The sequence below is a fragment of the Echeneis naucrates genome, chromosome 9, assembly GCF_900963305.1.
Source record: "Echeneis naucrates chromosome 9, fEcheNa1.1, whole genome shotgun sequence".
Classification (NCBI taxonomy): Eukaryota; Metazoa; Chordata; class Actinopteri; order Carangiformes; family Echeneidae; genus Echeneis; species Echeneis naucrates.
Window position 1 is genome coordinate 18,584,299 of NC_042519.1, and position 56,782 is coordinate 18,641,080.

General features: G+C 40.5%; 5 protein-coding genes across 12 annotated transcripts; 1 reads left to right on the top strand and 4 right to left on the bottom strand.

Moving 5' to 3' along the window:
- Positions 1-20,090: 20,090 nt before the first annotated feature.
- adra2b (adrenoceptor alpha 2B) lies at positions 20,091-21,674 on the bottom strand. Its single transcript, XM_029511278.1, has one exon. It carries the CDS (start codon positions 21,672-21,674, stop codon positions 20,091-20,093), a length of 1,584 nt encoding a protein of 527 aa, XP_029367138.1.
- Positions 21,675-26,934: 5,260 nt separating this feature from the next.
- dusp2 (dual specificity phosphatase 2) lies at positions 26,935-29,647 on the bottom strand. The gene is made up of 4 exons (XM_029510475.1): positions 29,054-29,647; positions 28,741-28,862; positions 28,403-28,622; positions 26,935-27,927 (listed from the first exon to the last, which is right to left on the bottom strand). Exons 1-4 carry the CDS (start codon positions 29,439-29,441, stop codon positions 27,710-27,712), a joined length of 948 nt encoding a protein of 315 aa, XP_029366335.1. The 5' UTR covers positions 29,442-29,647; the 3' UTR covers positions 26,935-27,709.
- Positions 29,648-31,585: 1,938 nt separating this feature from the next.
- izumo1 (izumo sperm-oocyte fusion 1) lies at positions 31,586-38,087 on the bottom strand. 3 transcript variants are annotated; one of them, XM_029510476.1, is made up of 10 exons: positions 37,553-38,087; positions 37,199-37,447; positions 35,840-36,118; positions 35,481-35,555; positions 35,276-35,359; positions 35,137-35,157; positions 34,916-35,005; positions 34,540-34,667; positions 33,729-33,879; positions 31,586-33,351 (listed from the first exon to the last, which is right to left on the bottom strand). In XM_029510476.1, exons 3-10 carry the CDS (start codon positions 36,039-36,041, stop codon positions 33,179-33,181), a joined length of 924 nt encoding a protein of 307 aa, XP_029366336.1. In that variant the 5' UTR covers positions 36,042-36,118; positions 37,199-37,447; positions 37,553-38,087; the 3' UTR covers positions 31,586-33,178. The 3 variants fall into 3 exon arrangements, with proteins under 3 accessions (XP_029366336.1, XP_029366337.1, XP_029366338.1); XM_029510477.1 differs by lacking the exon at positions 37,199-37,447; XM_029510478.1 differs by lacking the exon at positions 34,916-35,005.
- On the top strand, positions 37,345-46,195 carry LOC115048748 (myogenesis-regulating glycosidase-like). 3 transcript variants are annotated; one of them, XM_029510472.1, is made up of 6 exons: positions 37,345-37,714; positions 39,552-40,036; positions 40,883-41,414; positions 42,148-42,952; positions 43,048-43,166; positions 43,484-46,195. In XM_029510472.1, exons 2-6 carry the CDS (start codon positions 39,759-39,761, stop codon positions 43,829-43,831), a joined length of 2,082 nt encoding a protein of 693 aa, XP_029366332.1. In that variant the 5' UTR covers positions 37,345-37,714; positions 39,552-39,758; the 3' UTR covers positions 43,832-46,195. The 3 variants fall into 3 exon arrangements, with proteins under 3 accessions (XP_029366332.1, XP_029366333.1, XP_029366334.1); XM_029510473.1 differs by having other exon boundaries at positions 37,345-37,473; XM_029510474.1 differs by lacking the exon at positions 37,345-37,714 and adding an exon at positions 38,904-39,226.
- A 2,386-nt stretch (positions 46,196-48,581) lies between these two features.
- Positions 48,582-51,475, bottom strand: LOC115049012 (prostate stem cell antigen-like). Of its 4 annotated transcripts, none has more exons than XM_029510934.1 (5): positions 51,240-51,285; positions 51,027-51,125; positions 49,740-50,881; positions 49,342-49,449; positions 48,582-49,237 (listed from the first exon to the last, which is right to left on the bottom strand). In XM_029510934.1, exons 3-5 carry the CDS (start codon positions 49,783-49,785, stop codon positions 49,089-49,091), a joined length of 303 nt encoding a protein of 100 aa, XP_029366794.1. In that variant the 5' UTR covers positions 49,786-50,881; positions 51,027-51,125; positions 51,240-51,285; the 3' UTR covers positions 48,582-49,088. The 4 variants fall into 4 exon arrangements, with proteins under 4 accessions (XP_029366794.1, XP_029366792.1, XP_029366790.1 ...); XM_029510932.1 differs by lacking the exons at positions 48,582-49,237; positions 49,342-49,449 and adding an exon at positions 51,431-51,475 and having other exon boundaries at positions 49,799-50,454; positions 50,768-50,881; positions 51,240-51,309; XM_029510930.1 differs by lacking the exons at positions 48,582-49,237; positions 49,342-49,449 and adding an exon at positions 51,431-51,475 and having other exon boundaries at positions 49,799-50,472; positions 50,768-50,881; positions 51,240-51,309.
- Between the last annotated feature and the right edge of the window lie 5,307 nt (positions 51,476-56,782).

The window sequence follows — 56,782 nt, forward strand, 5'->3', positions numbered from 1 at the left end:
ATCCTCATGAAGAGCAAGAGAGAGGGGTTGGGGGTAGTGTGTCAGTTGACTGTGGTGGACAAACACAGACAGAGGTACAATCAGCTCTTTGAGATAGCACTACCCCAGCTACTGAAGTGAGATTATTTAAGAATAGACTCAGAGACTGGTGCTTAACCCTTTTGGGGCTGGTAACCTGTCTAGGGTTTACCCCACCCTTCCCAAAGAAGCCAGTGGGGATTGGTTCCAGCACTCCCCGTGACACAGATGGATAAGCAGTTTGAAGTGAAATTAAAAATGAACAATAGTCAACGTCTTTGTGTTGAGCTCAGTGAGTGACTTAGCACTCAGATGGCCACTTCACTGGTGGGGGAGCGTGCATCATTAGTGACCCCCTCTGAGAATTTTCCCGACAGATGTGTCTCGGGGTTTTGTCTAGTCTGGTCTGGTCTGATCTGGTCTAGTCTTGTCCAGTCTAGGTCCGGGGGGGGGCATTACTCGTCAGTAATGCCCACAACGGAACCGCACCCTTCTTATTGGGGGGCAACAGTGTTAACCACTACGGCACCGTGCTGCTCAGGTCACAGTACACAGTACATTTAGATCAATTACCCTGGACATGTTCAGGGGCCCCAACTAGGAATTGAACTGCGCCCACTACGCCACATTCACCACATTCATTCATGCATTCATTCATTCATTCATTCATTCATTTATTTATTTTTTTGTTTGTTGGTTTGTTTATTCATTCAATCATTCATTTGTTCATTTATGGGTGTGGGGGGGCGTACATTATTAGTGACCCCCTCGGAGCATTTTCCCAACAGATACATTCCTATTTACTCCGGGGGAAAAAAAAAGCGTTTAAGTAAAATGTCGGCCTGTGTTATTCCATGTTTATAATGAAAGCCCTTTAAGCACTCTGGGAACCCATGTTGAACTGCACTATTTATTTATTTATTTATTTATTTGTTTGTTTATTTGTTTGTTAATTAATTAATTAATAAAGAGGCATTTTTATTTTGCTTTTATGCAACAACTCCATCTAAGCATGGATAAATGTTTCAAACTTAAATGTGAAAAAGACACTTTAATGTCTCCATTTGTCATTCTGTCTTGCAACACAGACTGGAGTAGATTATGAGGATCCTTTGCACACCTATAGACTGAAGCAGAAATCATTATGGATCAAATCATTTTGAAGAAAAAAAATGTATTCTGAATCGAATCATAACCCCCAAGAATTGAATCGTGATATAGTAAAAGATTCCCACCCCTACTGTTCATGCGTGTCATTTTGAACCTGACATCATGGCAGCTTCATGTGTTATTACCATAGTAATATCGTCACATTGAGGGGATACTATCTGCAGTGGAAAAAGTGCCTGAAACCAAAAGTGATTGGAGTCAAGGAGAGTCAAGTACATTCAAGCAGACTTGAGTCAACACCATGCAATGGAAAAACGCAAATAGAGATGGAGATAAATGCAAATCATTGTAACCCAGATAAATCGAGTCACTGCTTCATTTTGTCTGAAACAACATGCAGAAATACAGAAAAAAAAAATATCTGAAATTCAGAGCATGTTTCATATTTTCTGCCCATTAATGTCCCCAAGAATTTGACCATGTCTTTAGCCTAACTGTGCTTCTGTTGCAAATTCAACAATCTGAACACATTTTCTCAATATATTAGCTATAGGTGAATTACATTCGTAAAAGTAAAATTTCATAACCTACTATGCATCACTACATATTCAGCCTTCATATACAAACAAGAAACATGACATCCCCATTAATATAAAAAAACTCAGCTTCGTCAACATTAGTTTCTTTAAACTAACTTTGAACAACAAAATAGGTTGGTTATCTTATTCTTGTTTAAATAGATTGTAACGTAAGTGCTTCAGCCACAATAAAGAATATGAAAATTTACAAAAACAATACAGAATATATATGAAAAAAGGCGGGGGGGAAGAGCAACAATCAAAACTTATGCATAAAGGTGATTCAGGGACAGGCTGCCCGAAACTTGTATGGTGCCTCATGTTGAGGCTTTCATAATATTCTATGGAGATTAACGGCTTCAGATGGGTGACACATTTGATATGTTCCTACTACTAGTCCTCAACTGTAAAATTGAGCAGCACGTTGAAACCTGAAATTTATGTGATTTTCAGTAGCCAAAAAGCGTCCGCCGCACGAAATAAGTCTTTTCTTTTATCAACTATGTAGTCTGCTTTATTATGGCTTGTGGAAACTTGTTCAGTCACATTTATATTGTGGTCAGAGGTTAACACTTAGCACATTGGAGCCTAGCCTACTATTGCTGAGCACTGGGTGCCTATTTTGTTCTGCACTTCTTTCCCAGCTTTAATGCCATGAGGTGCAGCAGTGCCCTGTAATTAACCTCAGTCAGTGGAAGAAGCTGTTAATAGTGTATATTGAAATATTGTAAATGTATTTGAAAACCATATCCTACCTGCATGCCAGAAAAGACAGACACTGACTGACTGCTGTCACACTCATTTCCGCCATGTTATATCAACGATCATACCATTGTTTACCATTGTTATTAATCTTAAATCGCTTTATCGCATAGCCCTAGTCCAATTTAATGAGAAGAATTTATTCCAAATTTACAGGCACCACACTCATTTGCAACGACACCTACTGTGTTCTGTTCACATCATGGTAGGTGTGGCTGATAAAGTCATATGGCACCAGGTATCCAGCAACAGCCCCCACAAGCTTTTCTCATTGATTACTCTTTCAAGGACTGCTGTTCAATTGACTATTGAACAAAGAGCCAAGTGGATAATCATTTTTGGAATTTTTCAATTTCACTTTTAAACTGAAGGAAATGCCTGCCTGTACAGTGTTTCCCCTAGGATTGCAGCCTTGGAAGGGGGGGGGTTCAGCCAAGCTGGTTCAAAGCCTGACATGCGGTGGTGAGCAGACTTTTGCTGCAGGTCGGGGGCAGGGCGTGCAGAGCATTCGCTGCTTAGACCCGGAGCAGGAGAGCTGCTCTGGCTGCTACTACCAGAGGAGCTGCTGGTGTTGCCATCATTGCCCTGTGAGCGTTTAAAAACACTGATATTTTGCTTTTCTTGTGACATTTTTCAACACTCGCTGGCAGGAGTATGCTAACCTGTGTGCACGCATCGAGGCAGAACTCCGCCGTGTGTGATACAGAGCGTAGAGGAGAACTGTGCCAACATGGAGAGACAGAAATTACATTCTGTCGTGTAAATAAAATAAATAACATTACTATGTTGTTTAATACAAGCACAAGGTAGTTATTGACATGTTCTGTAGGAATTTTAACCTGAAATGACCTCTGTTGTGATCTGGCGCTATATAGAAAACTAAATTATATTAAATTAACTTGACCATCTAGGGGGGTGTCATTGGGAGGGGCGCCCCCCTAACATAATGGTAGGGGAAACACTGCTGTAAATAACTGGAAAAAGAAAACCATCTCTCACTGCGAATACTGCATGATCACATGGTTTGCAGGGAGAAAGAGGGGGCATCATGAATGCACTACAAAGTTCACCGGGGTACAGATGGTCACGTGTGATCACTGTCATAATTTCCCCTTTACAAAGAAGGCTTAATTTATTAACAGCAATAAATATTCTACAATCAAGTCTGAATCATCATTGCATATGCATTTTGAGACACTTTCAGGAGCTAACAGTCAAAACTCAGAGGGTGTTACTCCCCACAATACGCAATACACAACAACCCTCACTGTGATTATGATGACTGTGTACAGATGCCACCCTCCCTTTTTTTATTCAGTACATTTTCCATAGAACAGCTGTGGGCCACCAACCGAGGTCTGTAGAAAACTCCAAAATCTTGTGGAGCCCCCAGTACATCCACTGGCGAGGATTCAAAACAACATATAAACACATACATTCTACACATCAGTAAGCAAGCAAAGACGCAATGGGCTCAATCTCGATTTTGCTAGGCACTATCAAGTCCAAGAAGGTAAGAAAATGTCTGTCCTACCTTATTCTGAGGCAGCAGCGCAGTTTGTTAAATGAGGATGACAAGTGTCTAGACATTCGGTGCTGTATTCAAAGAAACAAAAGACATGTAAGGAGGCTGCAGTTGAGGGTTAGTTTAGCGAACAATATCAGAAAATGAATTTATTTTGAAATTCTCCCAAAAAAGCACTAGAGCACAAGAACTAAATCTGAGAAAGGAAAAAAAAAAACTGTGAAATGATTAATAATCAAAATAAATTTGGTTATGACATGCATGAGCTTTTTCATGTCTGTATGAACTGTATGTCGTACACTAACTTTTTCATTGAGAAATGAGCATCATTCCAATCATGAAATTAGATAAAAGATGAAGAATAGGAATAGAACCTTCCAAAAACTATGGTGTGCGATCTTCAGTGTCATTAGGCATTTAAAACCAGACAGGCCACATCAGAGGTAATAAGGAAGACACGAATGGCTTAAACAAAGACAGATGAGAGAGAAGAGGGATAAGATGTGAGTGGTGGGAGAGTAATCTACTGACTCAGAGCTCATTTCATTGCAGTGAACAAACCATTTTCTATCTATGATGATGTGCACAGGTAAGCAATCATTTACACACTACATGACACTTTTGCCAAATCAGTTTTTACTTTTTCCTGGAATAAAGCCAATCCATTTCACTGCCAACCATCACTACACACCCCTGCACACATGTAGGCACTGGAAATGTTGATGAGTTCATTTCCAACATGATATACATACAGGGTTCCCTTTTCTCCCCTCCATCAGAGTGAAATGATTCCGCTGAGTCGGTCAGTGCTTAAAAATATTATATTAGACATCAGTCATGCTTTAAATTTCTGTCACTTCCACAGGATAGTAATTTTTGCCTGAATCTACAAGTTTTTTTCCTGTTTATTTATTTATTTATTTATTTATTTTTATTATTTTTTTTTTCAATAGAAGCAATAGCTTGTTACGGATTTAGTTTAATTTGCTTAAAAAAATAATTGATTTTATCATTGGATTTGACTTTAAACTTACCGACTGTTTCAACTATTACATCTTGGATGTAATGTAGAGATAGAGAAATGACGACTACTAGTGACCGAGGAAACAGTTTTGATCTGCATCTATGCAGAACAAAATACAGTGGCAACAGATTGGAGGTCTTTCTGTAAAAAAAATACATTTCTCACTTTTAATATAAAACTTATATGTCCCATTTTCAGAAAAACAAATGAGTATTATTCTGCACAAGCCAAACTTCCTCTAAACTGTGTTTTGTTAATGATATTGATGAAAACAATATAAACAGATGCTATTTTTCTTCTGACTTTTTCTCGAGCTTAACGGGGGGCAGTTAACATGATATTAGATTGTAAACATTTTAATTGCACTCCACATCAACTGAGATAGGTTACATACATTGAGTTTTTTATTGGCAGCAGCTACTATGTACAATTACATGCCACGATTTCTCACACTTTGAGAAGCTGATGTCGGGGGATTTTAATGAATTTCAGTCTGTATTAATCGATCCATATGAATATCACTGTGGTGCTAAAGGGATGTTTAAAATTATAGTATGTTGCATTTCAGCCGATACATGGCAGAGAGAGAGAGCCCTGCTAGACACTAACTCATTTGAGATGCACTTTCTCCTCTTTCATTAATCAAATTTACTGAATCCATGCAAGAGTTGACTGATAAGATTAATGATGAAAAAAAAAAAAAAAAGATATGCAACAAATATGAAATTTTTGCTTTGAGTGTGATAGTAGTAGTTAGTATTTCACCTACCTACCTACCTACCTACCAGCATGCTTTCCACACTGTAAGTTGTCTTTATACATTTGTGTGGAGTATGTTGGAGAATGTGTCATCTTTTTAAAGCTACCTACTATTTGGCTCTGGATAAAATACTATTGAGAATGATGGCTTTGGTGTAAAATTCTCCTAATTAATGTTGTTTATCAAATAATTCTATCTGAAACAAGCTTAAAGTGTCAGTTAAAACACCTGTGAATAGATTTTGGGAAATACTTGCCGGCTTGCCAAAGTCATTATTCACAATATCCCTGACAGCTGTGGATTTTCTCAAAATGTGCCATTTGGTGCAGCTTTGTGATGTGATTGAAGGTTTCATAATAAAATGTTCATAATTGATGATTCTATGGCGGCTGCAATAAAACTAACACAGATGGCTCTATGTAGGAGAAACACTGATGTAAATGTTGTTTCTTCAATCATTGAAATCACTTTCGCCAGATCGAGTTGTTTACTCCATCAGTCCTACTGTTACTGAACTATAGAATAATTTCAACCAACATTGGGCCTACATACCAATTTTTAATAATACGTTAATCAATACTTAAAGAATTTTTCTGACTTCACAGAAATAAAGAATGCGTTAACTTTAAAATGAAAAATATATTTAAGCCTGGCCCAAAGTGAAAATAAAATTTTATACAATAGCATTACTGAGACATTTTCCTGTCACTGTCTCACTCAGTATATTCTTTATTCATAATTAAAACCTTGCTTCATAATAAACCACAAATGCGTTTTCATCTCACATGCTGTTGTTATCAAAGCTGGTCCCATGACAGCGCCTCTTTAGTAATAGCCAAAGACTGAGGTGATTATTTAAACATGCTAACATCATTCTGTGCTAAAAGGCTTAAGTTGAAGAATTTCATTTAAATCCAATAAGCTGAAGAACAAAGCAATAAAAAACACACATAAAAACAAATTTGAACAGGCACATAATGTTCTAAACCAATCTGAACGAAATTCATACAGTCTTTCAATAAATTCCATTTACTGTGACCAGTGGGATGTGGAATAGGTCAATCTAATGGTGACTTCTAGGTGCACCCTCTCCTGCACACAGCTTTGTTTTAAATTTGGCATGAGTATAAATGATTAGTAGATTACAAAAAGCATAATAAAAATTATTCCTTACAAAGAAGAACATCTGCACTAGCCAGGAAAACTTTAAAACATAACACCCACTGCAAACGCCAAACCAGGAACGCAGGTTACTATACAGCTATAGTCAGACACCTTATATAATTTATGTATAGGGTATATCTTGCTTTTCTCTACCTATAAAACAATATTTATCTGTACTGGAAGCAGCGTTTCCCACAGAGAATTTGAGCAAAGGCACAGTATCCCACTTGTAATAACGAGCTCTTCAAATAAAATGAAAAGAAATTATTGCACCCTGATGAAATGTAATATTAAGGATTGAGGTGTGAGACAGGGCCAAAATCCTATTGTTTAACAATCAAACAAAAGTACAGGCGAACAGGTGTTTAAAAGAGAAATACTGCCTATAATGTATCTGATTCAAGAAGTGTGTTACCTCTGACACAAAGTTTAGAAAGCTAATGTGGTGTAGCGGCTTCTTGCAGTGTTGTCTCTGCAGCAGCTCTAGATTTTGCATTCTGCTGTAGTACTAGTTTAGATGAATATGGTGGATTTGTGTTTACAAATAACTGATTAGACTTCAGGTCCTTTTAACCACAGAGCACCCAAAAGATGGAAGATTATGCGCATTTAGTCTTGATGCTTACACAAAGCAGAAAAGCACAAATTATACTTTCTGATCAAATATATTAAATTAAAAGGCAAGCAGATAAAAAGGGGAAACTATATTAAAACCCACTCAAACAACATTTTTATTATGGCCATTTTATAATCATTAGTACAAAAATACTACATGCACAATAAAATAGAACATTGCCTTTTAAATCGTTAGTACTGTCAAAATAATTCAAAGGATGTAAATTTGCTATCATCGTTCTTGATATATTGTCATGAATGAAAGTAAACACTCTTTCAGGTATTCTAAGTTGCTCATTGTTGCCCTTGGGATGTTTTTACAGTTATATATTTAGCCTTGTAAAAATTTATCTATATCCTGGTGCACTCCTACACAGTATTTCAAATTAAAGTGCAGCCTTCACAGAAATTGACATCTGTTATCACTGGAGGGGGAAAAACTTTGGATTATAGTTCAAACCAAAACTAGATCCATGTCTTGTTAATTCTTGTTGTACTTTGCAGTACACATATGAATACCATAAATTTGCACTTGAGGCTACTTGTACTACAACAGCAGCAGCAGTAGCTTCAAATCCTCAGGGCTCATATTCCCACTGTGCTTCCCAAATGCATGAATAAAAACACCTGGTTCTGTTTTGCTACTTGTAAAAGTAACAAAAAGGACTGTGACGTTAGAAAAATCTAAGGTTTTGTAGTCAGGCATTTAAACTAGTTCCACGGTTCTCAGATGCTGGGTGGTCAGACACAAACAAAGTAATCATCAATAGCCTACCAGCAGCCAGAATAAAATCAACATTAAATAATAGACCGGGGGGGAAAAGTAACCAGGAACCAAAATGCGAATATAATGTTTGGCGTCGGCGCGTTAACTGGAGCGGAACACGAACAATCCTTTCCAGAGGGAGAGGTATGACGTCACAAAACGGATACACAAGGCTGTTCGAGAGACCAAACATGATGTAACTTCAGCAAATTTCAAAAGGTTTAAGCTTGTGGTATTTCATTAACATTTGACGTGGGCGATGGGGGCCGAATGGGCTCAAAATCCCCTCGTTGTCCAAAGTGGGAATGACCGAAAACGTTTAAAAAAATTAAAAAAAAAAAAAAAAAATCACTGAACTAGCTTACGATTTAGCTAGTTTGTGCTCCGTTACTCAACCGCACACCTTTTTAAAGAAACAGCCTGACGACCCACGTACCATAAAAACTATTCAATTATCAAATTTACTAATGATGAAGCCTGTAAAGAGGGGTTATTTCCATCATTCTCATGCTGACCTCCTCAGCTGGACGGCACCAGCTCTGACCGCTAACGGCCTGTTAGTGTCCCCCTTTCGAGTTTTACTAACATTTAACATTACACCACCTTTTTTTAATCGCCAAATCAAAAACAAAACAAACACATTAGGTCTTACTGTGCAGTATTTCCATTAGTCCTCTTTCTTACGGGGTATATTATTCCGTCCGCTGCTCGTTTGAAGTTTTGGCGTCTCACAAACTCTTCTTATCGTAAACAAAATGGCGGCCGAAAGTGACACAGCTTCACCTGCTTCCTGATTAGCATACCATTAGCCTACATTAGCATTGTAATATGAATGGATGTAAAAGTGTTACTTTCATACCTTTCATCGTGTTTATGATGGCCTGCTGTGGTAAGACCTCCTTCAAATTTGACACCGGCTCTGTCCTTGTTTGCTTTCATTTCTTTTATTTTTTTCTGTTTATCAACTTTTCTTGTAACTCATAAATATATAAAAAATATAATAAAATAAATAAGAATACAATACAGATTTTCTGGCGAGTCAAAGAACATTAGAGAACCCTTAAAATTTAAGAGAAATTTGAACTATGCATTTCTTAATATAGTTATTTGGAAAATGATTAGCTGTTAAAGAAAATAATTGCCACTTCTGCATTACGTAGACACTACAGATACTTTTATGTTGTTTGTCAATGGTCGAAAATCAAAGAGTGACTGATACTGGACATATTACTGAATTGGAACCAGACATTAAGATCTTTGGTTTAGGCCTTTTTATTAGGTCACCTGTTCATCTTCGTTCTAGTAATAACCCCCTCCCTGTGACATGATATCTTCAAGTAGAACAGGTCATCCAAGCAAGGCAGATAAACTGTAGCTTGTCTAAAGGAGAGGCTAAAACAAAAATAGATAAGAGATCCACAGCCAGCTGACTGTATTTGTGCAGAAGTTATATAGCAAAGACACTGCAAAAACATAGTCCTGAAAGTTCAGCTCCCCATGTGAAATTGAAACGATTGGATCTTGACTGAATGGTAAATCTCTATGTTCCCTCTGAGGGTAGATCCATCATGTCAGTAGTGTTGTGGTGTTTTGCTCAGCCAGTTTCAACAGATGGGAAATTAAGAGTTGCACACACCAATTTTGAAGACAGTTTCAAGCGGTCAGACTGTTTAAAATCTTTTTTTTTTACTCATTGCAGTAACATGCAGATATTGATCTGACATTGGTGGTTTTGATTTTCATACAAGGTCATTTCACTGATTAATTCTCTCCCCTCAGAGTGAAGTTACAGTAATCTGTGAAGTCACCTGGGGTGAGTTCAAAAGGTCCGAAATCATCACTCCTCTCCTCTGTGACATGAAAGTGGCTTGTATTCCTCAGCATGTGCCTCTGTAGAAGAAGAGATGAGAGAAGCTGCTCCTGATGCGCTCTTTGGATGAGGCACTGGTGTTGCCTCCCCACCTCCCTGAACGTTTCAAAGCAGGAAGCTGGGACAACGCACAACATATAATGCAGTCATCCACCCTGAAACTGGTTCTGTTGAAAGTGTCCTCTTTCTCAAAGAATGTTTTCCTCTTGACTGTTGTCAAGTGCTTTCTCATTGTGAGAGCTGCTGGGTTTCTCTCCATAGCCTGAAAGATCCAGAGCTTAACCTGTAAAATGCCCTGAGAAAATATGTGTTATGATTTGACGTGATATGAATAAAATTTAATTGAACCACTGAAAAAACTCAGCGAAGGAAGCATGAATATGTCATTTGTATTTTGCACTAAGTTCTCTCACCCAAAGTTGTCATTGGTGATAAGGAGTAGTGTAAACTTGACGTCACCATCAACATCAGAATTTCTCTTTCGATTGTGGTCTTGTAAACATACTATATGCGTGCACACGGCTTTCTCTTCAGCTCATCTCCGGTTTTCCTATTTTCTGTTTATTTCTTTTCTCATTACTTTGGGAGGAAGCGAATGGGGTTAATGGTGAGGATGAATGATTGAAAATTGCAGCCTGTTTACATAGTCCTATTGGAACGGATGATTTACAATAAAAACTTACCACAAATACATTGCAAAACCCATATGTTTATAAGTATCCAAGCAAAATATTGACTTTTTTTCATGCCAATATCCCTAAACTATCTCTGTAGTGGAGGCGCTTTACACCTATATGTCCTTTGAATACCTTTAATTAGCCACTGGTGCTTGTGGGTTTTTATCTGCACTGTATACATGATATCAAATAAGTATTTAGCGTAGTTTGAGTCAGGCAGAATATTGCGATAACTAGGCATCCGCCCACATATGAATCATACAGATTGTGCACATGTATATACAAAGTAAAGCTTTACTTGTACATTATGGCCAAGACGTATCAGGACTGCTGCATATACTTGAAGCACACATTAAACTATCATCATTACAAAACTCAGTCATATGCACACAAAATTCACCCTGACAAAAAATTTCCATGCTCAGGAATTTGTTCCCGCCATGCACCAGTATGATTATATGGATGCATGCCATTACTGCGTATGAGTTGCCTGCAGTTTTGTCAGGCATTAAGAGGATGACTCTTCAACTGCTGGCTTTGTATTCACCAACGCTCAGCTGACTTCACACCCACTATGCATCAGTGGACTTGCTGGTCTGGTGGTCTTCTGCTCTTGGATTTGAACCTGCAATCATCGCTAAAAAGTACTTAACATTCTTAATGTGACTGTGACTGTGTTCTGCGTGCATCCATGCACATGAGTTACCCACACTCAGATAGCGATTCCCATATTCTCCCTGCCCAAAGCTCCAATAGATGCCATTGTACATTTGCCCTGTGTCATGTTTCATTATTGTTTCTCTGCTGTCAATCAGCAACACCCATCCCAATCAAATTACTCTGTGCTCTTCTGGCTCCCCTCTTGTCTCTGAGCACACAGTTAACTGCTTTTATCATAGAGTGCAAAAATCCCCCAAACCTCCATGTATTATAGTGGGATGAGAGTATGAAATGTTTTTGAGAAGATCATTCAGAAAAAAGAAAAAAAAGGAGTGCACTCATGCACACACACATACACACATACACACATTGTGTCTGTCTTGGAGGCACAAGTGCCAAGCTGCGTATTTGTTGGCAATGCCTCTTCTGTTATTAAACTGTGAAATATGTGGTCTGGTCCTCAAGTGGCATGGAAGTGTAAATAGAAAAAGTTTCTCACTTAAGTAAACTGTTTTACTTGACTTACAATATCAAGCTGCACATTTTTGTTTTGTTTTTCCAAGTGAGCAATGTGACATACCCTGTGATATCCAAAATTATTTATTAAGCTTACTGAATTTTACTGTTTCACTTAAGCTTGATAACGAATGGTGTCTGTGAGTGATTTATCTAATTGTGGCATGAAATATAATTATGAATGGCTTGCAGTAATGTTGTTGTCGCCCCTTCTCACACGAGGAAAACAGTAGCTGCTCAATCACAAAACTATCTGGTAGTTTCCAACTGTCATTCAGATCTCAGAAGGGATTAGTATAATGGAGAGCATCATTAATTGTTCCCTGTTTAACATTATACGGCTTCATATTTTCCATTTCCATTCACGTACACAAAATACAAGTATCTGGCAGGGAGACATAAATCTTTTCTGTAAGATAATAGCTGGCAGGCTTTTATGTCTCTACTCTGCAGTGTTTTTCAGGGGAAAAAAACCCATCATCATCATTATTTTGTAAAATGGCTTTGACATTTGACATTCAACATGACCAAATGACTGCTATGGGAATACTGTATGTGCACTTCAGGATCCAGGCCTAAGTGTTACCCTTTTCTGGGTTATGCTTTAGAGTTATCTAATAAGCATCGGGAGGCTGACAGGAAATACTTATATCAAGCATCTGAGCTGATTTGTCTCAGAAGTTTGTCATCATATGAGAGAAAGGATTTCTATCTTTCTCATCCAAAGTTGGACTCACACATTTATTCCTAAATGTTGCAGAATGATAGATATAAGAAGTATTCAAGCATTATTATGCTGCTATAAATGTTACTTTATTTCGCCCACATGTCACAACCTTAATTCAGCCAATGCAGAGCAATTGCACTCTAATAACATAATATTACGTGCAGTGAGCATAATGGTGCCCACACAAAAATAGATGAAGGTACAGTATGTGCTGGTTGAGGGCTAAATGAGTGGACAGGACAACATCTGAGACCTCTGAATCTAATCAAAAAGGCAGCAAAGCAGAGCCTACTTTGTGTTAACAGAGTCCTGGGTCCTTCCTATCTTTGTGTGCTGCACTGGCCTCATTTGTGGTTTTTTAAATTCAACTAAAAATACATTAATATAAAAAAAAAACTGTGAAAAGCTTTGAAACCAGAGGAGAGATTCCTGATACAAAGACACAAACAAGGACTGAATGTTGAGACTGTAATAGGAAATAAATGCCTCTTTCTTTTTGCTATGGTGGATGCTCGCCTCCTGTTAGTCACATGGAGCCCTTCATCCACACTAACCACTAAAATCAGTCACTTTTAAGGCTTCAAAGTAGCAAAGAAAAAGGAAGAAACTGTGAGAGCCTGCCAGAAAACGAAGGTCAGCAGCTGCATTTATTAACTGGTGTTCCAGTTAAATTTATGCCTTTTTAGTGATGTGACCAAAAACCCGCAATCAGAAAGTTAGTATATTAAAAAATTATATTTTAAATATCTTTATTTTATTAATCCACAAAACTTGACTTGGGTATTCTTTAAGCAGTAGGGCAAACAATTCATACAGTTGTTATCCTGCTCCTTGGGAGTAACGATCAAATTCATTTAGATTTTGCAGAAGAGAATAGAAGAGAAATTTTAGGAAGCATGTTTGCAAGCTTTCTTGTAGATCATGAGACAAGAAACCCAGTATCACACAACAAACAATTTAAGTTTAACAGACAAACAAGCTGAAACCAAGTCTGACCCTGCCCAAAGTGACAACATTTAAGTCATGCCTGTTGGATCCTGAGCAAAAAGTCAAATTGTAAAACAATTGTAAAACAAGTGGAAATACAAAAAAAAAAAAAAAAAAAAAAATTAAATAAAAAAACCTAAAACACTGCAACAAAACCCTTTCTGTACAGATGAAATCCAAACCTGTCTGCTTGTGTTGTGTTAGCCTGTTGTGCAACTGTAGTTTAGATCGAAAATGGCACACTACCTATCACACTGTTGTCACGCACACATGGAAAATTATCTTCTTAAGTCCTGCATATTTGTCAATCAATGCATAAATTGTACTTTAGCGCCTCAGCTATAATTAAAACTGTGTTAGAAAATCAATGAGCTTTGACACAACTGGAAAGTCCTCATCAGTTTACTCCTGGGGCAGTTGTTGTTTGTGATACTGTGTGTGTAACATTAGCAGCAAAATTAGGACATTAGATTTGGTCCTCACTTTCTGATACACCTTCACAGGGTTGTTAAAACTTGGTCAAGGTCAAGGTTAAGCATTCAGTTGTTTAGTCGGTGGAAGTGTGAGGGGCCAGGGAATACATTGTGTTTTGTAACCTCACACACGAATACATTTGTGAAAATGTGTGTGTCTGTTAGACATGTGACTGTATGTGTGTGCAAGCACAGTGTGCGTGCTTAGATCTGTTTATGCACATGAATGTTAGTCATCTTTTTCTCTATTATTGTTTGTTTCTTTTTGTGTTTTATGTTAAATCACCCCAATTTGTGTGTGTCTGTAACAGATTTAGTGTGTATATGCTTGTCTGTGTGCATGTCATGGTGAAAGCAGGTGGATGTATGTGTGTCAAAATAATCTTTGTGATGACCTGGCTAATTAGAAACATTTCCACTTTCTCCCCTCTTCATTTGGTAACATGCTTTAAAGTCTAACACAACATCTATTATCTCTTTCATTGCGTGTTGACCCACTAAAACATGTTATGCAGATTTTATGCTTGTTTCTAGCTTGTTAAGTTTTTTCAACCGAATGAGTCAGTTCTTGATTTGAATTCTCATCAGAATAGTTGCATGGCTTTAATTTTTCCAAGGACTGCAGCACTAATAGTGTAATTACAGGAAAGCCTGACACTTCCAATGATAATAATATGACAATTTGCTTCTCATTTCTTTTCCTTGCCAATACCACAAGGCACAATAATGGCATCAGAGTTTATATCCAGAAAAAATGGGAGCAATTGTGTCCACAGGGAAAGCATAAATAAGCCTCTCTCGTAATTCAACGATGAAGCTGTACAAGATTATTTTTGTAAAACGCCTCACACCTTCAGCTGGAAAATTGCACAACTTTTATTTTCATGTTGAGATCACTCACTTTGCATTTGTTTCTGAGTCTAATTGAAAGCATACACAAGCAAATAATTCTGCTTTTATATGTTACTATATTTGCAAGCCCTTGCATTGAGATCATGCTTATCTTACCCTCGACAGCAAACAACAGCAGAAACAGCAGAAACAAGCAGTAGCAGTAAAGTAGAGATCCATGTTATTATTTTTATCACACGTCGTAAACCAATATTTAATTTGATGTGAACTCATTGTGTTTGGGCAATGCTGACACTGTAACTCAATTCAGATCAGCTTAACACAGCATGGCTGATCCCTGCGGGGCGATGGAAAGCAGTGACCATATTCATCCAAATGTTTTAAAGCTACATTTCACTGATAAAAACTCATATTGATATAGATAATATTTCCCAGAGATTGGCACATTTTATAATATTGACTCAAATGAGTTTACATCTAGCTGCTGGGCTGCCGCAGACATTTGCACAGAAGTTCATCAAAACATTACACACACAATAAAGATGAGATAAAAACACCAAGTCTCAAACACAAGACTGAAAGATTTTTTAAGGATATAAGCTTAAAAATATTATGTGGATATGGAATTTAAAAAGTAGAAATACAAAACTACCTTTACAGGCCAATGGAGCATAATGACAGAAAATTCACTCTCTAAGATGTAGTCAGGACAGACAAATAACTCATAAATTGTGTAAGTAAGAATTAAGTTTGGCTTTTTTTACCCTAATAAAAGCAGTTGCTGTCATGGTAACAGCTATGAGCTAATGGAAATTCAGATAAACAATCAATTTCATGTCTAACCCATTTACCTTTTTGTAGACAATGCCCTCAATTTTAAAAATGTTCTCGTTCTCAAGGTCCAAAGCTCAATTTGGCCCTCCCAAAGATAGAAGTGCGCACACACACTACGTCTCACTCACACTCACAGTCGCACACACACACACACAAACTGAGTTTCACTCTGTTAACAGTCACAGACTCATAAAGCAAGACTAATCATAATTGCCTATGCCATTAAAAATGACGTTTTTATCACAGATTTCATGAACTGAAAGTACATTATTTCAACGTCTCTCCCTTCAATAGGGCAAGAGCCTGACTGTGTTCTGTCCCTCATTTTTCACCCTGCCTCTTGGGTGTTTTCAGCAGTCATATTACAGAGTGAAGAAATCTAGTTAGCGTTACAACGTGGAGGAGATTGGAAATGGTAAACACTAAGTGCTGGAACGCCCTCCAAACACATACATATTCATATTCTGCAATGCCACATCCATCATACGTTTTAAGATGAAAGTTCATGTGTGTTTGCATAATTTGTGCGTTCACCTCCCCTTGTATAGGAGCTTGTGTGAGCATTTTTCTTTCTCAAGGCTGCTATCTTGTCTGAAAAGGAAACTAATGACCGTGCGTCGTGTCGGTTGGACTCTCGCCATATTATCTCCAGAGGGTCCACTGCCACCAATCACGCCTGTTTTATATTCCAGCTGAGGCTGGAGAGTAAGGAGCAAAGGGATTCTGAGTCTGTATGAATATAAAACATTGTAAACATAAACCTACACTTGTCTAAGACGCGTCAGCTCTTCACCTCCTTGTGCACAGCCATGAATGTAAAAATAAAGCTGTGAGGATGTAACGGTGGGAAAACACTCGGGGGTTGTGTCTTCTTTAAAACAAAGTGTGTGTATTCGTGACGAAAAAGGAGGGCAGAGGCTAGACTGTTTGCAGAGAAATCCCCGAACTGCCCATCAGCATAAATCAATTACAATTCACCATAGGTTTGCTGACCTCAAATATAACAAGCTGTCACAACAAGTAAGTGTGTATGTGTGTGTGCAGCTGTGTGTGCACTGGGCATGTTTCATGACTTGAATACAGTGTGTGACACTTAGTGCAGACTGACACATTCAGTATGTGTGCAAGTGCATATGTGATATTTGGCAGCATGCCTACAGGCGTCTCCTTTGTTTGTTGGCAGACAACATGATGCTGCCTGTGCTGCAGCCTACTTCTCATGTCCCACTGTGATAGGCAACTGTCCAATGACGTCTTCAACTGCCATCAGCCCGTAAATGTTGTTCTGTTTCCTGAAGTTTAGCTGTTATTCTGGGCTATTTCATGGCTGGAATTTGTTTTGGATCCCACTTTAGTTCAACACGTATACAAGAAAAACACCATTCTGTTAAAATCGTACTTGTGAAAGAACTGCACAGTAATTCTCTTTATGGAAAGGTTTTTTTTTTTCTCTTGTTTTATCATCCTTAATTTTACATTTTGAGAATATATAGAAGAAATGGAACACAGAATGAATTATGCTTTTTCAAGAAGCTTTATTTCCAAACTGGAGAGCAATGATGACAGATGGGGGATAAAAGATTGTGAAGCTCAGACCACACTATTTGGGCCATAACTGGGGAGGATGGTGCTAACGAGGCAGAATACTGCATCAAGCTAAATCAGACCTTCAAAAGTAAACAAAGCAGAATTCTTGTTTGGGGGGGGGCTAAGCAGCATCACAACTCATCTTTATTGGAGAAAGCAATGAATCCATGACCTCTGTGACAATCTTTTTAATATTTGTTTTCCTATAGCTGTTTGTATTTCTACAGAGAAAATAACCTTTTCAGATGAGTGTGGGGAACATTTAAATAAGTGAAAAGAACTCTTATTCCCTACCATTTTCTTTAATTGGTTATTTGAATCTCCAAGCAGCTCTCTGGGGTATGGACTGTAGCTGTAATGTTTCGCACAAAGCCGCCAAGTCATCCGACTGGAACTGGCTTTGGGAGCTATGGATACATTCATGGTTGATGACTTTTTCGGAAAGAAGAAAAAGAGAAGTGTGACAAACGAACAGAATTTTCCTGCTGTCGTTTGCTTGATAAATTGTCCATCCATGAATGTTCTAGTATGTTTTTTTTTACTGTACTATAACTAAATGACACAAAGATGAGAAGAGTTGCAGTTACATATAACTGAAAGTTCACAGTCCTTCAGAACAACACAAATACGTCCCAAGCTCAAATATAAATCAGTCTCACAAAGCAACAGCTTGATGACACAAATCCATTTTGCTCATCTTCAACACATTAAAAATCTGTATAGAGTTCTCATGCGTTGATTTACCCCACTTTGCTTGGCTCGAGAATAAAAGCACAGTAATTGAACAATAAATAGGTAACAGACAGAAAACACAAACTAGTTTGAAATAAATAATACAGTGTTTTAAATCTTTGCCTCCCGTCACATAAACCAAATAAAAAAAAAAAATACAACCCAGAGCCAGATCTCGCTGAGCCAGGCTGGTGTTCTGTAAGGCCTTTTGGTCCCTTGAAGGTGATCGCTAAAAGCCACACACTTAACCTTAACTTAAACACTGCCTTGCAGCCCAATAAGACTTTCTAAACATAGTGATATACTACTGTTCTGTACATCAAGTGAAAAATTCACATGATAGACAGCAACACGATGCCTGCATCAGGAAATCTGGTCTCTGCTCTTATCAATATTACAGTAAATCTGTAGCACATAGCAGCCAGAGGAGGCACTGACACTTTCTCCAGAGAAATCATTAAGTCAACAGGCACACGCATACATGCACATCACATCACACACACACGCAAACACACACACACAGGTCAGCAGAATTAGACAATAAGTGAATTTAAGTGTCGTTGCTGACAGCCCTTGTCCCAATGAGTCAATAAATCTGTGTGCTATTCACAGTTGCAGACGCAATTATTTTTATTTAATTTTTTTTCTCTTTTCTGATGCTGATCCATGCTGATGATGTGATGATGTGCCAGAGACATCAGTGAAGATGGTTCAAATGGTTCTCAAAATCACCCATGAAGGTATAATTAGGGTTAACATCTTACATTCAAATGAAATCTTCAAATAATGAGTCATTTGTTTGGAACTCAGGCTGTCCATTGATGACACATCCTGGGCCAAGTTACAAAGCAGGACACAGCAAGCTGAGAGGAGAGCTGAGAGTAATGTTTCATTGACATTACATGTGGGTTTTCAAAAGTTCACCAACCTTCAGCTCTATATTTTATGATGGGGGGAGCCAAGAATGTCATTACAAACAACCTGAGTGTCTGCTATCACTGCTGCCGAGAGCGAAGTGTCCGTCATGAAGGCTTTCCACATTATAGTCCCCAAGTTCAGTTTGAAAGGGTGCCTTTGTTTGTGCTATTGCATTTGAGACCAACAGAAACTTCCATTTGTTGTGACACTTTTAGATAAAGTTGAAGAACACATGCTTGCCCTGCAGCTGAGCAAATTAAGATTGCAGACGTAAGAAATCACCACTATCCTTGTGTCCTCCTTGTGCTCTGTATTGATAATGGAAGGGCCCTGGGCTCAAAGGAATCTAAGGCTGCTATTCGTTCGTTTTAGGTGTTTTCTCTTTCTACAATAAACCTGAAGTCCTTCTTAACTACAAAAACATTATATATTATACATCAAACAGTCTATATACTAATCCAGGAGTTAAATCTCAGTGGTCTTCCTACTTTCTTCAAGACCTGTCAGTTTTATAGAGTGTGTGTATATTTCTTCGATGATGTTGCACCACTCTTTCTATAGTAATTCATTCTTCAGTGTGATCAGGAGAGAAAACCTTCATTCAAAATCTTATCAGCAATACTGAAGTGGCTAGCTCTGTTTCTGTTCCATGTCCTCTTTTCACTCACACCCTGTAAAAATGATGTGTATATCATCTGCAAGCTGGGATTCAATAGTCTAAGTTGCCTGCCTGCATGTGCACGCTGCGGCTGTGAAAGAGCGGCTCTCAATTCAAAATTTTATGCTGGAATTTGCAAAGTTCAACATATATGTATTTTTTTTTTTTTTTTAAAACAGCCCTTTCAATGTCCTGAAAAATGGAAATGATTGTTTATTTTCTATGCCTCAGAAATGGCCATTTTTTGTCTCCATGTCCTATACAGGGGAATATAATGTTAAAAGAAAGTACCCTTGGTGCCACCGCATAGAATCTTTTTAAAGGCTTTTCTAAAGTCTTTGTTAAAGATGGTGTATATGACGGGGTTGAGTGAGGAGTTGCAGTACCCGATCCAAAAGAAAAACTTAAAGAGTGGATCAGGGATGGCACACGTCTCTGGGCACACTGCCTGTAGAGAGTAGGAGAAGAAGAATGGGAACCAGCACACCACAAACACACCGATGACCACTGCCAGAACAAACGTGAAACGTTTCTCTCTGTTGACCATGGCTTTACGCCTCGCTGCTCCAGGGTTCATGTCTGTTTTTGACTTCCTCCCAGGCACCAGCCGAGCCCCCTTTGAAGTGGCCAGCATGTCCCGGTAGTGCTTGGCTGAAGCAGGGGAGTGGACCCCCCCTCCAGCAGGTGACCCCGGCATACTTGTGCTGCCTCGGCCTCCTCCGTGGCTGTGCTCCATATCGCTGTCTGTGCTTGAGCTGTCGCCATTGTTATTATCAGCTTTCTTCCTTCCCTGCAGCTTGCCTTTCTTCCCCTTCTCTTTAGTCTTGGCAGGGGCAGACTGAGGCACAGAGGAGGGGCTTGAGGGACCATGGGGCGAAGTAGCGAGGGAGGCTGTGGTAGGGGTCATGGCTGGAGAAGGAGTTGGAGGTTGTAAGAGATTATTAGCTATGGGGTTCTGGGAGGTTTGAGATTCTCCCAGGGATGGAGAAGGGGTTATGGCAAGGGTTGGGGGTCTGGCATTGGAGGTTTTGTTGGATGAAGGGGGTGTGCTTTCTTCCTCATCCTTCCCATTGGCTTGGACATGTCTTGGAGGCTGATTTGGTGTGGCACAGCCGACCCCGTCCTTCCTGGGCTCCCCCGGCGGGCACCGTGTTCTCTGTTTTGCTATTTGGTAGATTCTTATGTAGACCAGGATCATGATGAGGCATGGGGCAAAGAAGGAGCCAATGGTGGAGTAAAGGATGTACCAGCGTTCGTCATTCAGCTGGCACTGCGGTCCCATGTCGCTCCCCTGCTCCCCTGCCTCGCTTTTGTTCAGTGAGAGCAGAGGAGGGAAGGAGATGATGGCAGAGATGAGCCACACAACCACAATGGCTGCTTTGATGCGCCTGGGAGTCCGCTGACGGCCGTAAGTGACCCTGGAAATGGACAGGTAGCGGTCCAGTGAGATGGCACACAGGTGCACTATGGAGGAGGTGCAGAAGAGCACATCTAAAGCCAAGTAGATCTCACACCAAAGAGACTTAAAGTACCAGTAACCCAGAAGTTCATTAGCCAGAGAAAATGGGATGATCAGTGTGGCCACTAAAATGTCAGCAGCAGCCAGGGACACTAAGAACAGATTCTGTGGACCTCGCAGCGACCGGCTGGTCAGGACGGCGATGATGACCATGATGTTCCCTACAATGGTGAACAGCACCATCAGGGTTATGGCGGTGGCAAAAGCCGCCGTGGCTTCGGGGCCGTAAGGGGCCTGCTTCACAACGCTCTGGTTACAGGGGACCGAGGCTCCGGAGCTGCTCACACTGCTGTTCCACCTGCTCAGCTCCAGGGAGCAGCCACTGTCCAAAACCGAGGCCATGCTGGGGGGAGCGTTCCTGGAGTCTTTATAGATACAGAAAATATATACATATGTATGTGTGTATATGGATATATGTTCGTCTGTATACTTGCCACATTGAAAAAATGCAGTTAGATTGCTGTATGCTGTTTGGTCACAGTAAATTATTTTTAACATTTTAACCAATAAACGTGATTATAATGTGCCACATTTACCTGAGCTGTTCTTGTTTTTTTTTTCTCTGTTGTTTCCAAATGTTAGCTCCCTCTCATCCTCCAAGGCAGGTCTTCCAAGTCCATTTTCAGCACACCAACAGTCCGGGGCAGTGCGTCAGGACACGGATCAGTGCCTTTCAATTAAAATGCCTTGGCACTTTGTGGAACAGATTTTTGCCCCGCAAAGCCCTGACTGCTGTGCCTTAACCTTCGCAGAATTATATTTGATCTTAAACTTCTTCAAAGCCTGAGGATTGTTCCGTGCCCCCTCCCCCCCCCCGCCCCCCCTCCCCCCCGGATCAATATAGTGTTTTGAATATGAGATGGTTTAAATTAAAATCAAATTTAACGTCAAACGAACAATGATCAGCAGAGACCGGATCAGATTTAATATTCGCCACATTTTTCGCCTTATCTCCGTGCGTCCCCGTTTGGAGAGACGCAGATGCCTGACCTTCTCATGTGAGCAGGGAGCACAAAATGACATACAGAAATAAAGTTAGTGCGATATCTACACTGATCAACTAAATAAAAAAAAAAAAAAAGTGCTGTCTCCCCGCGGAGCCTGCTCACGTTTCCACCCAATTGGGCATCAGAAGGCGCAAAGTTAACCTTCGGCTCTTCCTTCCTGCGCACGGAGCCAGATGGATGGAGCGGTGAAACGATCCCTGCAGAGCAGTTCGTGGGCTCTCTGGAGTCGCCCAGCGGCTCTTCGGCTCCTCTGTGTCCTCAGAAGTTCACCGGGTAGCCGAGATCCAGCCGCTCCGCTGGTGCACACCGCAGACGTCCTCACCGAGGCGCAGCGGCATCCTCAACTGCGGACTGGACTTTCCGACGAAATCTAATAAGTGGGGTGCCTCCCATCTGCCTCTCCGTTTCTTTTTAGAGCCGGTGATGTCATTATGGGGCTGTGGGCGTCATGGGATGCTTACTTTCTCTATTCCCCTCCCCTCCTCCCCCATACCTCACATTAAACATAGAACAGCACGGCTACATTACAGATGTTAGGAGGTCAATAACGCCACAGGACGCTGGGGTGTCCAGCTGAGCCACTTTTCACCATCATCACCCTCACCCTCATCATCATCATCATTCCCTGTTGTAGGTAACATTGCACAAATGGCTGGTCAAAGCTTCTCTGTGAGAGCTCTGCATGTACAGACTGACGGCATCGTCAGGGGTTTGGCTTGGAGTTTGGTTTGGTTTGGTTTTGGTTTGGAGGGATCAGTCAAGTCAATATGCAGGCTACATCTTCATGACATCTGAAGTAGGAGACAGTCTCCTTTGTGGGAAAAAAATCTATCCTTTATCCAATTTTCAGTGTTCCTACATCAAATCTGGCTCGTGTACTTCAGATCTCTTATATTAATCACATATTTTATGACATTCCAGGTTTTACATATGAAACCTTACTCTGCCAGCAAGTTTGACTCTACATCCTTCAGTCAAACTGTATTATTACCTGATGAAGTCTGCCCCCCCTCCGCTGTTTTTCAGAAAATTAATGCACTGTGTGACCTTTCACCTTCTGCTCATTGTGCACATGGCTCATGCATTTCCATCATGACTTGACTTCCATTCAAATGCATCCCCCCTCACACTTCCCTCACACTGTGCTCGCCACCTGAAGATCGAGTGGCTAGTTGTTCAATTACGGAATAAAACCGACGTCATGCTGCTGAATTACAACCTGTGCTCTCTGATCGTGTGACCTGAAGCTTGAGCTAATAAATAATGTTTATACAGTTTTCCCTCTGCACACTACACTTTCTAAATATAAAGGAAAGAGGGAGAATAAAGCTTTCAGTGGGCGATACATTCCAGTGAAGTGTCTCTATTTCCATGGCTGAACTGTGCTCAGTACAAGCTGAAAATGCATTCTGGGGGAGAGAGGTGTGTCACGGCACATGGGGTCCAGTGACAGTACACTGCCTCTGGAGTGTTTGTTGTATAAGAACACGTGGTAAACGCACACACACACACACACAGTATTATACATAAGCTACACTGATACACAGGTCACGCTCAGCGGATCGGTTTCTCTTGACTGGGGGAGTTTGCACCTGCATGAAGTGGGCAATTACTCTTTGAGAACATGAATGTGCTTTAGAAAAGTTTTATTTCTCTTACAGGAGCTCCTGAAGTCACCCACTGTGGTTGAGATTTAACATAACTAAGTAGAAGCATTTAAAGACAGTTTTCCGCTGGGCTCACTGCAGCCAGGTCAATATAATGCAAGCCTGTGGGGGGAAGCTCCGCACAATATGGTTCAGGCACAGAGCAATTACTGCATGCAGCCTACCCTGTGGATGTGTTCATCGTAATTTAGACATTTCCAAGTCCATTCTTCTAGCTTTGTGAAGAGCAATATTTTTTTAGGCTCTTAAAGTGGCAGCTGGAGGAACTGGCTGACTCTTACCTCTTCAGGTTTAGGTTCAGTAAAATACTGGTTGATACTGGTTGATACTGGTTTAGAGTTAGAGACTAGAAAAATACCCCTCTTTGTTTGCGACCCCAAATACCTGATGTTGAGTCTTAAGCAGACCAGATACTATGATTTCCACTTCTTGTTATTAAAATATAGAATATGTTTTTGTGTAATTTTCCACCCGTTCATATTTTCACAACCCTTTCCGCTGGACTGCATTATAGCTCCTCAGAGGCATAGCATTACCAGTGTTTGCATGACTGTGTGCACACTGCAAACAATTACAGAGAACACTTTGATGGTCAAACAACAATTTTCTGACTGCATTTGTAACGATGATAGCTGCTACTTGCCTGCAGGCTAGAATGCTTTATATCCTCACATTTTGGTTCTCTGGCCAATAAAATCACACATGCTACTCATTTTATCTATTTGCGGTTTCATTCTCATCAAATAAGTGACCTTCTTTTAGTAATAAAGTCTAAATCCCTGCACCCAGTCCAGCAGAACTATGATTCTTTGTGTGCATCCATTACAGATACACAAGCAAACATACATGCCAAACAAATTTATTGCCACGACATAATGTAATGTGATTGAACCAGATATGAGTCTAATGGATACACAGATTGTGAAAGATGATTTAGGTCTGTTTTAATTATGGAGCCTGAATAAGTGAGGAGGAACTCTGAACTAACACTCATAGTCTCTGAAATATGTTAATCAATTGTGGTCAATTGTGTCCAAGGAAAAAGTGTGGACAGGAACATGTACTTGTCTCTTTTCTGCGTTATCTTGGAAATGAAAAAGGCTGAGCAGTTTATAAGTAGTCTGCTGGTGTCATCTGCTGGATATTTCTGCTTCATCTCAAGTTTGTGGTCACAAAAAGTCACCACTAGAGAGCACCATCTCATTGCAAACTCACTTCTCACTCAGGTCCCCATACTAATGACCTTGCAGATGTTGATGCAGGAAAAATATTTGGTTGATTTTTTTATCTGCTTACAGTGATGGAAGGACTACCAAAGGGATTATAAATTAATAACCCAACAATTCTATTTAATTAACTAAATATGCCTGCACAGCAATGTAAATGTACCATGAGTCGAATGTATTGTAATGCGCATTTACAGAGTAGAGTACAATCAATAAATAAATTATTGAAAGCACTAAAATGGATTATGTCAGCTTTTGTTTGTTCTGGATTATGAATGCTTTGGTTGCACTTTGCTGTTGTAGCTGAAGGTGGACAGGGCTACAATAAAGGCAACACATTTGTATTTTCCTTCTTTACAATTTGTACAATTTTTGTATTTATAGATATATATATATATATATCTCATTCGCCCTCGAAACAATTATTTCAATGAAATAATCTGAGAAATTCAGAGGAGAAAACTTCCCGATCTGAACTGAAGAAAGAAAGAGAAACCCCATTTATAAATATGACAACAAAGAGACACTGGTCAGATGTGAGGAGTTTGGAACCACTGATTTAATCATTAACAAGGGAAGGTTAATCATTTATATACATGCAAACACACACACTGGGTGAAAAGAGCCAGCTCAGATTGATGGTTATAGCACGAAAATTGGTTCCAAACAGCTAAAAGTGATTGCTAAAGTCTAAATGAGCAGACTTCAGATGAAGTGGCCTCTTAGCCTGAACTAAAACCTAAGAACTCCAACATGCATTTCTCTGCTTCTCTTCTATGGAAAACTGTGACTGGCCAACATGCATACATGTTGGCCAGTGGATTTAAGGAGTCTTGGTGACGACAGTAATATAATGAGGAACCAGAGTCACACTGAGACAGTACAGAGACACTCGGTATGTAACATGAAGGTACAGTTTGACTGGCATTATACATTTTGCATATCAACTGAATGGACTTCCCAAACTTCCTGTTTACACATCCCCTTCAGGGCTTTCTGCTCTTACAAATCTATTTTTGGCCAAATGCTCTTTGCTATTTGTCCAAAGCCGTTTTCACAAGCGGGGTAAGCAGAAGTAACATTTGTGTTGGTTGTTGTTGAGATCAAAAGGACTGGAAACTGCAAAAATCCATTCTCTACAAATAATCATCCAAATGACTTGGCCAAGCACGACTTTAATACCTTCCTGACTCAGCATGAGTGAATCAAGTACAGCAAGTCAGTGTGAAACTGACTGCGAAAAGACAAACTTACTGCACAAATGGATCTGATCTCACTGCCTGAGGCCCTCAGGTCCCCCCACCCATCATCATAATTCTCATCCCACCCCTGTAATAACTGAACTCTGTTAGAGCTCTCACATCATTTGCCTCATTTCAGTTTACCAGTCTTTCTCTTGATTGGCCCATATCTGCTGTTGAACTGTTACTGTGGCAAACAGTACGCATTTAAAGATGCTTCTTTTTCCATGCCAGTGTTGAGATGCTAAAAAGATACCTTCTTATTTATAGCTGTATTTTTTTAATGATTGGCAGTCAAGTATCGAACTGAATTGATCTTGCTATAGAGAGCCAGTGATAGAACTGAAAAGTTCACATCTCTTGAGAATAAGTAGTGAAACGTGTTATACTGTAGACATGTTCATCATTGAAAGTAAACTGACTCAGTGTGTTCTCCAGCATGTTTTTATTTCAGTGGAAAAACAGCAGGAAATCAGCTGAACCTTGGAGGTATAAAGTGCAGTAAAAGACAGCAATAATGCTAACACTGTCATAACAAATCCTGAAATAAATAAAAATTCTGTTTTCATCATTTAAAAAAAAACAAAAACACTTATTCCAGTTTTAATAAACTGAGTGTAATGTATCTCTGGCCGATTATACTAACAACTCGACACAATTTCTGTTAGTGCATTTTTATAAGTTAGACAGTAAAAATTCATCGGTATTGCTGTATGAAGTTAGCAGTGTTGTCTCAAAAAGACAAGTCCCATCACATTGGTTGTGACTGAGGGAATAGCTCAGTATGAAAATAAGACAGCCCTTTCAAAAACAATCAGGCACCTAAGTCAAACAGCACAAACAAAAAAACAGCACAAACACAAAAGACGAGACAAGCAGGCACGATTCCCCTGAAGTCCAAACACATCATGGGGAATTACCTCATAGCTGCTTCAATTTGCTGGCTCAGAATCAGGTTATAACAGTGGGGTTTATGTTGCCACACACGCTTTGTTGCATCGGGATGCAATTTGTCATTTTCCAACAGACATGTGATGCCAGCAACACATGTAGCTTTTCTGTGAAAACGGCATTTACTTCTGTTTGTGTACTAGTTTCAGTAGTACAAACGGTGTATTTGTACACAAGTTTTGGGTCCTGGTAATGCTACGAGTCCAACATAATGCCAATGCGAGGCAGGGGATTTAAATAAATTAAAAATAAAAAAAACAAGACAAAAGAAAAAGAGGACAGGCTTCATCCTTGGCAGAGAACGTCTGTCTCAAACTGTAGCAGCTGTCCCATGAAGGCCAGGTTGGGGGAGATGACGTGGCGCCGCTGTTTCACAAAGTCGAAAGCCTCGTCCAGCCGGACACGTTGCGTGTGCATGAGGTAGGCCAGACAGATGGTGGCAGAACGTGAGATACCTGCCTGGCAGTGTACCAGCACCCGTCCACCGCTCTTCTTCACTGAGTCTGTAGGCGGGACGGAAAAAGATGAGGCGGAAAGAGGAAGAGATCAGCTTGTGTTGCTCCATTTCACATTATTTTCTTTGACATCATTGTAAGCCATTTTATGAATGGAAAGTCATATAAAGCTTTAAATGGCCTGACAGAGGGAGCGGTGTACTCCTAAGCTTTAAGGCTGAGGGGTCAAAACAAACAATATCTTAAAACATTTCTCTTCTGCAGCTTGTGATGTATAATCCAGTTGTTTTGTAACCAGACGATTACACTGTCCGTCCATAAATCTAGCCTACAAAATGGATTATGGTGTACAAGCTGCTTAGAGAAATATTTTGCATTTCATCCCGGGCAAAGATGACCAAGCCGCTGTGTTTGAGTCGGTAATGTCATTCCAGTTCTGACCAATTTCTCAATAGGTAAATAATGACTGAACTTTCATGTAGACAGATTGGAGGGCGTTCGGATGTTCAGAGGGGAAACTCACCGATAAAGGCGATGGCAGTGGAGAAGCAGGCTCTGATGTCAGCAGCCAGACTGTCCTCCACAGTGAGCCGCAGGTACTCGAACTCCCCCTCATAAAAGTTGGGGCAGGTGGATGAAACGTTGAGGACGGCTGTGATGCCTGCTGCTGCAAGGGTCTCTCTGCGAGAGGAGTGGATGGCGCTGCCCAAAAACAGGAAGGGCAACAGCTCCACTGGACCATCCTGAAATTCCCCACAAAACAACCATCTTTAAAAACCACAATCAATCACCTTACTTGGAGAACTCTGACCTCAACATATTCTGCATTATTGTTTCTAAAAATGTAAATTTTTATCCCACCTGATCATATGCTGGTGTCCTCCGACCCATCACTACTGGCTCTGGTTCCACTGCAGAGAGGTGGCTGCTGGCTGAGTAGTAACAGAGCTCTGGATAGGCCTCTGAAAATCCCTCAAATCCACCTGAACGGAGATCAATTCACAAAGTCCTTAAAATGTGTTACAGTCACTAGTAATGGAGTAAAGTGAAATGGATGTCTCACACACTGAACAATTTAATTATTATATTACTGTGGAAGGCCATATTACCTACAGTACCCTAAAATAACACTCCCAATGAGAGAATATTTGAGGAAACATGCAGGTGTCAGTACCTTGTAGAAAGCAGATCTGGGTCTGGACCTCGTTCTGCAGGGCAGTGAGCAGCATTTGGGGGACGCTTTCTGCCCTCAGCTCGGCCAAAGAGCGGCTCCGGTCATCCACCACCACCACCGGGGAGAACTCCCCGCGCCGCAGCCGGCTCAGGAGCGCCTTGTCCGGAATGAGCCACTCCAGAGCCACCACTGAACTCTTGGATCTCCGACGCAGCATGGAGTTCCAGTTCACGTTCCGGGATTCACAGATGTGAGTCAGAGAGAAATCAAGGAAAGGTCTGCAGTCGAGCAGCACACAGCCGGCAGAGGTGTACTGCTCCCGGGGGGTCCTGAGGATGTGGACCAGCTCATTGCCGGTAATTTCCAGCGGCACGCTGCTTGAGGCCATGGCTGAAAAGGTTAATTAAAAAATTGTTTCACAGCAACAAATAATCCAGTATTTGTTCTGTTTCTGTGAAACTTAAAAAGAAGTCAGCCGGTTTAGTGTTTTCTTTTTCTCTTCCTCAAACAGAAAGTTGGAAAAATAGTTTGAAAGTGCTTTTAAATCTGTCTGAACATCTCTCAGCTCGGTGAAACTCGGCTTTAAACTTACAGTTTCACTTGTTCATTGATAACAGCTGTGGGAGGGGCGGGGCCAGCGCGGCCCCTCCTCCTTTTCCATAGAGGAAACAACGTCAATGCGGAAAAGCCTTTTATGGTCAGCCCGGCACTCCTCATATGGCCACTGACGTCAAAGCTGACTTTCCTACCGCGCACGTGGTGTTTTGGGGTTATCCCGTGTTTTCGTGCTGAATGACGTGATGCTGAAGCGCCAGCCCCCGCCCTGCCGGGCCCTGCAGCCCTCAGAGGAAAAAGCTGGGTTAGATTAAATCTGAGCGTCTGTGGGCAACAGAGTAACTGCACAACCAGAGCAGCTCCTGCTCTCCATGTTTTCTCTCCTGTCTCCTCCACGGTGGGGGAGAGCACAGCGCTGCGCTGATAAGATGTGGGACATACTTGACTTGTTCTGTTTCTTCATTTCTGGGAAATCAAAAGCTTCTGTATTCCCTCCTCAATGAACCTGCTACATGCAAATGAATACATGTCTGTGTTTCTGACAGGAAACTGCAATGTGCAACGATACAGATGGGTGCCAAAGCAAGAACTAACGTCGAGCGTCTGGCTGTTGTCATCAGAAGACATTTAGTCCAGAAGTCTCTGAACATGACTGCAAAAAATCCTTAATCAGGCGTATTGATGGTGACCGTGACCTCCTGTCTGTGTTCAGGTTGCGGTCTGGTGACAGTGAAGGCCACGTAATATGATTCATGTACATTTAGATGCCATAAACGTCAATGCTTCCTGTAAAAAGTGAGATAATGCATGTTTTAACAATCACTCTGTTCATCGTAACACTTCATGTAATTGTTGACAGGAAGAAAATTATACATCATTCCTGTTCCAACAGTGTCCTTTAAGGAGAGCGATGACGAAGTGATGAGCTCAGCAAGGTAAATCAGAAATCAGAGGGAAACCTTCTGATGAGCAAACAGGATATTTCATTCAAGTTTGTATGAATCCTCTTTCGCTGAAGGCAATTTGGTTGAAAGCTTCCTAATAAGTGAATGTTGGTCCCTGCACCGATTAAACTCAAAAAGCCCTGGAATTCATTTTTTTAAATTTACTAATTTGCGAATATCTGGATTCAAATGTGATGATAGTTGTGGGTCTGAGTGAAACACAGCTCATTGCTATCTCGATACTCTAGATTTGACATCAGGTTTTGAATCCATCTCAAGAGAATAATTTCTTGCGCATCCATTTGATTAGATTTCATTTAAAAATGTCTTAATTCTTCTGGAATGGAATAGTTTTTAGAATAAAGTGTGATCTGATGTCATCGCCTTCATTTCGTAGCACATATTCATATCACTCTGCCTCCCCACAAACTTCTCCCACTCAAACCTCTGACTCCGGTTCCTTCATCATCCCACTTCCCTTCTCCCCCCCCCCCCTCATGGCTGCTCGCCTGCTGGTTCCTCCGCAGCAATCCCACTTTGTCCTGCTTTATCCCTGCTGAGGCAGCAATTTCTGTACACAGCAACACACACAGAGCTTGGTACACAGTATATCATGGCTGTCAGCGAGCTGCTGAGCACGCATTTACTGTAGTCCCAACCTGCACTTTAGGCCTGAACACACACATATATATAAACCCAGAGTGGAGTGTGGAGGACTGTGATGGGAGTGTCTCTGTATGAGGGTGTCTGAGAGAATGCTTTCTCTCTCCATTTTTTTTTTATAAATTCGCCCCCATCTGAGCAGCCCGACAGGAAGCAGCACCGCACATACATCCTGTCACCATCCATGAAGGCCTCAACCTCCGCAAACGCCCTCACATTTCATCATTACAAACTTTGTTACATTTGTCATAGCTCATGACCAGACCTGACAACCTGTGATTCAAAGAGGTTTGTAAGAAATTACCCACAAATCATGAGCAACGATCAATGATTTCAGAGCTGAGTTAGTTTATTCCTGGATGTGGTGACTCATGTGAAACAAATCGCTCGCTTTCATTTTCAATGATATTTTGTCTCGTTGTAAAGTAAGTGGTCTAGACCTCTTGTACATGAAATGTACCATGGAAAACTTCTTTTGTGAATTAGCATCATAAAAATAAAACTGATTTGTTCTGAATACATTTTTCCAATCTGAGAAAGTCAACAGAGCATTATGTTGTCAAGGCTATTACAGGAAATCAGGCTGTGACATTCAGTTGGGGCGAGGTGCTCATAGTATGTAAATCACAAGAGACAAAAAAGGCAACAGTTGATCAGAACTATGCGGATCAGCAGATTCGTAGACTGGATGACGAGGTGGTGGCGGAGATCATGATAGAACTTAAACAGAGGTAGCTATTCTGCAATCAGAAGCAGCTCATGTCCTCATCGTGCCCCTTCTGTCAGGGGGAGCCCAGACAGAAGGAGCTGGACAATTTAAAAGTCTGGGTACAGTGTTGGAACAACACTGTGACTTCAGAATGATAAGAACATTATTAGTAATGCCTAAACTTCGCCCTTACCCAGTCTCTCTGAATGAATGTATGAGTAAATACACCCTGATGAAAACATCTGCCACTGGCTGCCGCCCTTACACGTCAAACCCCTCCTCCCACAGGGTGATTATCCAGGATTAAGTGATGGCTGCAGATTTTAATCTCTGAAAAACACTGTAATCCAAGAGATTTGCCTCATCACAGATTTCTCTCCTAAACGCCCACGTGACAACCCCATACAGGGAAATTGTGTCCCTTCTGGGGTCAGATCATTGCTGTGGTCTCTGGAACTGAGCTGATGTATTATATTACAGAAAGTTGAGTGCTTTTGGGGGAATTTTTACTCTGGGTGTGTGTGTGTGTTGTATGCTTTGGTTACGTTACATCTCAAATGCTCTGTTTTGTGAGTGAGAGCTCAGTATTTGAAAAACCATGATGTGTCTCTCAAGATAAACAATACTCTCACAGAAACCCCCTCCTCGTTTGGTCACATCTCTCATTTACATGCCCTTTATGTACATGACACGGCACTTTGTGCTGTATGGGAAGTTTATTGTGAAACATCCCTGTTATTAAGTGTGTATTTACTGTATACAGTATCTTCATCACACTGTACTCTGTGTGGTTTTTAACTTCTTTCCCCTACTTCTCTGCTCTTCTTCCACTCTCCGCTGATTCATCATTATTCTAAAAAAAAGATCAGTAACACAGTAACCGTAACTTTAAGTCACTGGAAGTACCAGAGTGACACTGCTAATATATATATATATATATATACACACACACACACACACACATATATACATACATACATAATGCTAGTTAGCGGTTGCATAGATGTTTTTGTAGTGAGCTGTCTAAATTTCCTGGAAGAAGTATTCACTGCTGTACTATTTATCTGTTGTGGTTAAACAGTAATTACACTTAAGCCCCATAAATTAATATTCAATCCCTAAATTACACAACATCTTCCTTGATCTTGTATCACTTAGGTTGTAGTGCTTTCTGACTGTTTAGTGTCATCTCTTCTACCTCCACCCTTCCTGCTAACCTCGTCTTTTTTTCCCCTCCCACTCACGTACTGTTGCTCACCCCAGAACAACTGTCAGGCCTACGCTCGCTACCAGGCTCAGGGTGGTAACCAAGGCGATGACTGGCACCATCAGACCCTCAGTAGAGTGGAAAGGTGAGTACTTGTTTCCATGAGGCAGAGAGGGCAGAGTGATGAGGGGTCGCTGGGTTTGGTCAGGTAAAGGGGAGACTGAGGAAGGAGAAGGGATCTGTTAATGTGGGTGTAAGGACAACATACCTTTTCATACAGTCCATGAAGCAATATGGAATATGTGTAGAATAAAACAGGAGGCCAACAAAACAACAAAGGAAAGAAAAACACCCCCCACTCTACATCCACCCAACATTTACAAACCACTCACCTCCACAGTAACTGACCTTAAGCCTTGCTTCAGAAAAACTAGTGAATATAACATTTCAGTTCGATATCTCTAAGGGCCTGAAAACTAGAATATTTGCGTAATTGTACTTGAATATCCAGACCAGGAGGTTTATCGACAAATCCACAGGTGGGAATCATTACCTGAAGTGTTCAGTGATGAAATGGCTTGTAGCTGTGAGTCTTACCAGTGAGCAGGAAAGTGACTTGGTAGAAGATGGTTCCATCTTGGCCACGCAGAGAGCAGCGATATGTTCCTTGTTCTTTCACATGCAGCTGATTTAAGACCACAGATGACTCATCCGTCACTATCAGTGCTTTAAATTCACTGTCATCCAGCTGCATGGACAAAATAGGAAGTGACACTTGAAAGTTAGGGGGCGAAGAAACTGGCTGACAATAAACATACATACACGAATAAAGCTAAATAAAGGACATCATATAAAACATAGGAATCAGGAAGTATGCAAAGGGGGTAAAAAGTGGTACATTGCCACTTTAATTTTCTGCATGCAGTGTTTCAAACATGCTCTATTCTGCATATCATTGCAGCATTTGAATTGTCTCTCTCCTGTAGTTTTGTTGTGTTTTTTTTCCTGTAGTGTTTTGCCTCTTTCCTCATTCTTTAGAGGGTGCAGGATCCAGATCTGTCACTACAACACTTATTTTATCATGATTAATATTGTTATGATTAGTAGTGGTATTATTCATTTCCACCACTCCCAACCCACTTCTTTTCTCCAAACCCAACCCGTTGGCACACTCGTCTGCCCTGAGTGTCGTTCTGCTGAAAGCATCTTCCTGGTAAAAGGGTATTTTTCTTCTACAGCCATCTGCTCGCTCATTGTGGGAACTGTTGGGTTTCTCTCCATAATATCCTGTTATAAGCCTTGAGATGTTATGATTTGGTGCTATTCAAATAAGATTTGCGTGCATAATTACTACTTGTATTTCTGTTTTGCTTGTCATGTGAGAAAGAGACCGTAATAATGGAGAGACCGTTTTAGTTCCGGGCACACCAGGGGCCCAGGAGTAGTGGTACTCTGGTTTTCCCAACAGAATACGATGCCATGGAAGAAAACAGTTCAGCATAGCCTGGCCTCCCTCTTCAGCCTGCACAGTGTACTCTGGAGAGCAGACAGAGAGAAGATGTTTCATTCATTTGCATCTGGATTACTTGAATAATCTTTTTCATTAGCCCTGCACATGGGCAGGCAGCAGCAGCGCCTCGTCGCTTAAGGACACATTCGCATGCTCGTGACAGCACGTGTCTAAGTCCAAGGACTTAAAGCATGTGTATGTACTTTGAAGTACACAGACATGCGACACATAGGTGCAACCCAGCCCAGCCGTCCACAGAAGGACAATCATATACCACCGCAGTCCAGTTGGCCTAATGGTGAGGGACAGTTGTATGTCTTGTAGCGGCAAGAGAAGCAATCCATTACTCTTCGTTTCAGAAGCCCTGAGAACCACAAACAAAAACACACACACCCACACTTTTCCTGTAAACATGCCCTCTAGGTATAGCACAGAATGTGTTTCTTTAACAGATCCAGTGTGACAGAGTGGAAGAACCAAACAAAACAATCTTACCGCACTTGTTGGGGCACAATCCTGAGAGAGAGACAAACAACTGATCTGAAACCAATGCATCTTGTATTTTTGAAATGACTTACACAAAGTGCCCTGCCTCATACTGCGCAGAGCACTCACTGTTATTCATGGCAATTACCATCACGAACAAAGGTGTCCAAGTGTGTCTCCAGGATCTTCCTGCCCCTCTCCATGATCTGAATGGCTTCAAATGTTACAGATCCTTACAGAAAGAACATTTTGGTGGACATAGTATTCAGTATTCATTGTAAACTTGGAAAAAATACAGTTACTGTGTGTCCTTCTGGGAGGAATGAGATGAATGAATGTATTTTGTGTCTCACCAGAGTGCTGTGTATTCAGAAAGCGAGCAAACTCATTTTGGTACTCAGTTCTGGCTCTATACAGAGTGGTGGGATCTGTGCAGGGGAGACAGTTATGTCATGTTTGGTGTTTTTTTTCAGTCAAACTTCTCCACATCAATCAAAATTTTATCTAGAACAAAACAACAGCCCAGGCAGTAGATAATTCAATTCCCAGATCCCAGCAATAACACCTCAATGGCCTGAAAACCGCTTCAGGAAAATGCTACCCCCCCACACACACTCCAAATAAACAAACAAACAAAAACAAATACAACAACAAAAGCATGACCCACATCTCAGGCCATATTATATTTTGTTGAACCAGGTCTTGACCTTACCAATAAGTCCATTACGTTCACCGCTAGTTTCTCTGTAGGTCACATATGCGTGGTCACAAATCTTTTTAAGTTCAATCTGGTCAACCACAGTTGATGCAGACAGGATTAAGTCATCATGAAGCAGCCTAACCCTGCGGTCGCACTGCAGACAGGCCTTGGTTGCAGTGACAGAGCACAGAAGGGACAACAGCATCGGTAGCATCTCCCCACTGCTACCAGAACTTCCTGCTCATAACAATGAGTCACTTTGGCTCTCGTGATTTTCAGTTACCGCAGGCTCTGAAACACAGACAAATAGTGCCAAGCTGTTAATGCTACACAAACCACTATCACTGCGCCAATCATCACTACTCCTCCAGATGCTTTTCCAGCAACTGATACTGCACACAAATCATACTTTTACCACCTTCACTTACTCTGTTTCTATTTTTCCCATTGTTCTTTATTTCTCATTGCCAAATAAAACATGTGAATATTGGGGATTTTGAAAAAAATTAATCTTACAATGAATTGGTTATTAAAATTGTTTCCAATTAAACTAATCATTAACTTACTCCAAGACTCACTTATCAACGATAATACACTGCTGCGTGGCACATTTCCCACATTTTTTCTCACAGTTGCAATGAAATACTTTCCCAAATCAAGCCAGCCAGGTGAATCTTGAGACAGCTGAAATTTGAAATCTGGCTTTTAGGAACACCTACCTGTCTTATTTTTGCTGCTACTATTTCTGCAGTTAAGGTTAGTTCAGTCAGTGGTGTTTCTATGACTAATGTCAATAATTGAATGACCTTTGACTTTTCTGTTGTTGCAAAGTGCTGATAATAAGCTGCTCTTCCCTTCCTACACAGGGCTAAGGACAGCAAGAAAATATCAGCCGTGTTTAAGCAAGCTAAGACGGAAAAATAAGTCAGTTCATTGTGTTTTGCATAGCGCGTTGCTGTCCCCCAGTGGTGACATAAGAGTGGATAAGACACAGCGACTTTATTATTTGTTCTGGATGACCTCACCCTTTTAGTCCGTACAGAACAAGTTGTTCAATGTTGCTCCTGCCAGCGGATCTGGCAACACGACGTGTCTGAGTAGACTCTGTTCTTATCAAATAAATTCAAACCATTACAGGAAAACTGCCTGATCGCCCTTCAAATGAATAAATAATAGCAAAAATGAAACCTATATATATATATCAGTGTACTTTATCTCCAAAGTATTTTGTGTGTGTATGAAAACATAAACAAACAAGCAAACAGATAAATATTTGAGGGGTTTCCACGGAAAACTGTAACTAATATAAAGAAATATACACAATGTAGAAAATTGCTAATAGTAGTAGAAGTAGGCAGTAAATTAGCTTACATGTTTTTCTCCAATCATTTCTTTAAATTTACGTTACTGGCAGTTCAGTTGATCGTTGATTTTTAGCGATCTCTTTTCAGAAGATGCCATTTTTCTGCACTACATTTCCCAGAGGCCAACAAGACGTAGCAGTGCGTCACATGAGTGACGCACTTTTGGACGAATCGGCTTCGAGGTCACTGGCTGGTGGGCGGGACCGTGGAGCGTTTTAAACGGCTCCGCGTCTGCGCAGTAGACAGCTGCACACAGCTGGAACAACACCGACAGATGACGAGGTGAGATAACTCTCTCTTTCCGGTCACGGCTCGCTGCTCAGGACATTTGAATGCCTTTCGTTTGTGTTTTCTAACTTACTTGTGAGAAGTTGACGCGGAGAACGTCTCTCCGGACCACCGTTTGGCCAGCTCGTGACTACCGGACCGTCCCCACACGGCGTCCGCAGCTAATCGGTCAGGACCTGGACGTGTTTCGGACACACTCGGTGTCTCTGTTGGGCGAAGTCAGCTTCTGTGGACGGTGAGCATTGCAGTCAGTCCAGATGACGGCGTGAATGTTTTAGGATTGTGGCTACAACTCATGTTCGGCAGTCGCTGTCCGGATTGAGCAGCAGTCAGGGGCCAAAGCTGGTGTTTCATCAGGTTTGGTGGAGGGTCGGTGGGCAGAGGGTTGTTCTAGGCCCCCTTCTTCTTAATTCTGTAGAAGTAAAGACACTCTTTACTTCTGCTGTGCGCCGGTGCAGGTTCATAAAGGCCAGGCATTCCTGCCCAACAGCAGCTTCTGACCTCACAAATCAATAGGCAAAAAAATTCCCACAGGCACACTGCAAAATCAATGTATATTCTCAGATGAACTTAATATGCTCCACCTGCAAAATAGGGAGCACCTCCAGTTGAAGCTCAATGGGTTTAAAATGCCATCAAAGCTCCAGCAGGTGTGCTGCGTAGGGGGCCTAATAGTGACTGTTCCTGCAACACCTGCTGGTCCCATATTTCATGAATTCTGTACTACAGCTCAACTCCATGAACTTCATGCAGCAACATGTTTCTCCCCCCCCCCCACACACACACTCTCTCTCTCTCTCTCTCTCTCTCTCTCTCTCTCTCTCTCTCTCTCTCTCTCTCTCTCTCTCTCTCTCTCCAACCCAACCCAACCCAACCCAACCCAACCGGTCGAGGCAGATGGCCGCCCCCCCTGAGCCTGGTTCTGCTTGAGGTTTCTGCCTCTTAAAGGAAGTTTTTCCTTGCCACTGTCACCAAGTGCTTGCTCATCGGGGGATCTGTTGGGTCTCTTTAAATAATTTTATAAAGAGTTTGGTCTAGACCTGCTCTATATGTAAAGTGCAAGGCACTTTACATATTGCCTTACTTACCCTTTTGTGACTGACCACAGGGGCTACAAAGAACTCAGTTAGTATATTGTATTGAATGCATTTGATCCTTAAAAAATCCCCAATAACAACCAAAAAAACAGCAAAATCAAAAGGCTTTCTGTTCAGAGTGAATGCTATCTTTTAAAGATAACCTGAAGGGCAAGCCACAACTGATAATCTGAAGTATGGCACATCACTTGAATTCAGTCTTAAAATATTTCTTGGACAGCCTACTTGGTCTTGATTGAACATGGATTACAATGAAACACGTGTGAATGATTTATGCTCATATCACACATGATGGGCACTCTGGCAGGGTGAGTTTATGGATGTTGAACAAAATACATCCTGGATTTGTGTTGGTGTTTTAGAAGTTTTAACATAATAACAGGATAAGACACCGCTGTGTGCTACTGTGTACGGTATGCATAGGAGGTAAAGGATCGTTTTGTAATGGAAACTTGAAGCCAATAGTGAGTGAGTTGCTTCTTTTGCAGTATGTACACATGCAGGTTTTCCTTCCTTCCTGTTTGCATTGCATCTCACCGTCATCAGGACAAAATGAGCAGTTTTAACTGGAACATAATGATACCTGTGGGGAAGAAAACAGGGTTCCTTTGTGGATGATTGGCCCATCTCAAAACTGCAGGCCTGCTACGGTATGGGTTTTTGAGAGCTGCAAATAATACATATTATTTTGTTATGACCATGTTGCTCTTGCCAGAGAAATAAATGTAATTTAACAGTGCTGACATGGTGTCTCAGCTACTTTCTAATCATTGTTGGTTCTTAGATTTCATTGGTTCGGTCACTATTAGTGTCTGTGTGGCTACAGCTCTGGCCACCTGCTATTTATCGGATTAAAGATCTTGTGCTCTACCTATGATATTATAGTCTGTGTGCTGATGATATTTGTGGTGGCTTATTTCTTGTTACTGGGAACTTTCAACCTGTGATACGTGTCTCTCCATTTTTGTCCTGCAGCTTTGGATCAATCAGCTCTTATCCAGAAATGGAGACATTGCCGAACATCAATAGATAGATATCAAGCCTATTTTTATCTCCACTACTCCAGTGTGAAGACGAATTCCAGACATTTTCACCAACAGCAAGTGAACTACAGCTGTCCACTCCTGCCTCTTTCCCTCTAACGTTGTTTGTGTGCACACCTCGTTGCCTCAAGTCTTCAGTATGTATCAGATTGTCCCGGTGGCTCCTGGTGAGCAGCAGATGGCTGCTGGAGCTGGAGCGTCTCCACTGAAGAAGAAACTGGCAAATGAAGGTCGGCCCTTGTTGATAGCAGGAATGCTGGGCTGTGTGTTGGTGCTGGCAGCGGTGGTTGCCTGGTGCTACTACTCAGCATCTCTCCGTAAAGCCCAGCTGTTGAAGACTGAGTCGTTAGATCTCAACAAGGATGGTTTTATAATCCGGAACCAGGCAGGGGCTGTCATCTTCACGATGACCTTCAGGTGGGTTTTCAGTTGGGTTTATTGTGATTGTTGGTTAATTTTCTGGCTAATATCTAGATTATTATCATAAAGAAAGTGAGAATTGCTGAAAGCCATTACCCAGAGACCAAGGTGACATTCATATCCGCTCATTTGGCCTTTTGTTATTTTGACCGACAATCAAAAACCCAAAGACAGAGTATGAAATGAAACAGAAAAAAATCCTCAGGAATTACTGCCAGAGATTGTGGGGCCTCTTTGCTTAAGGAGTGACTCAAATGATTGTAATTTATGAAAATATTGACAAATGTCAAGTAAGAGATGAGGATTAACCTGCTGATAGTTTTATTTCTGTATGTTTAAAAAAAAATAAATAAAAAGGATGACAAAATTAGCAACCTCTTCTGCTCCCACCCCAATTTTTAAACTAGCAGCCACTAAATCTTAGCTAACAATAAGTCTTGTAACACTTTTGGTTCCAGCAGTTATTCCTCATTTGTGTGCTGAGCAACTGAGCCATGCCAGAAGGCTGCCTGTCTGCTATGTGTAGCTAGATAATGGAACGCCAGGCGAGAGACACACGATTACACCCTTAGGGGAGAATGATTTTAGTCCTGTCCTCGCAGCACAACTCACAGAGACAGAAATAGTCACTGTACAGTCCCTGGATGTGCAGAGTCCAGCAATTGAATGCAGTTTAAGATCTTTTCTGTTGCGATTAGATGTCCTCTCTGTTGTTTTCTAATAGTCACAAATATTTTTGTGAGCCTCGTATCGTTTCAGAAATACAAGTATACAAGAAGTATAACTTGCTGCTAATATGTCCTTTAATGTGGGTTATCAACCTCCATTCGCACACTGCTCTAGGTCAGGCACTCTGGATCTGGACTCTTGCACAAAGGAGGGAAGTATTCTGAGCTGCACTCAGTCAGATTCTGGTAAACTCAATTTCTTCATCCAGACGGTTCGACCAAAGGACACAGTGATGTGCTACCGTGTTCGCTGGGAGGAGCTGCGAAATAAACGCTTGGTGGAGCACGCCATGGCCTACAATGATTCTCATTGGTATGGAGGTGCAGAAACAGCAGCCCAGTACTGGCCTAACAAGATCCTGGGCGAAGAGGAACCCCGGCCGTTCATCACCAGTGATGTCTACTCCAATCGGAATGCTTTTGGGGGAATCCTTGAACGCTATTGGCTGTCTTCGAACGCCAGTGCGATCAAGATTAATGACTCGGTACCATTTCATTTGGGCTGGTCAGAGAAGGACAAGGTACTCAGGTTCCAGGCTCGATACCAGGACTCTCCCTTCAAACCACCAGAAGGACAGCAGGCCTTACCTGAACTCAGCTATAGAGTGTGTGTGGGTTCAGATGTGACATCAATTCATAAATACATGGTAAGTACAGAAGTGTTGTGTTTTTTTGTTTTTTTTTTAAATCACCCATAACCTTTCCAGTATGTTTATTATTCTGTCATGTACACTGTAGTTAATTTTTGTGGGTTAATTTTTTTTTGATTAAATTCTAAGTTGCACTCCAACACGACCAAAATGACTGCACCAAGAACTCTTGAAAATACATGTTCACTTGCCTCAAGGAAACTTGTGCTGCAACAGTTAATTCTGTTTCCAAGCTGTGAAATTTAGCCTTGTTCTGAGAGGAAAAAGTGGAATGAAGGTGACAGTAAATGTCAGCGCTTAGGGGGAGTCTTGGCTTCCCACAATCATCTGATTCATGATGTTTTTCTGCAAGGTAAAGGGGCAATCAATGGCAATGTAGATTAATTGGTATTGTTTAATTATAGTAATATTTATGTGTCAAACTCACGACCAAATAGTTCCTGTTTGTAACTGGAGTTGACATTTTCTGCTTTTATTTTATAATTAGTTGTTAATTAATTTGATTTCTAATGCCTAGTTTAAGAACCAAGAACATCTACTGCCACTGCCAAGTATTTCATCTCAGTTGAACGGTATTTAAAGGAATTGGTCAATATTTTGGGAGCTTTTTTTTTTTTTTTTTTTTTTTTGTTGTCCTTGTAAAAGGTTAGATCAGTCACCTGAAGACTGAAGGAAAAACTAAAACTGATTTGAATGCCACGGTAGTAACTCTTGTATTTGTTTTGCTCAGGTGCGTCGTTATTTCCCAAAGCCAATCAAGGTCCCATCTACTAAAGTGTTCAAACATCCAGTGTGGTCCACATGGGCTCTTCACAAAACATCTGTAACTCAGGAGAAGCTGCTGCGCTATGCCTCTGACATCACGAAGCATGGCTTCACATGCTCCCATCTGGAACTGGATGACCGCTACACTGCCGACTACGGGGAGTTTGACTTTGACCCACAGAAGTTCCCCAATGCCAGTGGTATGTTTGACAAACTTCAAGAGGATGGGTTTGAGGTGTCGCTCTGGACGCATCCTTTTATCAACTATGACTCCATTAACTTTGGTGTTGCTGTGGAAAAGGGGCTGTTTGTTCGGGAGCCCAGCGGCGAGCTGCCTGCTCTGGTTCGCTGGTGGAATGGCATCGGAGGAATCTTGGACTTCACCAACCCAGAAGCCCGTGAATGGTACTCCTCTCATCTGCGGATGCTCAAAAGCCGCTATGATGTGACCTCCTTCAAATTTGATGCAGGGGAGACGAGCTACCTCCCCCACCAGTTTAGCACCTTGCTCCCACTTACTGACCCTTCCACCTTCACCCGTCGCTACACAGAGATGGCTATACCATTCAGTGAGCGGGCGGAGCTGAGGGTGGGTTACCAGAGTCAGAACATCTCCTGCTTCTTCAGGATCATTGACAGAGACTCAGTGTGGGGTTATGAGCTTGGGCTGAAGTCAATTATTCCAACTGTTTTGACGATTGGCATTCTGGGCTACCAGTTTGTCTTGCCTGATATGATTGGAGGAAATGCATACCCCAACCGCACCACAGGTATGGTACCCACCTTCATACAGCATATCTTTAAAAGCTAGCAGTGCTTATTTTCTTTCTTCAGTCAACTGTCTGACGCTTGTGTTGTATTTTAGGCAACTTAGTTGGCAAAAATGGTCTGCCAGACAGAGAGTTGTACATCCGATGGTTGGAACTGTCAGCTTTTATGCCTGCCATGCAGTTCTCTATACCACCGTGGGCCTATGATAATGAGGTGAGCAGTCAAAATATGGAAATGTCTTACGGATGGAAGGAAAGCATTTGTAAAGAGCAGGAAATATTTTTTCTTTCAGTAATTAGAAGTATAAATAAAAATATTTTGTTAATTTTGGATTATCTTTCCTCTGCTAGAGCTTTTTTTTTTTTTCCTTTTACTAAATTTAGTATAAATGTTATTTCATTCCTAACTGGCTGCTGATATTGGAGTAGTTAGATTAAAAAAATGTTAAACAATGTTTAGTGGGTATCCATTGTAATTTGTTATTTATTAGATGAGTATTTAAATAAAAACTAAAAATGCTTTTTCTGCAGGTGGTACAGATAGCGCAGAAGTTCACAGGGTTTCATGAGACTCTGGTGGCCCCAAGGGTTCTGGAGCTGGCAGGTGAGGTTCTTGATACAGGAGACCCAATCATAAGGCCCCTTTGGTGGATTGCCAATGACGACGAGGCAGCCTACAAGATTGATTCCCAGTTCCTGATCGGAGATGACCTGATGGTGGCTCCCGTATTAGAACCAGGAAAGCAGGAGAGGGACATCTACCTGCCTGCAGGAAGATGGAGAAGCTACAAAGGGGAACATTTTGATAAAGGACCCATTTACCTCACTGATTACCCCGTGGACCTGGATGAGGTAGCTTTCTTTACATGGGTTCATTGAAAACTTTGACGGGTTAAAGAAACTAACGCACACACATTGTATGCACGTATGCATTCTTGTGAGCACAAATGCCAAGAAATAGAAGCAGAAGTTTTTTCAAAGGGAGATGACCACTAGGGTTCTGTTGCTCCAGGAAGGGATTTTTGGTAAACAAAAACTATTTTCCTCTGTTCTGCTCCTTATCCAGTCGTCTGCCTGCAGATTGTAACCGTCCTCCCAAAGAATTAGAGAGAAACTTGTGTTGGTCTCCGATTCTCTTGCGCCATCCTTTTCCATCGTCATGTGCCTTCCACAGCCAATAGTAAACCCGATCTCAGATTGTATCACCACCACAGTCTTCCACGTAAAGGACACATAGATATACCATGTTTCTTCAAAGGCTGAGTCCTATAGCTAGGCTGCACTGGTTTTAGGTTAAGTTTGTTTTTTTTCTTTCTCTATGAACTGTATTCTGGGACACACCTGTGTGACAAATGTAACCAATGTGTGTCCTTATTGTGGTTTTGGCAGGTTGGGCGCTGAACCGTCACTAAATATGCACTCTGAGTTAGACAGATGTACCTTGCTCAAAGGGTGTGTCTAATCTTATGTCCGCAATGCAAATCGCTGTCATGTGATTTTTTTTTTTTTTTAAGTTCTCAATTACCTGTTTAAAATAACATGCATTAATAATGAATGAATGCAAATTATTGAGCAACCTTTAAGACAAATTGTCTTTCATTAATCTCTTGAGCTTTATATTTATTGAGTTTTACCAACTCCCGCTGATTTGCATTCTTTAGATAGCTAGTAAGTCATCAAGTGTTTGTTTGTGTATATACAGCAAATCGATGTGATTGTGGGTTTAAATGAGGGAGCATTTGTGATCAACAGACTGTGAATATTTTTGTCAACATACCCTGTGCTGTAGTGCCATTCTGACATTTCAGTGCCAAAATCAGTTATATTCTGTTTCAGCTTTCATCTAAATTCACAGCTCAGGGTAGATTTAAAAGAAAATTAGACTTTCATTATTCATTTTTGTTGATCCACAGCAAGAAAGTGATTTATTCTTGAACTGCTGCTGGTTTTCCTTGTTAAACAAGTACTGTTCTCCAAGATGCCATAATTTTTATGTGCTCTCCCGGTTTGCCTTGACTTTAGTTTGCCTTATCAGCTGAAATAAGATATGCCAGCCTTAGCACAGAGAACGGGTGGGGTTATAAAAGACCCACTTGATGCACTACACCTTTTGCATTTGTGATCACTGACATTGCAAAGTACAAATGAAATATCAGCCATCTCAATACTCTAAATGTCTCTTACAGTGATGGCTGTCTTGAGAGTAAAGCACATTACTCATTAAGCCGTTTAAATGCCTTGCTTGTAGTAATGTGTATATAATTGTAGTCAAGTAGTGCATCTTTCATATTATTCTGAGTAGAAGAAATCGTCTTTGGGTCGAATTTGTGGCTTTCTTGCATTCTTGAAGCCACCAAAAGATGGAGCCAAACTCAAATGTTGCAAGGCTTATGCCAAGTGACTTTGACTCGTGAAAATACACAACCTTGAATAACAGTCCATGAATGTCTTTGTGGCACGCATGTAGAGAGACTAGATGAAGTACTGTAACAATACCACTGTCTTTCCACAATAATTTTATATTTGACAGTTTGTGTATAGATTTAAAAAAATGCTAAATGTGAAAGGACTGTTGTGCACTACTAAATTATAAAGAGAATTGAAAGGGTACTTTGTGAAAACACTGAATCGATTTCATTCTGTGTATGCATTCGTTATACGGTAAGATTGATATTGTGTGAAAAGCGCCCTAATAATCCTTCCAGTTAAATGAATCATAAACATCATTCAGTGAATGTTAAAGCTGAACTAACAGTCAGTACGTAATTGTCCCTTATAAACCTCTATCCTTACACCCCTAGCTGTCGACTGTCTTCACTTTACTTACCTATTAATACTGTTTTTTTTCCGTGTGCCAGACATATGCTACATTACCTGGTTTATAGAATATAGAATATTTTGGCAGGCCCAGGTACATAATAAAGACAGATTATTATGGACAGATTCATTAAGCTTCTTCTCTCATAGAGAGCAACCCATAATTTCTTAGCATTTCTGGGAATGTTGATAAATGTATGACTTCTTTTATCTGCTTTGATTAGTTGTCAAATTAACAACTAACAACAAATGGCATTCAAAAGTCCAAAATTTTAAGGTCTGGTCAGCGTCTGTTTTTCTCAGGATCAGCAGCTAATCATGCACTAAAATGGATTGTTCCTGTTTAATGAACTGTTTTCATAACAAAGCAATTTTTGTTGTAAATAGTCACATGGAATGCAGAAGTTAAACTATTAAACGACTCAGTGGTCATATTGTGATTCATTCGACAAGCACTGATCAGCAAACATTCACCGCTTTTACACTTTGATCATTACATAAACATTCTCAGCTGTAGCTTTGTGATGATGGTGAAAAATGCGTACAACCGCAACAATGAATGCTTGCATCTTTATAATATCTACTGTGAACTACCGTTTTAACTGCCAGATGTGATACACACTGATTGTGTCACTGGTATTTTAGTGTAACAAAAACATGTCTCTAGTTTCTATGAGAGACACAAAGTACCATTTTTGTACTGTGCTCAGGGAGTCACAGAAGACACTGGCTTTCCCTGTTGTGCCTTTTTGAGCGACTTAATTTCGGGGGCCTATTCTGGCATAAAAATATTGTACCTTATTTCTGTGGGGTATTCAGGAAACAATGAAGGAAATATGCAAAACACAGCCACTTAATTTCATAACCACGATAAATGCCAAACACGAACAGAACAATGTTCATGCGGCTGTGATTTCCATTTACTTGCAGATTTTACCCGTTCTCATGAAATGAAGCCTATCCAGTGTATCCTTCTAGTGGCACTAGATGGCAGTGTTTATAAGGTTCTTTTGCGCGATTATGCAAATGTGTGTGCGTCAGCATTCATCCCAGCCAATGGTTTCAAGATGTGACTGATAAACGGGTGCCAATTTTGGGGCAACGATGCAAAATGCATTGAATAGGCAACTTCAAGTTAGAAAGCATGCGTGCAGAACCAATGCAGAATTTACAGTTTCTTGACTAAGAAAACACCAGTATCCTGACTAGTGGTGTACTTCTTTTGAGCCTTGTCCTGCTTTTTTTCCTTCATTATTTAGAATAATTAGAATAGAATAATTGTCTTTAACTCAAAAATTGATATTAAATGTAATTTTAGTTGGATTTGAAGACATAAAATCCCTCCTAGCTCATAACTGCAGCGTTATTCACTTGGATCAAACAATGCTCAGGGTAATCAACAACTTAGCTGCTGCAATAGAATGATTTTCAGTGACCATGGGCCACGACATTTACTGCTCCACATAGCGCTGACCCTCCTCCCCATCGACACCACCAAACCCCCTCATTGCAAGCTGCTTTTATAATCACTTTTGGACAGCGCTACTTGTCTAGCACTGCCCAGTACGTACCAGGGGTTTCTTCTGGCAGTGCCAGCAGGGAGGGCCTGGGCTGATGAGGCATGATCATGTGCATAAATTTGCATGTAGTAACACATGTCGCCACATGTTTTTTGCTGTTCACCCACTGTCTATCAGTAGTGGACACCTTGCTCCCCCTCCCACCACATACCTCCAAGTGGCATATCTTTGCCACTTTGCCACCAAAAAATACAATTAGATAGATGAAAAAAAAAAAAAAAAAGAAGAAACAAACAAGCCCCAACACACTCAGTCCATCTGTCACTGCTTTCGATCATTCCAGATAGCAAAATTTATTTTATTTTCAGACAAAAAATAACTGTCATTTGATATATAACTATCAGATTTGTGTTCCAAAATCCAGGGTATCTGAATATGGAAATGTTTTGGATACAAGGTGTGTCCTACTTAACTATGATGTGGCCCTTTGAGACATATGAGCACTATATTCTTAGTTACTCAAGAATAAATTTAAGGTGAGCACAGAGAATTCTTTCCCCTTGACCTGAAAAATGTGGAAGAACGCATTTTTGATGTGTAAGGAACTGAATTGCATTTTCTAGAGATAGTAACGAAAATATTAGATGAATAAAGCAATTAAAAATAGTCATTCATCATCCATGATTAATATTCTGAGAGCATAAGCAGAAGGGTGACAAAGGGAGAGAACAGAAACTATGTGAACAGGAAATGTCAATCTAAAACTGAAAACTTTGTTCTAAAAAATATATTGTTTGTACTAATATTTTTTGGATGGCTGACTTGAGATATGCCACTTGGTTAGAACAGTTTGGGAGGGGCAGTAAGATGTTCATTCCTGATAAATGGGGTGGATACTCAGTTATATGGTCAGTGAAAAACGTTTGCATTGATGCTGACCTGAATCCACATATCGGTGCTTTATCACTCCTGATCATCTGGCCTTCACAGCTGTGTTGTGTTGCCCAGCTGCGTCATGTATGATTGGTGCCCCCGTCATGACATACTCTTCCTCATTAATGTTTATGTTATGGGTATGTGGTTTCCTCAATGCCCTCTTCCCTTAGGTGTGATTGAAAAACATTTCATATTCTCACTTTGCCATTGCGGAACGCAACATTTGACAAAATTCCCCTGTGACACCGACAGCAACACAAAGACCTCCATTTATAACTACAGTAAAATGAAAAAGAAAAAAAAAAACAAAACAAATTTCCCATTTTGAAGGTTAAAAAAAACCAACAACCCATGACTACAGTTGAATTTTGGGTGGTTTATTTTCAGTCTCAGTCTTATAGAGCACATTTAAACGCACAAAGGAAAGCAGCTGCCATAGTGAGTTAAAAGGCAATCAAAAGGCAATCAATAAAAAAACTATTCTTTCGTTTTTCTGGAAATCAACCAGGAAGATATGAACACTTTGTAGTGTTAAGAATCAAACTGATCAACTTGTCCAAAGCATAAGGTTGCGCTGCACTGTATGACTAATCCTCAGAGTTGACAGTTAACAATATAATTCATTGTATTGTAATTTATTATATTATAAGAAATATTTTGGAATTATAAAAAAACTTTAAAAAAAAAATCTTTTCCTTGAAATTGTAAAGTAAAACCCAAAGCTATAAAAATATAAGCCATGGAAAATAAACAAACTGATAATTAACAGGGTTTATTCTGGTAGCTATTGTTCTTCTGGCATGCGAAAACAAAAAAAGAAAAAGAAAAAGTGAAATATTCTCAGCTGCAGCTGGTCTGAAGCCTCACAGGAAGATTGTGCTGATGGCTGAGGCTGCTAACAGCAGGACGGCAGTGGGACCAGAGGCTGTGGCGCTGTTACACATGTCCTCTTCACAGCAGCGCATATTACTTAAACAGTTAATAGCTTTCCTGCAGCCTTTAGTGATGACACCTGCAAACACAGTCACACAAATCAGCAGGCATTCCATACAGCAATACAGGTCACGTCTTTGAAGAGGTCAATATTTGTGTGTTTTGTGGTTTTGGGCAACTTACCTGTCACATTCATGGAGAAACAGCGGTTCAAGGGTTCAACACAGTTGATGGCCCGTGTGCAGGATTCAATGTGAGTGCTTACACATGTGTAGCATTTTAATCCACAGGCTGTACAAAAATATAAAATACGGTCACACATGGTTTAAGATACTGCAAATGCCAGGCTCACAATTTTATAAATCTAGTTTTGATTGAAATGCATTAAAAATGGCATCATATTTACTTATTTTTTTCCAAATTTAATTTCAATCCCATCATGTTAGCATCATTGATACAGGTTTGTTGAAATTTGCACATGCATGTAATAAAAACAAAATTTTGGACCCCTGGCGCTTCTCAAAAACAGGCGAATAACTTTCATGTCTTTGTGTTAGAATAAGTACAACAGCAGGTCTTACCTGTGGACAAAAGCATGAACAGGATCAGAGCTCCATAAAGCCGCATGATGAACAGAGGGAAAATTTTAACCCTGATCAATCAACCCAGAGAGAAAGAGGAGAGTATGTGAGTGCTCTCAGATCGCTGCTTTTATAGTCCAACCTCTCAGGGTCAATTTCAGGACATGAACATGTATATTTTCTCACACAGCCTCCTGTCCAGAGGTGTGACTCACTTTAGCCCAAAGAAAGCTCCATCTCTGGGAACACGAGGTAGATTAATGAGAGCTGAAAACGATCTGCTGCGGCTGATAATCTTTTGTATGATACAAAAAAAGACTACAAAGTCAAACTTCTATCCCCGCGTAGTTAAATCTGTCCACAACACATCACCACCATCTGGTGGAATATGCTTGCTAATGCTTTGTGTCTTTGTTTATAACTGATAAATGCAGCAGATTAATCTCTTCTGGAGGTTTGCACTGGGAACACTGATCATGGTGCTCTTACACAAATGACTTTCACAGCAAATCAATGGGCTTATACACGGAGCACTGCGTTGGTTCACCAAGAGACCGAAAAAACATTCAAAAACATTCAACAAGAACAAGAACCATCTGGCATGAAGTAACCCATCAGATTAGGGCCTGCCTTACTGTTTATTTGGAGGAAGAAACAGCTGCCAGGGAAGGTGTGTCAAGCTGAGATCTTTCTGCAGGATCTGGGCTCAAAACATCTGAACACGGATAATGTACTGTAAAAATACAGAATACTGCCACACACAGTTTGGATAGCTTTGTTCAGAAACCAAAAAAGAAAGAGTAAACACTGAGACTAGTGGGTGTGGTTGTGGGTGCGGCGCTGTTACGCCAATCTCCCTCAAAGAAATCCACTGGGTTTGGGCAGCCTTTAAAGATGCCCTTAGTGATGAGATCTGTCGGTTGCACATGCGTGCACCATCTTAATGTAGATGGTGTACAGAAAAACAGAATACTGCCACTAATGGTTTAGGATATCCAAAATCTGATGTTTAAATAAGAAGAAAAAACCTCGGAGACCAGCGGGAATGACTGCTGATGTGGCACTGGAGCTAAAGTCCCCCTCACAACAACACGCGGGGCTGACACACTCAGAACTCTTCGGGCAGCCTTCAGTGAAGAGACCTGCAGAAAACGATGGAAAAGCTCAGTTGCAACAACGAAAAATTGAAACCCACCATTCCCTCAGCTTAGATGCTGTGGGTGGCATAGCTTTTTGATATATATTTAGATACATTCTTAATGCTTTAGGTGTGGAAGAAAAACTCACCATCACTGTCACAGGTGAAGGGGGCGGGACAAGTTGAGATGTTTGTGCAGCGTTCAGGGTTGATTTTTAAACAATAACAGCAACAATTTAATCCAAACGCTGTACAGAAATGCAGATTACTGTCAAAAAAGGTTTACTGTAGGAAACTGAAAATCTCAGAACCATGGTTAAAAACAAAAACAAAACAAAGAAACGAACAAAAAACCCTCAGACCATTGGTCATGCCTGTAGTTGTGTTTATGGCCAAGTCCTCATCCCAGCAGTCCAAGGTGCAGAAAAACACCTACATACAATGAAATTACTTTCAGTTTCAATTCTACCAAACTCCACCAGTTATTCAGAACAGACTTAACAACTTAACAAATTAACTAAAGAATGCATCACAACATGAAACTGCTTCTTACCTTCTTAACCACTTTGACTTCCAACAGCATAACTTCTCTGGAAGCCAAGCCCAATGCTCAGGCTAATGCAGTGGGACTGGTCTATATTTCCAGCCAGAGTGTTATTTTTACATCAAACTGTTCCCTTTCTAAGTTTTACTGTCAGTATAAATGGAGATCATTTCTAATTTGGAACTCTTCTGTTTTGTGACTCTTTTTTTTTTGTGATTATGACTATTTGTTGCTTCTGACCTTTCATACATAAATGAAAAAAAGACCGCAGTGGTTCAACTGAAGACACATATAGCAGTGAGTCTGGACTCTGAATCAGTCACTTTATTTTGTATCTCGATGTTACACATATGACCAATTCATGTATACATTTGTCAGAGCAAAGAAACAAAAAAAAAGAAAAAAAAAAAAAAAAGCGAAAAATTACAATTCCTTACTAACATCGTGGGCAAAAGCAAACGACACGCAATTTGTCTACGAATTCTACAAACATGCAAAACCACCAGCAGTGACGGAAATTTCAAGATGAGACATGTTTTAGTACAGTATACACCCAGCACACAAGCATCAACACATCATGTATGCACAAAAGCGCTCCAAACAGATAGAGGACCTGCTTGTCTGGTTCCTGCAAACTGATGTGAACTGCAGAACTGATCAGTTTATCTGTTTGTTACAATAATAACAAACTCAGCTTGGTAGCTGTATGTGGGAGACTTGTTTACAGCTATATTTGCATTGTGGCTGCTTACACCTCTTTTTATTGACAGCTGTTGGCCTATTTATTCTTGCTTGTTTGCTTTAATGAAATAGTTTTTTTGTGTGATTTCCTTCATTTTGAAGTTCACTTGCTTCAGTTCCTGGAAGGAACCTCCAAAAAGGATTAGTAAAATGTGTCTGTTTCACCAAAAACTGATCTGCATTCATTTACACCTTTGACATATTTAGAGAATTCTTTATTTTTCCTGAGTTACACACTTTAAAGTTGAGTTTCTCAGAGAAAGAGTGTGGCGATGGCTGAGGACAGCAGCAGGATGATGGCACTGGGAGCAGCAGTTATGGCGTTGTTGCACAAGTTCCCATCACAACAAGACCCAGAGACCAGACACAGAGCCTTGTTCTGGCAGCCTTTAGTGACCACGCCTGTAAGACATGATTATTACTTTAAACAGCAGCTAAGCCCGTGGAGTATTTCATTCAGCAGCACGTCATCTCAGACCCCACCCATGAGATCACATTTTAGAAATGCTCAGTAGATGCAGAAACTTACCGGCCGCTTGGATGGAATAACAACGTTCAGAGTCATCACATGTCGTCATCCCAATGCAGGCTCCCCCAAGTTTGGTCTCACAAGTGAAGCACAATAACCCATATGCTAAAAAAAACAAACAAACAAAAAAAACAAAACAAAACAACAACAAATAAATAAAAGATAGTGATTTAAAAAAAAAAAGTTCAGTGTTTTTCAGGGTTTTAACCAATAGAAAAAGGAAAACTTAACTTGTCACACCCAAAAGTGTTTCGAAAGGTCTGACCTCTCGCTCTGGTTCATGATCAACATTTTAAAACTGAAATAGACTGACTAGAACACATCTTAACCTTCTGATGAATGAATCATGAAAGCCTTGGTTAAGATTTTCTTGGGATGGCTCCTGTCTCTGTTCTCTGGCAGCCACATAATGTCCCTGTTGTCAAGTCTACAAAATATGATAAAATAATTACTGTGGCAACACAAACTACGACTAATCAGCCCAAACGTGTATATTTCAAACGAATCGCTTATAAATATAACAATTATGCACCAACTTATAACCAAAACAGTCACCGGAAACAGCGGAGCAATAACGGGACTTGTGTTAAAAATACACTGGGTGGTGGGTGATTTTTGACATATTGGAAATAAAAATGTCACATTCCAAACGAAGAATATTCTTCCTCAGGTGTGACGGTATGTTATCATGTGGAGGTCCGGAAGGATTAACAGTGTGGTCGGTCAGGCTGGCTGTCTGGCGGTCATCTTGGATTCAGAGGGAATTTCTTGCGGTTATACCGACTGATCACTGAACAGGAGGCTGATATGCAGTTCCACCATAGAAATCAATGCATTTCAGAGAAAATGCCTTTTTTATTTATTTATTTATTTATTTTTAATAGCTGTCCACTGCACTGACCGCTCCGCGACCACAGAGATTTAAAAAATGTGCGTTAAAAATCACGGTGACTGTGTCTTACCTGTGGACAGAGTCACAGCCAGAATCGTCAGGACCGTGTAGAACCTCATGGTGACCGCAGAAAGAGATATTTATCAGCCGTGTGAGAGCAGAAGTGGATGGAAGCGGCTTTGGAGGAATCTGCGTCCTCAGATGGAGCTCATATAAACCCCATCCTCAAACTCCTCCTTAAAGAGGAAGCCACCCCCCAGCTTTAACCCTCAGGGTGCCATTACATTTTACACAATTTATTTATGATGATGAAACATTTTTATTAACAGGAAAAATATTGTGATTGATTTGTATAGCAACTTTTGATATTTGACATTTTACAAATTCAAATCTGTGTAAAAATTCTAACGACAATAGGCCCAATAATAATAATAATAATAATAATAACAACAAGAACAATAAAAAATTCCCCCAACTTACTTCTTCCTCTTTTTGTCTAGCAGCGGTATATATTTTTACATTAACAGGTTTCTTTTTCTGGGCCGTCTTACTCTGCCTGCTGGTTCAATGTCACATTGTCCTGCCAGTGGGCTTTTCAAGTTGAAGCGTCTGTTGAACACTATGGAATCACACTATTGATTAAAATGTTGAAAAACTTATTATTCTTGAAGTTGTGTGCATTGAGAGTGGAAAATGTGCAGCAACAGAATATTTCCAGCCTTGGTGGTTTCAAAACCTCAGAGAAGGAGTTGGATGATGGCTGAAGATACCAGCAGGAGGACAACATTGTGGCCTGTTGGCATGGCACTATTACATAAGTCCCCTTCGCAGCATTTCATGGTGTCACCACATGCTATGCTGGTTAGGCAGCCCTTGGTAACCATGCCGTAAGCTGAAAGACATAAAAAAAGAGAAAACTTTTTTAAACCCATATTGTTTATAGCAGCCACAGAACATTAAATATATACAGCAAATTGCAACTTCTGTCTGATGACTTATATATGTTTGGGATTCCCACCGTTCAAGTGAGGAAACAACTTACTTTCTATGTTGAGAGAGAAACAACGGTTGAAGATAACGGGACAAGCTTAGGTGTGGGTGAAGGATTTGGAGTCAGTGGCTGTGCATGTGTAGCATCTCAATCCTCATACTGTAGGGAGACACGCAATGCAGTGGATCAAAACATGACACACATCATTAGAGTTGGATCACTTGTTGTTTTGAACTTCTTCCCAGAGCGTGAATATACGCATGTTAGGGTGTGTAAGTGTGAATGTGAATGTTTGTTCAGCTCTGTACATTTCTATAAATGGTACAGGCCAAAGGTTTGGGCACACCTTCTCATTGAAATGAATAGGAAAGTGTGTCCAAACTTTTGGCCTTCACTGTATATCTAGTTAATATGCAGTGGACCTGCTCTATATGTAAAGTGTTGTCTTTTGATATTTTGTTGTGAGCAAATCTTTGGCAAAGGGGTTCCAGAATCAGAGCAGAGTCTGCAATGATTAATAAAGATTTGCTGCAACACACTCAACATTTCAAGAAGGCAGTTCCCCTTCTGGACTTTGTAAAGGGAAAGAAAACAATCCTATCAGATTCTCAGACAAGCCATATCAGCAAAGTCTACAACGAGCTACACAAACTAGGATTTTCCACACAGCAGCCATAAGCAGTCTCAGTACACCATGAAAATAAAAGGAAAAATAAAACTACAGACTGGGATCTTGCCAAATGTGATTAATTCAATATAGAGATAAAGTGTTTAGATCATGAGGCTAAGTGTAAAGGAATTCGTTGGCATTATATAATATTATTTTTGTAATTTTAGGGAGATCATCAATGACATAGTTCCCACCAGGAGTGTGCAGAGACCTTTGGAGTGGCAGGTGCTTGAAAATAAACAGGGCACATGGAAAAAGAGATGGTGTGTGTGAGAGTGCATGCGTGTGTGGCACTAATTACAAATCACATAACACATCAACACATCAAATCAGATAGCACTGCAACCTGAAATTAAAATGATAACACTCTAAAAACAACTTGCCCATGACTGTGACCCATGAAAGTAAATAAAAACATATAGAAACAAGAAGCCTGAGTTCCCCCCCTTCAAGCAGCCCACTGTGTGTGTTAGCTGGGGGTCTATAACCTATGCATGTCTTGCAGAGTTGTTTGAAGCAGCCACACAGGGTGCTCACTTAAATTTTTCCATTGTGCAATACACCGAACAAAGTGCACCACAAAACCTACTCACTACTCGCATCCTACCACATTTAAGCTCTCCTGCAAGTCCCCTAACATGCAAAACTTGACCCTACTCTCAGATATGACCCAGAGGAACTCACCAGTTCATCATTATGTCTGCAAATGTGTTTGATATTATGGTACAAGAAAAAAATGGGTTAGGTATACACACAAAAATGTCTTGGTAAATTTTAATAATTTAGTACTACTTCCTTAAGCAAGGAGCCATTTCAAAAGGGCATTATTTAAGTTAACTTTGCAATGCAAAGTTACGATATCAGGAAGCAGCTCCTGACGATTTCCTTAAATCTCACTACCTTTTGTTTTCATCCTGCAGTGTAACCTTGAAACATCAATACATTGTTTTAAGGTCAGATGTTGGAAAAACAACCGACAGACAGAACTGAAACAGTCTTCCTCCTTCAACTTTTCTGAACAGCTTTCAGCAAGAAATGCCAAGGTCTTGGAACGAAAGATAACTACAACAGACACACACATCCAACAGACAAGGAGAAAGAGAGCAGAGACCAATCACATATTCCCCACTGAAAAAACACTTTTACTTCCTCAAAATGTTCAAAAGTAAATTCACACCAAAGGTCACTAAACAAAAGTGCACCTTTATAAGGAACAGAAAAAGTTCAAGTTGAATGAATTGGTCAGGTTGGTGATTCATTCAACAGGCTTTTAATTTGTCTACAAAACATGTCAGCAGTTCAGCATGGTTGAGGTAAATCTGGTCTGAAAAAGCTGTAACCTAATTGTTAAGATGTTGTTTAGTTGGATAAAAGCAGTGTCCACATCATAGTTCAGTGTTGGCCAACCAAGAATTGAAACTATTTGCATTTTCAGTGAAATGAGAAACAGCTAACTTCCTCAAAAAATGTTGATGTGGTTCATTGTTCTGCAAGTGCACAACACATCCTGCATGTTCTGCAAGTGCACAACACATCCT

Bases quoted from the DNA above. Each gene is read 5' to 3' on its own strand.
- izumo1 (XM_029510477.1), bottom strand. From the start codon at position 36,041: ATGCTACCGATGCTGTTGTCCCTTCTGTGCTCTGTCACTGCAACCAAG. The intron at 35,360-35,480 runs GTGAGACACAAA...TCTTTCTGTAAG, and splicing joins TCTGAATACACAGCACTCTG to GATCTGTAACATTTGAAGCC. The intron at 33,880-34,539 runs GTCTCTCCATTA...TTGTCCATGCAG, and splicing joins GTGTGCCCGGAACTAAAACG to CTGGATGACAGTGAATTTAA.
- LOC115048748 (XM_029510472.1), top strand. From the start codon at position 39,759: ATGTATCAGATTGTCCCGGTGGCTCCTGGTGAGCAGCAGATGGCTGCT. The intron at 42,953-43,047 runs GTATGGTACCCA...GTTGTATTTTAG, and splicing joins ATACCCCAACCGCACCACAG to GCAACTTAGTTGGCAAAAAT. The intron at 43,167-43,483 runs GTGAGCAGTCAA...CTTTTTCTGCAG, and splicing joins CGTGGGCCTATGATAATGAG to GTGGTACAGATAGCGCAGAA.
- adra2b (XM_029511278.1), bottom strand. From the start codon at position 21,674: ATGGCCTCGGTTTTGGACAGTGGCTGCTCCCTGGAGCTGAGCAGGTGG.
- LOC115049012 (XM_029510930.1), bottom strand. From the start codon at position 51,460: ATGCTGTTGGAAGTCAAAGTGGTTAAGAAG. The intron at 51,126-51,239 runs GTCTGAGGGTTT...ATTTCTGTACAG, and splicing joins AACTACAGGCATGACCAATG to CGTTTGGATTAAATTGTTGC. The intron at 50,882-51,026 runs GTGAGTTTTTCT...CGTTTTCTGCAG, and splicing joins CTTCACCTGTGACAGTGATG to GTCTCTTCACTGAAGGCTGC.
- dusp2 (XM_029510475.1), bottom strand. From the start codon at position 29,441: ATGGCCTCAAGCAGCGTGCCGCTGGAAATTACCGGCAATGAGCTGGTC. The intron at 28,623-28,740 runs GTGGGATAAAAA...GGGGAATTTCAG, and splicing joins GGACACCAGCATATGATCAG to GATGGTCCAGTGGAGCTGTT. The intron at 27,928-28,402 runs GTGAGTTTCCCC...TCCCGCCTACAG, and splicing joins CACTGCCATCGCCTTTATCG to ACTCAGTGAAGAAGAGCGGT.